At 34.2% G+C, this 72,089-nt stretch overlaps 4 protein-coding genes and 1 pseudogene across 8 annotated transcripts in view; 3 read left to right on the forward strand and 2 right to left on the reverse strand.

Moving 5' to 3' along the window:
- Window positions 1-1,194: 1,194 nt before the first annotated feature.
- Window positions 1,195-35,312, forward strand: LOC108346912 (probable acyl-activating enzyme 16, chloroplastic). Of its 5 annotated transcripts, XM_052877143.1 has the most exons (18): window positions 1,200-1,606; window positions 2,026-2,217; window positions 2,494-2,608; window positions 3,140-3,227; window positions 3,432-3,634; window positions 6,914-7,032; window positions 8,650-8,799; window positions 9,062-9,129; window positions 9,455-9,560; window positions 9,963-10,121; window positions 22,569-22,622; window positions 22,712-22,792; window positions 23,142-23,279; window positions 23,473-23,632; window positions 34,067-34,146; window positions 34,253-34,398; window positions 34,768-34,825; window positions 34,928-35,312. In XM_052877143.1, exons 1-18 carry the CDS (start codon window positions 1,427-1,429, stop codon window positions 35,018-35,020), a joined length of 2,190 nt encoding a protein of 729 aa, XP_052733103.1. In that variant the 5' UTR covers window positions 1,200-1,426; the 3' UTR covers window positions 35,021-35,312. The 5 variants fall into 5 exon arrangements, 3 of the variants coding, with proteins under 3 accessions (XP_052733111.1, XP_052733116.1, XP_052733103.1); XR_008248631.1 differs by lacking the exons at window positions 34,768-34,825; window positions 34,928-35,312 and having other exon boundaries at window positions 1,195-1,606; window positions 23,534-23,632; window positions 34,253-34,313; XR_008248630.1 differs by lacking the exons at window positions 34,067-34,146; window positions 34,253-34,398; window positions 34,768-34,825; window positions 34,928-35,312 and adding exons at window positions 24,139-25,256; window positions 25,577-28,459 and having other exon boundaries at window positions 1,197-1,606.
- A 7,533-nt stretch (window positions 35,313-42,845) lies between these two features.
- Window positions 42,846-43,616, forward strand: LOC128194979 (uncharacterized). The gene is made up of 2 exons (XM_052871652.1): window positions 42,846-42,981; window positions 43,078-43,616. The coding sequence occupies exons 1-2, from the start codon at window positions 42,846-42,848 to the stop codon at window positions 43,614-43,616; spliced, it is 675 nt and encodes a 224-aa protein (XP_052727612.1).
- Window positions 43,617-46,039: 2,423 nt separating this feature from the next.
- Window positions 46,040-49,936, forward strand: LOC108341659 (isoflavone 4'-O-methyltransferase). The gene is made up of 2 exons (XM_017579316.2): window positions 46,040-46,831; window positions 49,605-49,936. Exons 1-2 carry the CDS (start codon window positions 46,040-46,042, stop codon window positions 49,905-49,907), a joined length of 1,095 nt encoding a protein of 364 aa, XP_017434805.1. The 3' UTR covers window positions 49,908-49,936.
- An 18,238-nt stretch (window positions 49,937-68,174) lies between these two features.
- On the reverse strand, window positions 68,175-71,319 carry LOC128193379 (uncharacterized; annotated as a pseudogene).
- A 38-nt stretch (window positions 71,320-71,357) lies between these two features.
- Window positions 71,358-72,089, reverse strand: part of LOC108327319 (uncharacterized) — a 1,701-nt gene continuing 969 nt past the window's right edge. Inside the window, exon 1 of the mRNA XM_052871659.1 lies at window positions 71,358-72,089. This exon is cut by the window's right edge and continues 969 nt beyond it. Within this exon, the coding sequence (XP_052727619.1) occupies window positions 71,358-72,089 (732 nt within the window).

The raw sequence follows: 72,089 nt of genomic DNA on the forward strand, positions 1-72,089 counted from the left end.
CTGCAAGTACCGCTCAGCGGAAATTACCGCTGAGCGGCACTCTGAAGACCCGCAGTCACCGTTGAGGGGCAAAACTGCAGCTGAGCGTCAAAATGAAGAATCACGCTTACCGTTGAGCGGCATTTTAATGGGCCGTGAGCCACTTTTCTGTAATCTTTAACAGTCTATATAAGGTTTTAGTCGACCTAGGGTTAGTATCTTTTGACATAACGAAGCAAAATCACACTTTTTAAATTCCTGGGCTGCGTATTTAGACGTCAGTTCCCCCCTTAACAGACGTCTAAATGGCTTTAGAAGTCGGAGTGGCGGGATCAGACATCTAAATGGAGTGAAAAAGTGACTTTTTAAATTCCTGGGCTGCGTATTTAGACGTGAGTTCCCCCCATAACAGACGTCTAAATGGCTTTAGAAGTCGGAGTGGCGGGACCAGACATCTAAATGGAGTGAAAAAATGACTTTTTAAATTCCTGGACTGCGTATTTAGACGTCGGTTCCCCGCATAATAGACGTCTAAATGGATTTAGTCGGAGTGGCAGGTTCAGACGTCTAAATGAAGTCAAGTGACTTTTTAAATTTCTGGGCTGAGCATTTAGATATCGGTTCCCCCAATAACAGACCTCTAAAGGGCTTTAGAAGTCGGTTCCCCCAATAACAGATCTCTAAAGGGCTTTAGAAGTCGGTTCTCCCTATAACAAACATCTAAATAGAATAAAAAAAATACTTTTTTTAACTTTTTCGTTTAGTTTGGCGTCTATTCGGGGGAGCCGACGTATATGAGTATTGAGACGTCAGGCCCCTCCATAGCCGACGTCTAAATAATTGTTTATTTACAGAAATTGCCACCGGTCATTCTTTAAGTTGGATATTCGAGAGTCAAACGTCTAAAGGGTGACGTTAAAAGTCTTTTCTACACTAATAATACTAATTTTTATAAATTTTATCTCCAAATTCATTGTCACTCATCTCCAAATCTCCCAAAAAAAACAATAATTAATATATTCTCATATTCCTTCAAATTCATCTGGTCATTCGCCCACCAAATCAATCATCTGAAACAAGGGTTATCACCCATAAGTAAAATTAGATCATTTTAATTTAATATAAGTTAAATTAAAACATGCCATTGATTGCGTAGTCTAATCAAAACAAATCAAACATCATAACTATGTTTTAAGTTGTTGTGTTGTGTGATGCGATACGAATGAGTTGTCCTATTCATTGTCGATACCACCCACCCACCTACCACCGAACAAAGCGGCGCTTAGTAACTGCCAGTTTGACTATTTAGTTTCCCTTCGACATCGACAAAGGAGCCACCGTAACTATTTTCTCCTTATCAGTGAATCATTTTCATTCTACAATGTCTTAGGCCATTCTTCTGCATTTTTATGGTTCTCCGTGTTTTCCTTCTCCAGAAAATCACCAAATGGCCATAGTTCCCATCACCTACAGCCACACATGGACCTTCTCTAATCCTCATTATGCACTTCCCCTCTTCCACTCACGCACCAATTTCACTAGGATCAAATTTTCTCCCACCAAGTATGGTGATGGCCTTGCCCCCTCTTCACCCCTCTCTCATTTCCGAGTATTTTGCCGATCTGAGGTAATTCTTGGCTAACCTTCTGATCCAACTTGTTCATTTGGCTTCCACTTTTTAAATTGAGCAATAAAAAATTTAACTGACATTATCATGCATACATGCAAAAAAGAGAGTTATGAATGTCTTAGAATGTCATTAGTTTAGAGCACTGATATTCCTTACTTTATCTTCATTCATCTTAGACCAGTTAAATCCATGTTTTCCCCCTTTGAATATCATGGAAATTTGTTGAGAGATATGAAATTGATTCAACCCAATCATCTGTCCCTGAATTGTTCATCCGTTTTTGCATGAGACACATAAAGCATTAGCTGAGATATCTCTAGGGTGTGTCAAACAACTAGGATAATCAATTTAGCAAGTGTGTTTAGAGAGTGCAAAACATACTATTTTATATTTTTATGATATTCTTGTGCATGTAGAGAGAGACAATTGAGATAAGAAGGTGCGCCCCTTTTCTAGAAAGTTCAACACTCGTAGATAATGGTGGTGTGGCCTCAGATGAGTGGAAAGTAGTTCCTGATATTTGGCGATCTTCTGCGGAGAAGTATGGTGACAATGTAGCCTTAGTAGATACATGTCATCATCCTCCTACTACTATGACGTATAAACAGGTAAATTTGTTCTCTGTTGTTCTGTGCCTCTTGCCAAATTGTTTTAAATTATCATGCATGCTCATAATAAATAAATAAAAAAAGTTTTAAGGAACAAGTATGGTAAATGCAGAAGTTTTGTTTGTTGAAATGTTCATGTGAAGGAAGATTTAGAGTCATATCCATTAGTGAGTCAAATTTTTCTATTTAGAAATTTAGCAGGTGCAGAACATGCCAAACTTGGTGCTGGAGAGCTTAATCGTATTCTGATATCTTATGTTGTGCATCAAATTTCAGGTGGAGCAGGCAATTTTGTATTTTGCAGAAGGCTTGAGAGTTATAGGGGTAAAACCTGATGAGAAGGTTGCACTTTTTGCGGACAATTCATGTCATTGGCTTGTAGCAGATCAAGGTGCGTTGAAATTTCACTTCCTCCACTTTCAGTGTATTCAGTCTAGGAGGTACCATTTGCACAAATCTTATGTTTACTAACTTACGATAAAAAACAATTAACAATCATACAATATGATTGTACCATTTCAAAATCACAACAGTCAAAGGATCCTTCACCATTTATCTAAAACAACTCAATTGTAAATTTTGAGAACTATGTGTAGTGTTTATGAATTCGATGTGAGAAGGAACTTTTACTATAATGTTGTTTCTTGAAAGTTATCTCCATGCTTCAAACTTGCTTGTTTTTCTGATGTTACCTCCATTTAGTGAAAAGAATAATCACATTGCACGTATCCGAGGTGCCGAACTTGGTGACAGATTTACAGTGTTTATATGTTCATATGAGTAGTCGTAGAAGTTCTAAATTAGTTTGAAAATTTTGAGTGTTCTAATACTAGAAGTGATATTCTGATGTAAACTGTTTCACATTACTACTTTGTCTGCGATATTGTGCTTTTATCATATCAAAGTTATATTTTTAATCTAGGTATGATGGCAAGTGGAGCAATAAATGTGGTAAGAGGCTCAAGGTCATCGGTTGCAGAACTTTTGCAAATATACAACCACTCTGAAAGGTTTGTCTCATCTTCGATAATCTGATTATGTTACTTCAGGCTGATCTTTGCACATTCACATTTTGTGATTGATTGTGTTCTATTAACTAAAAGGTCATAATGAATTGTTCTAAACAATATAACTACTGGTTTCCACGTTTTTTTAAGTGCTCTTTTTTCAATCTGAATTGTTGAGACTTTGATGCATATGGTATTGTTATTCAGCGTTGCACTAGTGGTGGATAACCCTGAAATGTTCAACCGGATTGCAAACACATTCTATTCAAGCACTACCATGAGGTTTATTATCTTGCTTTGGGGAGAAAAATCAGAGCTGGTTGATCAAGAAAGCAAGCACGTGCCAGTGTTTACTTTCACAGAAGTCATAGATTTGGGACGAGAGAGTGGCAGGCCATTATCTAAGGCTGGTATGTTAACTCACTTTCTCTCATAATGTTACTCACCCTAAGAGAGGTGCCAGGTTGACTCAAATATATAAAAATAAGATTAAATATATTTTTAGATTCTAAATGTGAAACTGAAATTTATTTATTTCTTAAACTATAATATAATTTAGTCTTTAATATATTTTTTTAATCAAATATATCAATATTTTTTAAATATTAAATCACATTATAAGTTGACATGTCTAAATTGTAAGTTTGGAATTTATAAAGCAATATAAACACTTAAATGTTAATTAATATATCAATTGATATGTCAAAATTTAATTTAGGATAAAAAAATTATATTCATTTTTAAAGTTTAAGATATTGTCAAATTTTAACTTCAATTAAAATTTAAGGATTAAAAATATATTTAATTCTAAAAATAATAAACAAAATAAAAGTTAAGAATTATATTACCGATTGCATGAAGGAGTGAAGATTCAATGTGTCATGAATAATATTATATTATATTATCTCTGTTTCTTGTGTAAAATATCTAGCTTAACATTGTGGTAGAAAAAAAACTTAGATATTCTATCTTTTCTTTCACAAACTCAGGTTACTTATTATTATACTGTCATCTGACATAAATAGTCATGTTTAATAATCACATGAATGATTCATTAAAATGAAAACACAGACCAAATAAAACTGATAGTAAAAATACAGTAAAAAATTGAAACTGATATCCATTATAAGAAAACCTTTAAACTAATATTAGTGAAAAAAGGGAACCACTCAAAATCTAATCTTCTATCAACATCAAAATTAGCAATCCTTAGATAATCCTAATGTCTAAAATACTGTTAAAAAGTGTAATGATATAAAAATAATAATTACAATCATTTACATCACAACCTTATTAAAACAGTTTTCTTAAACAAGACGAAGAAAACGTTTGGCAGGGAACTTGAAAACAACATTTTTCAAAAGTTATAAAGACTAAAGCATCAATCTTAATTTGAGAGATAAAAATCAAATTTAACAAAACTTTACGGATTAAAATCATATTCAAATTTTTAGCTCTTTATTTTGTTTTAACTTTGATTAGACAAATAAAAATGTTATTCATAAGTGTATATGATTCTTTACTTATTAATTTTATTATTTTTCACAATATTTTTAACTTAGTATTGGTTGACATAACAAATAGTTCCTATTTTTAACCTAATGATCTAAAGTTTGAATCTTGGTTGTGTGACTTCGAGTATGGAATAAGTCATACGAGAATAAAGATGCTCACAAATATTAGTAATTTCATTTCCGCGGTAAAAAAAAACATCATACTAATATCATAATAATGTAAATTATAAAAAACATTTATTTCTAAAAATTACTTTAGAAGTAAATAAAACAAAGGAGGGATATGTGAAGGAGAAAAGAAGAAAAGTAGAAATATAAAATATAGAGAGGGGATACGGGCCAAATATTGAGAGGCAAAAAAAGAAAAATTATAAGAAAATTACTTCATTTTTTTTATCACTTCTTTAATATTATTTTTATAAATACACTATAGCCAGTATTTTTTTATCTCGTAATTTTTATATTTAAACTTTAATATGATATGTGATTACAAAAGTTAATAATATCTTAGTTATGTTTTCTGTAATGTGACTAATCAATATTTAATATTCATATAACAAGTGTAGACTTAAATTAATTTTATAGATAAGATAAAAAATACAAACTATAACTCAAATTATAAAAAGAAAAATCTATTCCTATACTATAAACTTAAATTTCTAACTTGGATAATAAATCTTTCACTCTTCTCTCATCTAAATTGAAAATTTTTCACACTTTCTTTCCTCTCGTGAAACTTCTCACACCTCTTTATAACTAGGAAAAAACAAATCTTGTCAACAATATCAGATTACACTTCACTTTTTATAAAAGTACTAGCAAAAATACACATAGTAACACTTTTAGATGTGTGTATATATTAGCACTTTTGTGTTAGTATTTTTACCATGTTATTTTGTTGTATTATTTTAAACTATCTAAATTTAGTATCGTTTGGAAATGTTGTAATCTATCTCAAAAGTTTAATAAAATTATAATTTTTTAAGAAAATTTAAAATTGAATTTATTCTGACAATGGGTAAATATTTCTAAAAATATTTTTCCAAAAATTTAGTGTACATTTGTCAGAACAAATTCAATATGTATCTGTGGAAGGTCTCATATTGACTTTTCTCCGTCGACATTTTACTTGTGAACTCTCCTTCACATGCTATGTTTTTTTTGTTAATAATAACATTACTTATCTAAATTTGGAAAGTTATTAGAATCCAATATAACGATTTGAACAATATCCTTAGTTTTTTAAAAGAAACAAAATACTAATTTACCTTATTATATAACAAACTGTGGAGTTTTAGAATAGAGATGAAAGCCCAAAAAGGAACTCCATTGTGAAAGAAGATTTTTTTTTTTTGGAATTGGTAATTTGAGTTTGGAGCCTATATTTCTATCATAATCTGACAAGGAAGATGGGTTATAAAGAGATAATTTGAGTTTGGAGCCTATACTAATTTACCTTAGTATATGCAGTTGCCTTTTTTTACAAAGATAAACTTTAAGAGAAAGATTTTGGAACATTTTCATTCTTGTCCTTTAGCACTAATCAAAAGTGAAAAAGAAAATATTAGTTTATAAAAATAAAAACAATCATTAAAATATTTACATAAATACTTTTTTATATATGAGTATAGATACTTTATATTTTTAAACTGTTTATTCATTTCAATTTAAAATAACATATATCACACGCTAAATTATTCATTAAAAATCTAAATTATAATTTGTATATTGAAAATATTTAATTATTATGAATTTTAATAATAATATAATTTAAAATTTTAAAACATTTCTTTGTTATAAAATATAATTATGTAAATAAATATTTATGTTATGAATGCAGAAGTTAAAATAATTTTTAAAGTTAAAAGTTAATATATTAATAAAGAGAAAAAAAAAATACATAACATGAGACTATGATATAAATGATAGCAGTATAAAAATTGAATAAGATATAATATATCTATTCTAATGTTTTAAGGGAGTTATGTATCCCAATTTTGTTTAAATATAATATATGTATGCATTTTAGAAAACTTATATGTACAATAAATTCTAATGCTTAATTATGTTTATAAATTATAAAATGTCAATATTACTTATACTCTTGATTATGCTGAAAACCATAATCATTAATAATGAATATGTTATTTTGGTACTTTTCTATATTAATTGCAGAACAGCGCCATATGAATGAACCAATACACTTAGACAGTATTGCTACTCTCGTATACACAAGTGGAACTACTGGAAATCCCAAAGGTGTAATGCTCACCCATCAGAATCTTCTGCATCAGGTTTCATCACATACCTCCTATTAATTTTGTGCCTATAAAACCTAAACATGTTTTTGTGCATATTAACGAGGTTATGGAAGTATGACATGGCCATGGGAATGAGTGAAGTCTTGAACTTAACTTCATCTTACCTTGCTATAAGAAAAATCCGATTTACTAACATATTTTTTAATAAATCCAGAATTTTGTTATCTGTCGGTAAATGAAACAAATGTGTTGAAATTTATGGATAAAATATTTTTGTTGATGATTATTGAAGAAATTATTTTGTTGATGATTATTGAAGAAATTATTTTGTTGATGATTATTGAAGAAATTATTTTGTGGGTATGACTTTTTTATTAACAATTAGTGACAGATATAGTAGGTTACTTTAAAGCTGTTTTGTTGGCCAATATGTTTTCACATCTCCACCAAGAAACCGGTCTACCACCAAACCAACATTTATATTACAACCAACATTTATTTACCCAATTTCAAAGACAAGACCAGCATAACAAAAAATTATCTTAATTAGCATAAAATCTAAATGTAATGTGTAAAAGAAATATCTAAATGTACAAATTCATATTATCTAGAAATTAAGAAAGGTTGAATGAGAATGTTAACAACACTAATGAGAACATGTCTAATAATCTTCATAATCAGGAGAAGTTAATGCATCATCTGCATTTTCATCCTCCGTATCATTTTGTTGGTGAGAGTATGGCTGCTGCTGGTACTAATTTACAGAATTTAAAAAGTTAAAATAAAAATTATGTCTACAAACTAAGCCTCTATTTACTTGAATGGATTTGAGGGAAAGTGATTGAATGAATTTGAGAGGATTTGAAGATAAATTTTTTGTTGTTTATTTGAGTGGATTTTGGAGGTATGTGAGAGTGTATTTGAAAGTAAAGTTGGTGAGAATTAGTGTAGAATTTGATTGATGTGACAGATTAAAAAAATTTACTTTCAAATCCACTATCACTTAACTCCAAAATCCACTCAAATAAATAACAAAAAATTTACCTTCAAATCCTCTCAAATTCATTGAATCACTCTCTCCCAAATCCATTCAAGTAAACAAGAACTAAGTGACATCATATGAGAGAGGAGAGAGAGGCCAACATTACCACTCGAAGTGTGTGATGCTTTAGACAAAAGCTTGAATCTCTCTACATCAAGAACACCAGCCATAAGAGAAATACAACTACTAGAACCCCATTTTTCATTCTAGAAATTAATTTGATCACTATTACCAACAACCCAATTGGTATTATCCTAGATAGTATCATACCAATCATTAATATCAGGTCAAATAGAGGATGACTTTTATGAAGCAATGTTCTTATATTTATATTTTAAAAATCTAGCTCTCATCTGTAAAGTCCAAGGCATAAACGCTATAAGAAAAATCCTAAGCCAATTTAAGTAAATAAGCCTTATTTTCAACCTAAATATTCACAACTTGCAGACCCCTTCAAATTTATTAGTACACAATTGACTTTACTTAACAGTAACTAAGCCCTGCCTGTTTATATCCCTGCTTATTGGTTTTTCCATTTTACAGATTCAGAACATAATTTATCAATTATGATACACTTGATTATACGTGATTTATTGATGAATTTATAGATAAAAAACTTATGGGACATAGTACCTGCAAAAGTTGGGGATAGATTTCTAAGCATGCTGCCACCTTGGCATGCATACGAAAGAGCTTGTGAGTATTTCATTTTCACATGCGGAATTCAGCAAGTATACACAACCGTGAAGAATCTGAAGGTATTGTTTTATTGATTTGATCATAAACATTGTGGAATTATGGCTTACACAGTTATAATGTAACATCAAAATTACGGTTAATAAAAGAAAGAAAATGCGGTAGCAGATTTTTCTTCGAATGCTGGATTGTTGTTTCTGTTCAACAATTATTATTATTAGTAGTATGATATAAGGAAATGCATTGCTACATATGCTAAGTTGGTTATTTTCTTAATTATCTATATGCACATTTATTAACATACTCTCCTTTCTAATTTTCTAGGATGATTTGCGACGCTATCAACCACATTACTTGATTTCTGTTCCTTTAGTTTTTGAAACCTTGTACAGGTAAATCCTCTTCAAATGAATACCCAATTAATTGATGATATATCATGTTGTATGTTTTGTTTAAACTGTAAGTCATTCCTCTGTGTAATGCTTGAATTTGGTTTCCGACTAATATTGAGGTGAGTGAGTAACTGGTAGGTGTTTGAAGATTTGACTGGAAAATTCCTGCAATCTGTAGCAGTGCTGTACAAAAAATATGTTGCTTGAAAGCAACCACTTGAACTTAATAAACTAACAATAAGTGGCATAAAACTAATAGGAACAAAAAAGTTTACACTGTTAGGAACGTAACTTTCATTGGTTTTGTTGATTGTTTCCTCTGCAGTGGAATCATGAAGCAGATATCTACTAGTTCTGCTGTTAGAAAGCTTGTCGCACTAACATTCATTAGGGTCAGCTTAGCATACATGGAATGTAAGCGCATTTATGAGGTTTGTGTATCTCTCCTTTTTATCTGATCTCCAAAGTGTCATTTTTTTTAATCAGGATACTGTGATTCTTAATTGCCTTACTCTGTAAAATATGTGTTTTCTTTTCATTATGTCTTTTCTTGTTTTTGGAGCATTCTATCTTATCAAGTTCTTATTTTATCCTAAATAAGTGAAAAGGATAACAACAACATGGTGATTTGGATATGTTGTCAACTGAGTGTCTTTAAGGTTGCAGGTATTTTAGTTCATTGATGAGTGAACTGGTTTATTGTTCCTTAGTCACTCAAGACTTGTGAAGCAAATTCCTTAAATGAGGAAGAGCAGCAACACACTTTCTAGTATAGCAATACTGTTTCTCAGAAAAAGATATTTCTTTTACTAATTTTCAAATTATGTTTTTAGGGTAAATGTCTAACAATGAACGAGAAGCAGGTCTCCTACGTGAATTCAATGTTGGACTGGCTGTGGGCCAGAATTATGGCCACATTATTACTACCGGTTCATATTTTGGCTAAGAAACTTGTGTACAGTAAAATCCATGCTTCTATTGGAATATCAAAGGTTTTGTTCTCTTCTACATTATCTTATCATACTTATTTCACCTAAATATGTTAGTCGTACATCTAATGTAATTATTTTATTATTTTGTTCTCTAATTGTTTTATCATCTTGGTCCCTGTATATAAAATTTTTGGTCTCTGCTGACGGAACTCATCGTGATTTGAACACGTGGCCTCATGTTTGTAGCATTTTATGTTAAAAAAAAACTCCCGTTGCTTTCCAAATGATTATAACAGATTTAAATAAAAACTGAAATATAATATTCTATATATAATTCACTACCTATACTGCTTTCCAAATAAAAACAAGCGAGTCAAACAATTGTGATTGACCGCATTAAGTAAAACGCACAGTAACAAACAAAATATTAAAAAATTAAATTTAATGCTTTAAAGTTTATTAAACAAAACTTTCCTATAATATTCCAATCAACTTCTTAATTCCTGAAATGATGCTGGCAGCTTTAAATTCTTCATCTTTTGTACCTATCAATAGACATATTACATGTACCTTATCAGTAAAATTATAAATGTCATTTAGACTCTGAAATTTGGGCCTTATAGGATCGTCATCTTCTTCATCATATTCATTCACTCTTTCATATGTGATCTTCGAACACCTAGTCTTGTCACTCGAGTCCTCTCCCCTAAAAATCATTATTTCTGAAAGCTTTTCCTTCAAGTCAACCCAATTCCATTCATTATTTTCATTTACTTGAACATATCGGCTTACTAAAATTTTGTTGAAATCGGGTTTACAACTTATAAGCTTTTGCTTCTTCATCATAGCTCATGAAAGCATACCTCTTGCTTTTGTCATCAAGTTCTGTTCTGAGTTGACCTAGGACATGTCCATAAGCTATGCTTCTAAAAACTTTAAAATGTTTGACACTTGGTTTTCTTCCACTCCATGCTTCCTATGGTGTCATTCCATCCAGCTTCGAATGTGAGCACCTATTTTGTACATATATAGCACACTGCACAGCCTCTGCCCAAAACTCCTTTGGCATATTTTTCCTTTTAAGCATGGTTTGAACCATATCAAGAACCGTCTTATTCTTCCTCTCTGCCACACCATTCTATTGTGGTGAATATGGAGTTGTAAGAAAATGCCTTATCCCCCACTCTTCATAGTACTCCTTAAATTTTGTTGATGTGAATTCACCTCCCTTGTCAGATCTTAATGCTTTAATTTTCTTGTTAGTTTCCTTTCCGACCATCAGTTTGAACATCTTAAAAGCCCCTAGTGCTTCAGACTTCTCCTGTAAAAAATACACCTAGGCTTTTCTAGAGAAATCACCTATAAATGAGATGAAATACCTTTTATCACTGAATGAGCTAGGAGTAATAGGTCCGCATCAGTGTGTACCAATTCGAGTTGCTCTTTTGCCTTGTACATGGCCGAGTTTGGAAACTTTGTTTTTGATTGTTTTTCGAGCACACATTCTTCACAAAATTTCTTTTTAAATTCTATATCGGATAATCCGAGTACTAATTCTCTCCTTGGGAGCTCGACTAAGCTTCCAAAGTTAAGGTGTCCAAATCGAAAATGCCATATCATAGCTTCATCTTTCATGTCCACCTTAAAACACCTCTCTTGCAAGATCTGTAACCTCAATTTATACATCCAATTTATCTTCATTCTCGCCCTGGCTACAAGACGACCAATCTTATCCTTCAAATATAGTACTTGGTCCTTTATTAAAATTGAGTTATCTTTTTCCAACAACTAACCCACACTTAAAATATTGTTCTTCGGCTTAGGAACATAGTAAACTGTTGGTATCGTAGGGGGTATTTTTTTGAAGAGTATAGCGCATCGGAATTAAAACTCAGAGAGCGGAAAGCGTGTTCGATCACAATTAAAATTAATTTGGTCCTTTTAGTAAAAATAATTTTCTTTCAGAAAATTAATCAAACAGTTGATATACGTAAAATAATATGAGTGTAGGGAATAGAAAAATCACACAGATATTTTTATACTGGTTCGATTCAACAAAATCTACTTCCAGTCGTTAATCACTATAAATAGTGATTAACAGTTCCACTAAAAATGGTTTAACAGATTACAATCAAATGAACAGAAATAAAACTAAAAGAACCACTCTACCAACTTGAAGAGAACCGCTCCAGCAATCGACCAACGATTTGCAAGCTTCTCCTTTCACAAGACCAGGCAGAGTACCTTGCTAACTTGAAGAGAGTCTGCTCCGACTATCGACACACGATACGCGAGCCTCTCCTTTCACAAGACCAAGCAAGGGAACAATGAACAAAAAGCTTTCTAAGAACGTTCCTCTGACACAGTGTTCTAAGCTTTCTCAGTTCAAAAAACGTTACCTTTTGATTTCTCCAAATCAAATTATATAGCCAAGTACACTGAATGCCAAAGGTCAGCTCCCAACTGCCATAAATAATCGATTATTGTAAGTGATAATCGATTATTCAAGTCCATTACAGAGTTTTCAAAAAAGTGACAATCGATTATATGAAGTGATAATCGATTATTCAAGTATGACTTGTGATAATCGATTATTGCTTAACCATAATCGATTATACTAGTAAAAATTACAATGTTTAACATTTTCCTACTACATTCAAAATCTACAAGTTGCTTTTTTTAAATATTTTCCTACTACATCCAAAATCTATAAGTTGCAGCATCATCAAAACACATCTTCAGGTTTTACCAATACTCCTTATTGGTAACAATCTCCTCCTTTTTGATGATGATCAAAAACTCTCTTTTTAAAAGCAACTCAGGTTTACCTGCAACATATATAAACTAATGGACAACCACAGAGTTAGCATTACCTGTACAATTAAAAACTATTTTTTCTTTAATCCTCCCCTTATATTTCTTCTCCCCCTTTTTGATCATAAGCAAAAAGAATAATGTAATAACCTCCCCCTTAATATAAGCTCCCCCTCAAAAATGGAATATATGCACAAAATAAAAGCTCATTATATTAAGAACAGAAAGGAATTACATGATATTCATAAAGATTAAGAAACTAAATACCATAAAGAAAATAACATAACAATCAAACTTAGAGGCCTAAAACCTAGAATTCAGGACTAGGAGAATGTTTAGGAGGTGGGATATTAAGATGACCCTCGATGTTAGATAGGCGAACATCAAGATCAAGAAATTGATCAACCATGTACTCATCAACAGATCGCTGCCACTCATAAATCTCCTCAAAGTGAGTCTTTTGTGTAAGACTCATATCCTCCAACTGTTTAGATAACCTTGCAAAATGTTCTTCCATAGAAGTTGAGGAAGAGGAGGGTATGTTGGATGGTCCAGCATCAGACGGAGCAGCAGCACTTATTGGGTCAGCCATATGAGTGTCCATGTCATTATCTTCATCTACATCAGGATGGTCATCATCTTTGTGAATAAGGACTCTGCCTCTAGTAATGAATCCCATTTGACGAAAGGTAGTATCTCCAATTTCTGATCCCACAGCTTCAATAGTTTGAACGAGTTCTCCTTCAACAGGTACACCTTTGAATTCTAAAATCCTAGAAATAAGAAGAGCATAGGGAAATTGATATGAATGGGATTTCTTGGCTTTTACCATTGTGTCAGCAATGAGAGCAGGCCAGTCGATGTGTATGTGATTTAGAATCCCATACAACAGAAGTAAATCCTGCTCAGAGCATTGAGCATGGTTGGTTGCTCTAGGACATAAAATCTAGACAATCAAGTAGTGGATCATCCTTTCTTCAACTTTAAAACCTCCAACCAGTAATTGCCTTCTATTTGTTTGCCGTTCAGGATGGCGCAGGAAGGATTGAAAAGTCATTATCCTGTTGAAATCTTCAAGTCCTAAATGGACTTTGACAGCATCATCCCAGATGGGAAGTTGAGCAACATTGGTCCATACGTCATCATCTAAAATGATGCGTACTCCCTTGACCTTAGTAGATATTATCCCATCTCGATAGCGCAAGTTGAAGTAGAAGACTCTTATAAGATCAGGATAAATGCATCCTTTTTGTTCTAACATATGCATTAACCCCTGCTCAGCAAAAGTGTTTGGAAATTGAAAGCCATAGAAGCGGAAAAAGTCAAGACGAATAAACTTTACCGCCATGATCTTCCTTTCTTGCCAGGAATTAACAAAGTCTGCATGTTTCCCTTGATCTGAAATCCATCCATCTATGTTTGCAAGACGTGGTTGAGAAGAAGAGGAGGCTCCAGCTGTTCTGCGACGGTGCCTTCTTGAGTCAGCCATGGAGGAAGAATGGGAAAATGAGATTTTGAGAAGGTGAAGAGAAATGAAGAAGATTTGAGCTCTAAATTTGATTTCAGCAGTATTTGGGTGCAAAGGAGTGTCTAATAATCGATTATGGGGGGCTATTTATAAGAAAAATGAAAAAACTAGCCGTTTATGGCCGTTAGGGATGCTCCAACGGCTCTATTTTTTAAACTGTCAGCGCGATAATCGATTATGGCTCGTGATAATCGATTATCAGTTCAATAATTACTGCCCAGAATTGCATGATAATCGATTATGCATAATGATAATCGATTATCTGCTCAAGATTTTCCAAAATTGAATTTTATGCATGAATAATCGATTATAACTTAGTGATAATCGATTATGAAGCGTTAAGTTTACGAAAAATGCAAAAATTTGCATAGATTTTGATTCTAGGATATGTCTAACACTCCTAACTCTCTTCTAAGCTCAAAAAATCTATCTTTAGGTAGAGCCTTGGTAAAGATATCAGCTAATGGATGTAAGGTATCAACATATTCAATTTGACAATCCCCCTTTTGAATATGATCTCTTAAGAAATGGTGCCTAATTTCTATATGCTTAGTTCTTGAATGCATTATGGGGTTCTTGGTCAAATTTATCGCACTAGTATTGTCACATTTTAGAGGAATTTTGTCAAGGAAGATATCAAAGTCTTCCAATTGTTGTTTCATCCACAAAATTTGGGCACAACAGTTTCCAGCTGCAATATATTCAGCTTCGGTGGTAGACAAAGCTACACATGCTTGTTTCTTTGAGTGCCATGACACTAAAGAACATCCCAAGAAATGACAGGTTCCACTAGTACTTTTTCTATCAATTTTACAGCCACCATAATCTGCATCAGAGTATCCTATTAAACTAGGTGAGGCATCAGAGGGATACCAAAGTCCAAATGAAGTAGTTCCCTTAAGATATTTTAGAATTCTCTTAACTGCAGTCAAATGAGATTCTTTAGGATTGGTTTGGTATCTAGCACATACACAAACACTCTGCATAATATCTGGTCTACTAGCAGTTAAGTATAGCAAGGATCCTATCATGCCTCTAAACATGGTTTCATTCACTCCTTTTCCAATTTCATCCTTATCTAAATAACATGAAGTACCCATGGGTGTACTAGCTTCCTTGCAGCTATCCATACCAAATTTCCTAAGAATTTCTCTACAGTATTTAGTTTGGGAGATGAATGTTCCACCATTCATTTGTTTTATATGTAGTCCTAAGAAAAAGTTTAACTCACCCATCATAGACATCTCAAATTCACCTTGCATTATTTTTGCAAACTCTTCACACAAAGAATCATCAGTTGACCCAAAAATGATATCATCTACATAAACTTGCACGATTAAAATGTGTTTTCCTACTTTCTTAATGAATAAGGTTGAATCAACCTTTCCTCTAGAAAATTTATTTTCAATTAAAAAGGTACTAAGTCTTTCATACCAAGACCTAGGTGCTTGTTTAAGACCATAAAGGGCCTTTTTCAACTTGTAAACATGATCAGGAAATTTAAAATCTTTAAAGCCAGGAGGTTGACTAACATACACTTCTTCTTTTATAAAACCATTTAAGAAAGCACTTTTTACATCCATTTGATATAGTTTAAATTTCATCAAAGATGCATATGCAAGTAATAATCTAATTGCTTCTAACCTGGCTACCGGTGCATACGTTTCATCATAATCTATACCTTCCTCTTGACAGTATCCCTTAGCAACTAGCCTTGCTTTATTCTTTGTGATGTTTCCATCCTCATCAAGCTTGTTCCTGAATATCCATTTTGTTCCTATGACTTGGAATTCTTCTTGTTTTGGAATAAGTTCCCAAACTTCATTCCTTTCAAATTGATTTAGCTCTTCTTGCATAACAATGCACCACTTGTCATCTTGAAGAGCTTCCTTTATATTTTTAGGTTCTACCTAAGACACAAAAGCAACAGTTAGACAAAAATTATTTAAATTATGTCTAGTAGTTACCCCTTTTGATATATCTCCTATGATGTTGTCCAAAGATAGTCCTCTTGGTTGTTGATAGCTTTTGGAATCAACGACTTGGGGTGTTTCTTGAAGCTCCGGAGGATAATTTTCATTTAGATACATCTCCTCAAGGGCTTCTCTTAAGTAATCCTTATCACCTGCAATGGGTCTATTTGACTCAAGAGCATTTACCTCAAGGTCTACAATCTCATCAAAGACAACATGCATTGATTCTTCAATTATCAGTGTTCTTCTATTGAACACTCTATAAGCTTTGCTAGTCAAAGAATATCCTAGAAAAATTGCTTCATGAGATTTTGCATCAAATTTTCCAAGATTATCTTTTCCATTATTTAAGACAAAGCATTTGCATCCAAAAATTTTCAAATGAGATATATTTGGTTTTCTACCATTCAACAGTTCATATGGAGTTAATTTTAGAATTGGCCTAATAAGCATCCTATTTAACACATAACAAGCAGTACTTACTGCATCAGCCCAAAAGTATTTTGGCACATTAGATTCATTCATAAGCGTTCTAGCTAATTCTTCTAATGATCTATTTTTCCTTTCAACAACACCATTCCGTTGGGGAGTTCTAGGTGCAGAAAAATTATGTGCAATGCCAAATTCTTCACAAAATTTTCCAAACGATTCATTTTCAAATTCACCACCATGATCACTTCTCAAAGTTTTGATTTTCAAATCTTTTTCATTTTGAATACGTTTAGCAAAAGTTTTAAATGCTTTGAAAGCTTCACTTTTAAGAGTTAAAAAGAAAGTCCAAGTAAATCTAGAGTAATCATCAACAATTACAAGAGCATAGTAGTTTCCACCAAAACTTTTAATTCTAGATGGACCAAACAAGTCCATATGCAAAAGTTCTAAAGGTTTTGATGTTGAAATCATGCTTTTAGATGAAAATGAAGATTTGGTTTGTTTACCCTTTTGACATGCAGAACAAAGTTTATCTTTCTCAAATTTTAGTTTAGGCAAACCAATCACAAGATCCTTAGAGATTAATTTATTTAAGTGTTGCATGTGAATATGTGCAGCTCTTTTGTGCCATAGCCATGGATTTTCTTCTTTAGCAACTAAGCATGTTATACTATGACTAGATGCACTCTCAATATCAATCAAATATATGTTATTATGCCTAACACCTTGCAAAGCAATTTCAGCAGAATTTTTAAAATAAACAGTACATTTGTCACTCTCAAAAGTTACCTTGAAACCTTTGTCACATAGTTGGCTTATGCTTAGAAGATTATGTTTGAGGCCTTCAACGTATAAGACGTCTTTTATTGTCAAAGTGTTTCCTCCTCCAATGTTTCCAGTACCCATTATTCTGCCTTTGTTGTTATCCCCATACGTTACAAATCCTTGCTTCTTCTTCTCAAAAGAGATGAATCTTTTCTTGTCACCAGTCATGTGTCTTGAGCAACCACTGTCAAGATACCACAATGACTTCTTGGACTTAGATTGATCCTACAAAACAAGTTAGCAAGAATTTTAGGTCCCCGATCTCAATATGGGTCCATGGGGTTAGTTTTTGCAAGTTTACATCATCTCACAGCTTTAACCCAAGCATATTTGCCACTTGGAACACCAACATGTTTGATATTGCATTTGTTTGATGTGTGACCATGCTTCATACAGTAAAAGCAACATACATCACTAATTTTATTTTTAATAAAAGTTCCTTTAACAACCCAAATTTTTCGAGTTCTTTTTACCTTGGATTTAAAATTTTGATGCATGTTTCCATTGCTCTTATTAAGGTTTGTTTTAGCATGTGAATTAGCTTTAGTTGCCTTAGCAAGTAAGTTTTCAAGTATATCAATATCAAACATATAACTTTTGCATGACAAGCATTCAACAGGTTCAACAGTAGCATTTGCATATGATAATTTAATTTCTAAGGTATTAACTCTATTTCTTAGAACAACTTCATCATCAAGCAGTTTATCATATTTTAACTTCAATTCATTATGTTCCTTTTTTAAATTTTTATGAGCAACATTAAGTTTCTCAGATTCATTCATCAATTCAAAGAAAGCTTTTTGTAAATCTAATTCACTAGATTCAAAGCTGGAATCGCTTACTTGACTTCCAGTTTCTTCAGAATCTGTCATAAGGCATAGATTGGCTTCTTCTTCTGTGTCACTTGAACTCGTTGAGCTAGAGGCATTATCCTCCCAAGCTATGTATGCTTTCTTTTTCCTTTGAAATTTTCTTTCCTTCTTGTCTTCACTTTTCTTGCTTTTTGGACACTTAGATTTTACGTGCCCTCTTTCTCCACAACCGAAGCACTTTACGTTTGATGGAGATTCTTGACTTTCTTTCCTATCTTTGTGAAACTTGTCCTTTCCCTTTGCTTTCATGAACTTTGCAAATTTCTTTATCATCAAGCTCATGTTTTCTTCATCATCAGAATCATCTTCTTCGATCCTCTTAGAGCTTTTTCCTTTAGATATTTCAGACTTGAAAGCTAGAGTTTTCCTTTTGCCTTGATCCTCTTCAGCAGTCAATCTCCTCAGCTCAAGTTCATGCTCACGGAGCTTTCCAAAAAAGATTGGCATTGACATCTGAGTAAGATTTTGAGACTCCGAGATGGCAGTCACCTTTGGTTGCCAAGACCTGTCTAGAGATTTCAGAATTTTCACATTAAGTTCATCAGTATCAAAAGTCTTACCCAACCCTGTTAAATGATTCACAATATGAGTGAATCGTTTTTGAACGTCAGAGATCGTTTCTCCAGGTTGCATTCTGAACATCTCATATTCCTGAATGAGAGTGTTAAATTATATTGCGAGCTTTAATATCAAACTGAGCTCGTCTATTTTCTTCAGCAGTCCAATTAAAATAAGGTTTTTCAGTCTCTACACCATCAACAGTATTCATAGGAATATAAGGGCCATTTTGTACAGCTTCCCAGATACCTTTATCAACAGACCCCATAAAAATCTCCATTCTCACTTTCCAAAAAGCATAGTTATCACCAGTAAACAATGGAGGTCTGTTAATGGAAGCACCCTCAGCATATACATGGTTTTGATTGTGACCGGCCATTTTCGCAAATATTTTTTTGAAAAACTATCAAAGCAAGCTCTGATACCAATTGTTGGTATCGTAGGGGGTATTTTTTCGAAGAGTATAGCGCAGCGGAATTAAAACTCAGAGAGCGGAAAGCGTGTTCGATCACAATTAAAATTAATTTGGTCCTTTTAGTAAAAATAATTTTCTTTCAGAAAATTAATCAAACAGTTGATATACGTAAAATAATATGAGTGTAGGGAATAGAAAAATCACACAGATATTTTTATACTGGTTCGATTCAACAAAATCTACTTCCAGTCGTTAATCACTATAAATAGTGATTAACAGTTCCACTAAAAATGGTTTAACAGATTACAATCAAATGAACAGAAATAAAACTAAAAGAACCACTCTACCAACTTGAAGAGAACCGCTCCAGCAATCGACCAACGATTTGCAAGCTTCTCCTTTCACAAGACCAGGCAGAGTACCTTGCTAACTTGAAGAGAGTCTGCTCCGACTATCGACACACGATACGCGAGCCTCTCCTTTCACAAGACCAAGCAAGGGAACAATGAACAAAAAGCTTTCTAAGAACGTTCCTCTGACACAGTGTTCTAAGCTTTCTCAGTTCAAAAAACGTTACCTTTTGATTTCTCCAAATCAAATTATATAGCCAAGTACACTGAATGCCAAAGGTCAGCTCCCAACTGCCATAAATAATCGATTATTGTAAGTGATAATCGATTATTCAAGTCCATTACAGAGTTTTCAAAAAAGTGACAATCGATTATATGAAGTGATAATCGATTATTCAAGTATGACTTGTGATAATCGATTATTGCTTAACCATAATCGATTATACTAGTAAAAATTACAATGTTTAACATTTTCCTACTACATTCAAAATCTACAAGTTGCTTTTTTTAAATATTTTCCTACTACATCCAAAATCTATAAGTTGCAGCATCATCAAAACACATCTTCAGGTTTTACCAATACTCCTTATTGGTAACATAAACGTCCCTAATCTCGCCAACTCTTCCATCCTTCTACATATGCCGGATTGTTCCATGCCCTTGCACGACCACCTTATAGTCATCTCCAAAAGACACAAATCTGACCTCCACCTTGGTGAGTTCATCAAAGAGAGTTTCATATCCACACATGTGATTGGTTGCTCTAGAGTCTATCTACCGTACCCATTGGTAGAAATCTCCTCGGCCTTTCTCTTGTCTTTGATCATGCCAATTCTACTGACTGGTTTGTTCCATTCTCAAAATTACCTTGGCCATGTCCACCTCATCCTCGACCTTCTCGTCCTCTGCCTTTAGGACCTCGGCTTTGAGTAATCCGAGTTTCATTCGAGTCAAACTGTGTCTATAGTGCTTGATCGAGAGGTTTAACCTGATTATCCCAACTTCTTCTCCTTTTATCTTGGGCTTCTAATGACCCAGCAAATTCATCCACTATGAGAATTAACAAGTCCTTCGATTCTTCGATGGCGCACATGATACTTTCGAAATCTTTTATGAGTGAACTCAAGATTTTTCCCACAACCCGGCTAGGTAACATTTGTTCTCCATTCCTACCGAGTTGGTTGCCCACCTTCTCCACCCAAGTTATGTATTCGATTATATGCTCTTTGAGCCCCATCTTCAACTGTTCAAACTCTGCTCTGAGAGCTTGTATTTGGATTTGTCTAATGCGGTTGTCACCTTTATATGCAACTTCCAATATCTCCCAAGATTCTTTTGCTGATGCGGCATCGCTATTTTTTCGAATCCCGACTCATCTACTTCATTGTAGAGAAAATACAATGTTAACCCATCTCTTGCACGTGTTTTCTTCAACACGGGCATTTGTGCCACCATATGATGTTCGTCGTCATTAGGTTCAACGTACTCGTCTTCCACCATATCCCAAATGTCTTGATAATGCCTTCATCTGTAAGCACCAATTATCATAATTGGTTTATCTCGTCAATTGTGACACACTCATACCATTGACAACCTTTGTTATTTCTCTCACAAAAAACTCAAGCATTTAGTATTTCTCTCATGGTGTTTGACTCTCCCCTCTCTTTTTTTTTTTTCTCTGTACTCAGAGTATAAAGCTTTGATACCACTTTGTTAAAAAATAAAACATCCACTACGCACACGCCAATTATATTTCTCTTTGTAAACTGCAGTGTTATCTTTCATTCATCTAATACGCACACGCCAATTATATTTCTCTCTGTAAACTGCAGTGTTATCTTTCATTCATCTAAAGGTGGCTTTAAATAGTCGTAACAGAGGCCTTGGGCCTTTTACAAAATGATAATAACATATTTAAATAAAAACTTAAATATAATATATATATCTAATTCACTACCTACTGCTTTTCGAATAAAAACAAACGAGTCAAACAATTGTGATTGACCACGTTAAGTAAAACACACAGTAAACAAAATATTAAAAAATTAAATCTAATGATTTAAAGTTTATTCAACATTTTACACTGACTCAAATATGAAAGAAAGTTAATGTTTATGTATAAATTTCACCTATTAGTCTATTTAATGTTATGATTTCAAAAAAAATTGTACTCGGTTTTTATTGTTATGATATATTGTTCTAGAAATTGGAATTCTTTGTTTATAAAATCATGAACATTAAACTAACCGAACTAACGTTAACCTTCTTCATCATAGTCAAATATGTATAAATTAAAAAAATTATAAATTACTTTTTTAAAAAATTGTGTTCAAATGAAATAATATTTCGAAAAAATTATAAAAATAATAAACCCTTCCCGATGTGTACTACGGTCCTTTTGGTTAGATGAAAACAACATAATAATCAAGGAGTTTATGCAATTCAATATCCCAAGCATTTTCTATTTCTGAAAGAATATAATTGTGCATTAAGTCTTACTTTGCAAATGAAGGAGACATTGTAATGGAGAATGGCAAGGCTCCTACTTGTTTTTGTTTCTTCTTTTATCATATTCTTGGTGGTATTTTGACATTCTCTCTTTTGCCTTTCTTAAGATTAACCTTGATCGCCGAGTTTGGAGACAGAGATGTTGTTCATTTAAACTATGCACCATATTGTGCCATTGTTCATGATTTTGGAAATTGTGGTTTGACGGGAGAAATTTCTTGGTTCTGTACAGGCTGGAATAAGTGGAGGTGGTAATTTGCCGTGGGAAGTCGATAAGTTTTTTGAGGTCTGATATTTCAATCATGTGAAACATGTAACAATTTTTTTTGAATCTACTTGGCCATTTCACATTGGTGCTTCTATTATGTCATGCAGGCAATTGGTGTGAAAGTACAAAATGGATATGGTTTAACAGAAACTTCACCAGTTGTAGCAGCTCGAAGACCTGGATGTAATGTAAGCAACTTACTTAATGCATTGAAAATTGAAGAATGTTGACAACTTTCTATTTATTATTTGGTGAAATTCATGTGTAACTTACTCATTTCTTAATGGGACAAATTCTTTCAATATTAAAGTGACTTAAAGTAGCGTGCTTGAAAATTTGCTACCTGTACATTCCAATGAGGAAGCACACTTCAAATGCAAATTGTTCATATTTATCAGTTAGTATTTTTTAAAAATTCTGTAGTTTCTGTTTGGTCTTTTACATTTTTAATGAAATTTTTCGCTTAATATGTTAAGAGAACAGTGTCCATCCTGTGGTACATTTATCTGAGAATGTTACAGATACATTCTTCTGAAGGTTCTTGGATCTATTGGGCATCCAATTCGTGAAACGGAATTCAAAGTCGTAGATTCTGAAACTGATGAAGTTCTTCCACCTGGTTCAAAGGGAATTTTAAAAGTCAGGGGTCCACAAGTGATGAAAGGATACTTCAAGGTAATTTGTTATGTTAGAGTGCGAACATTTGTTTGCAAATATACTTTGTGGGGGTGTAGGGGAGGGCAGAGAGAAAATGCATTATATTAGTTTTGTTTCTTACTGCAAATATATGGGAGATACCTTTGCAGTTACATTTATAGTGATGTTTTTTGGATGAAATTATAATGATAGTTATCTGTCTCTGTATTAGAATCCTTTAGCTACAATTCAGGCATTAGACGGTGATGGATGGTTGAATACTGGTGATATAGGGTGGATTGTTCCCCATCATTCAATTGGGCGGAGTCGTCAGTCTAGTGGCATGATTATTGTGGAAGGCCGTGCTAAAGACACTATCGTACTTTCGACGGGTAAGTTGAAGTTTCAATAAAATGTGATCTATTTATCATTGAATCTTAGAATGTCTATGTCTACTATGTCTATGTACGAACGATTCAATATTATTTTCATCCATTAGAGATGTCAAACAAAGGACAGCCAATAATAGGAACTTGAAGAAAAGTTTTTTATCATTTATACTCGTGTCAGAATCTCAAACATAACTTCATTTATTACGTTCTGTTTTTCACTGCTTCTTTCTCCTTCTCTGTATATAAATATACATGTCTTTCTCTTCTGATGACAACACATTCATTGTAATAATACATGTTACAAGTTTCTGTTTTCTCTTCTCCTTCTTTACGACATCTGTTACAATGAGCCATCTTGACGTTTCTCTTCACGGGTATGGGTATAAGGGTTGTGCACCGATCATCACTGTTGGAGTATCTCTGTGATCCTATCAGAGCTCTTCCTTTGAAGAGCTATGCTACGCCAACAAACTCTGATTTCTCCCCTTTCTTTTGACTTCTTACAGGTCTTTCTTCTTCTTTTTTCCATTCTTGCACCATGATGGATGAGCATAACCAGCCTTTGAGCTTTTTGAGTCTTCACCCGAGAGCCCAACCAACTCCTTGGTTTCCCCTATTCTTGATTCAACCAATTACTATGCATGGAGAAAATCCATGACCACTGCATTGAGGGCCAAGAATAAATCTCAGTTCATCGATGGGACTGCCGCAGAACTACCTCAAGGAGATCCCTCTCATAACGCCTGGAAAAGATGCAACAACATGGTGGTTTCTTGGTTGGTCCACTCAGTTTCACCAAAAATTAGACACAACATTCTTTGGATGGAAGACGCCCTAGCAATCTGGAATGATCTCAAATCAAGATTCTTCTAGGGAGATTTGTTGCGCATCTCCGAGCTACAAAGAGAAGCTTCTTCCCTAAAGCAAGGAACATACACCGTCAGTGAGTTTTACATTAAGTTGCGTATCATATGGGATGAGTTAGAGAACTTTCGACCTGATCCCATATGCACTTGTGACGTCCAATGCTCCTGCAAAATGATCTCAACGATCTCACAAAGGAAGCATGAAGACCGAGCATTGCAATTCCTTCGTGGCTTAAATGAGTAGTATAGTAATATCCAATCTCATGTCCTCTTATTGGATCCTATACTCCCCGTTTCCAAGATCTTTTGCTATGCCATGCAGCAGGAAAGAAAATTGATGAATAACAATTTCTTAAATAGCCTTGAACCCAAAAATGTCAATGCAACTATATGTACTCTTATTTGTTCCTTTTGTGGCAAGACTGGCCACACTGGCACTGTGTGTTTCAAGAAACATGGGTTTCCTGCAAAACTCCCTCCAAATAAGAAATATTGCTCTCACTGTGGCAAGACAGGCCATACGGTTGATGTATGCTATAGGAAACATGGATACCCACCCGGTCACAACTTCTACAATGGTAAAAGTCTCCTCTCAAGAAGCCAAGAACCCATCAATGACAGTCCGAGATATAATTTTGATCCTGAAGTGCGCCTCACTAAGCAATAATATTAGGCCCTCGTGGCTCTCATGAACCCCACTGCTGACACTGCCTCCAACCCTCAAATCGGTTCCGTGATTTCCAATTCCCAAGACCCAGGTAAAACCATTTTAACTTTTGACTCTACTGCTGCAACAAGTATCACAACATGGATCCTAGACTCTGGTGCCACTGACCATGTTGTTTCTTCCCTTAAACACTTCCATTCTTATGATCAAATTAGACCTCTCACTATTAATCTCCCCAATGGCATCACCACCAAAGCCACCCATAAAGGAAACATAAAGTTTTGTGACACACTTTGCCTAAAAGATGTTCTTTATATTCCTGATTTTTCCTATAATCTCATCTCTATATCTAAAATGGTTTTGCATAATAATGTTTACGTAAAATTCCCTAATTCTCAATGTTTCATCTAGGATTCAACAACCACAATATTGGTTCAGCTGACCTCCACGCTAGTCTATATGTCCTTCATGGCCCTACCCTCACTATTGTTTCTTTTGTTCACTTTGCTAGTTCACAACAGCCACTCATTGCTGCCAATAACAACATTTGTCACAACTGCTTAGGCAACCTATCTGATAAGAGACTGGAGGTTCCTAAACAAAAATATTCTTACATCAAATATAGATAAAACAATTGTAATGTCTGCCACATTGCCAAACAAAAGAAATTGCCTTTTACTTCACATAACTCTGTTGCTTTACATGCTTTTGATCTTATACATATAGATATTTGTTGACCTTGTTCCATTGCATCCATACATTCTCATAGATATTTTTTAACAAATGTCGATGCAAGAAATCACATTTTGCATTTCATATCTTATATCAAAAACCAATTTCAAACCACCATTAAAATCATCAGATCTGATAATGGTCCTGAATTTTCTATGCACGACTACTTTAGTCCTCAAGGGACTTAAACCTCCTGTAATGAAACCTCTCAACAAAATAGGATTGTTGAAAGAAAACAACAACACCTTTTAAATGTCACTAGGGTCTTGCTTTTTCATTCAAAACTTTCTACTCAATTATGGACATATGCTCTCAATTATGCCACTCTTCTCATTAATATCATGCCTACTCCCCTTCTCAATAACGACTCTCCATATGACAAACTTTACCACACAACTTTTGATATCACTGGACTTAGAGTTTTCGGATGCCTTTGCTACACCAACACCCTTCAATCTCATAGAAAGAAACTAGATCCGCGTGCTATTGCTAGTGTTTTCATTGGTCTTCATCCCACTGCTAAAGGAAATATAACTTACAATGTTGACACTCATGCCATTCACATCTCTAAAAATGTTGTTTTCTGTGAAAATGAATTTCTTGATATGGCATCTATTTCCTCACTTCATTATGCTTTACCTCCCTCTATCATCACATCATCATACCATTCTACATGATACTGATCAACCCACTCCCCCTGTCCCTAATCATTCTTCTTCTCTTAACAATGAAGAGCATTTAGACAATAATTTCATTTCCCCTAGGCGATCTACTCGCACTAGAACTATGCATGTGTTATGACCTCGGCAAGTGTACCGAATTGTATCAAGTAATAAATATGGTAAGACCAAATATCGTTTCTCAAGAGATTCACAGCCTAAACAGTTATGTGATTTCCTGATTAAATATGACTTGAGAACAAAATCTTTTGGTTTAAAATGCAGAAAATAAACATGAATGCTAGTGTTGATCAATGGACAATAAAAATGCACATGTGATTGGTTTGTAAAATATGGAATGGTTATGTTGTTTGGGGTTTCGACTTATCCTATCCACTCTCATGTATTTATGAATTCGTCTTCTTCATTAATGTTAATGTCACTTTCTAATTTACTTTAGACCCGATGTCTCGGCGAAGAAAGCCTATCCTTAATTACTAGTTTACAATGTCTTGTCTCCCTAACAATTAATTCTGCATTATAAACGCACAGAAGCTTAAAGGCAACCAATCCTCATATCCCTATGTCTAGGCAATACTGCTTTTGGGAGAGATTCCCAGATCTAGATTTTCCCGTATGTGTCCATATCGACAAAATCAATTATCATGTTATGAATGAGTTAAACAAAGCAAACATAGAGTATAGACGAAAAACCCTAACAATTAATGAACAAAGAATTTAAAATAAGAATCAATTCAATACATGAGAGTTTCAAAGGATTACATAATTTCCCCAATAACAATTGAAGTTTAGTTCACGATAGACATGGTGAAACTAGATGAATAATGGAAAAGAATGAGATAGAAAAACCCTAAAAGTTGAAGATAGGAGCTTCCGCCTCCTAATCCGCCTCCAAGAGAGTGTTTCTGCGCCTCTTCTGTTAAAAGATACCAAGTCTAGGATGTCCAAATCCTTAAATAGAGCACAAAAAAAATCCAAGCCCACGAGACTGGTGCTCATCGCCCCAACTTAGTGCGCCCAGGCGTGACTACGAAAGCATTTGTGCTCAGCGGCCCTAGAAGGGCGCCCAGGCGTGAGTTGTGGTACTAACTGGCGCTCAGCGGCACAAAAAGGGCGCTCAAGCGCCAAGGCGAGACTTCAGCGCTGAGGTCCTCCAAAAGGGCACTCAGGCGCCACCTGCGGTTCTTCTCTCTGATGATTTTCCAACTTTTCCTGAGTTTCAGCTCCTTGATACTTAAACTCTTCTTTCAAACCATCCTAATTCTTGTTAAAATTAGGAAAACCAAGCGTAAAACCAAAAATTCCACCTTCAATTCTCTTATTCTCATAACTAAAGCAAAATCATGATTTTAAGTAAGTTTCTAAGTCATAAAGGATGTTTTTAGTATCTAAATTAAGTATCAAATAACGGTATTTTCAACCGTTATCAACATGCATACCCCAAAGACTTTCAAATAACATCCTATATAGTACATTTACAAACAAATATCCTATTGAACATGTGCTTAGTTTTGATAAACTATCTCTTGAATATTGAAATTTTATCTCCTCTATAGACAACACCAATGTAAGGTGCCACCATCACCATCCTGTTAATCTACGTTGATGATATCATTCTCATTGGAAATAATATATTTGCAATTGATCATATTACTAATATACTAAATGAGCAATTAAAAATAAAAAACATGAGTAACTTGTCTTACTTTTTGAGTTTCGAGGTTGCTCGCAACTCTGCAGGAATCCATGTATCACAACGTAAGTATGCATTGGATTTTCTCAATGAAACCGGGATGCTCGTCGCTGCCCCTTTAGTACACCCATGAATTTCTCTACAAAAGTGTCCTCCAAAGGCCAACTGCTTGCGGATCCCACTGCCTTTCGTCATCTGATTGGGCGCCTCATTTATCTCATGAACACACGCCCTAACATAACTTATGTCGTTTATAGTCTTAGCCAGTATGTTGCCTCACCAACTCAAGCTCATCACCAAGCCGCCTTTCGCATCCCACGCAATATCAAAAGCACTCTTGGTCAAGGTATATTTCTCAACGCAACTAGCCCCATTACACTAAAGGCTTACAACGACTCTAACTGGACTGGCTGTCCTGACTTAAGAAAATCCACCACTGGTTAAATTGTTTACCTCGACGATTCACCCATTTCCTGGAAGTTTAAGAAGCAGTCAACTATTTTCCAAAGCTCATATGAAGTAGAGTACCATGCCTTTTTCCCAAACTGTATGCGAAATTCAATGGCTTAGTCATCTCATGAGCGACCTTCCCCTTCCTTTCTCACAACTTGCCACTATCTTCTTTGATAACCACTTTGCCATCGAGATTGCCACTAATCAAGTCTTCAACGAATGCACCAAACATATCGAGATTGATTGTCACTACTGCCTCCTGTACATTCCACCCTTCAACTCATAGATATCCTCATAAAGCCACTTCCTTCTTCTTCCTTCCACCACATTAATTCCAAGCTCGACACTTTAAACATATATGGCAAGCTTGAGAGGGGTGTTCAGAATCCTCAAACATACATGTCTTTCTCTTTTGATGACAACACATTCATTTTAACAATACACGTTACAAGTTTCTATTTCCTCTTCTCCTTTATTATGACATCTGTTACAATGAGCCATCTTAATACTTTTCTTCACGGGTATGGGTATAAGGGTTGTGCACCGATCATCAGTATTGGAGTATCTCTATTAACTCGTAAAGTTACTTTTTATCTTAAATCATCTAGCCCTCCCCAAAACTGCAAAGGTGAAAGCCTTCTTCACCTGTGTGCTTGGCCATCTTTATATATATATATATATATATATATATATATATATATATATATACTACATTTGTTTATAAAATTGTTCAATTAGAATCTTAATAATTTGTTTGTAGAAAATCTAGAGCCTATCAAGAGAATTTTGTAAAGCATTTGTATTTTATTAATCTGACAAATTGAGATAAGTTTATCCGGAGAATTGAAAAGAGAAAGTTAATATGAAGAATAGAGAATAGTGCAGTGGGAGTTACCTGACTAAGTAACTAAGTTATTAATTAATTGTTGGGTTGCATCAATTGTGTAATGATACAAATCAAGCAGGTAAGGTTAGTATGTAGCTTAGGTTATACTTTTAAAAGAAAAAAGTTCATTTGGTCTCTTGTTCTTCAAGAATATTGAAACATCTTAATCATTAAGTTCAGATTCTCGCAATCTGAAATTTTATTTTTCTTTATGGTTTCAACTTTGAAGGCAGCTCTCTTCGTTTTTTTTTTCATCTTCACGCTCCCTTAACTTTCTAAACAAAGTAGATGATAAGATAGCTAGAAAATCTTTTAAGCGTTGGATGTAGCATAAGTAAAAAAAGAAAATAAATTATTTTATAGATGAGTGTTGCTCCCTCCACCACCACCAAATGCTTCCTCCACCACTTCATGTCTAATTTGTCTTTCTTATCATTTAATTATTGCGCAGTAAAATAGATATTGACATCCGTTTCACCTTCAACGGATGTTGATATCCGTGAACGAATTTTCACATCCGTAGGTTACATCTTTTAAACTTTTTTTTTGTTATTTTATTTTATTGTTTTTTATTTTAGATTTTATTTTAATAATGTTTTTTATTTGTATATATTTATGTTTTTGTATTTTTTATTTTATTTGTATATATTTAATAATAATTATTTCATTAAATAAAATAAAATTAATTTACATATAATTACATAACATATTATAAAAAACAAAAAATTTTAAATACTCTATCCATAAATTTAAAATACAATAAACTAAAAACTAAAAAAAAATAAAAAAACATAAACCTTGAACAGATGTGGCCACATCCGTTAACAGAGGTGGTATATCATTTAACATAATCAATTAAAAAATAATACAATTTAATTAAATTAATAATTATTATTTCATTAAATAAAATAAAATTAATTTATATATAATTACGTAAAATATTTAAAAAGATTTAAATAACATCTATATATTAATTTAAAATACAATAAATTAATAAACTAAAAAAAAAAAAAAACCTTAAACAGATGTGGCCACGTCTGTTAACGGATGTAGCATATCACCGTTTAACATAATCAACTAAAAAATAATACAATTTAATTAAATTAATAATAATTATTTTATTAAATAAAATAAAATTAATTTATATATAATTACATAACAAATTTTAAAAAAATTAAATAATATCTATATATTAATTTAAAATACAATAAATTAATAAATTAAAAACTGAAAAAAAAACCTTGAACGGATGTGGCCATATCTGTTTAACGGATGTGACATATCCGTTTAACATAATCAATTAAAAAATAATACAATTTAATTAAATTAATAATTATTATTTCATTAAATAAAATAAAATTAATTTATATATAATTACATAACAAATTTTAAAAAAATTTAAATAATATTTATGTATTAATTTAAAATACAATAAATTAATAAACTAAAAACTAAAATAAATAAAAAACATAAATCTTGAACGGATGTGGCCACATCCATTAACGGTGTCGAAATCCGTTGAAGAATTTTTTCTTCAACGGATGTTAACATCCGTTGAAGAAAAGAAGTGGGGGTTAGGATTTTTTAAAATTTAAAGGATAGTTTTGGAATTTTTTAAAAATGTGGTGGTGCAGGGAGTAATGTGAGGTGGTGTAGGGAGTAACCCTCTTTATATAGATTGATCTTATCTAACCAATATAGGACAGTTGCTCCCTTCACTACCACCGAATACTCCCTGCACCACCCCATACCAATTTTTCCCTTCTCTAAAATGGATGTCAACATCCGTTGAAGATGAAACGGATGTTGACATCCGTTCGTTCACATATTTTATATATTATTTTATTATTTTTATTAAAAAAAAAAAATCTTCAACGGATGTGGCGACATCCGTTAACGGATTGCCACATCCGTTTTAATAAAACTTTTAAAACTATTTTGATTATTATTTAAATAATAATATAAATTAAATTAATAATAATTATTTTATTAAATAAAATAAAATTAATTCATAAATAATTAAGTAATAATTTTAAATTAATTAAATAATATTTATATATTAATTTAAAATATAATAAATTAAAAACTAAAAATTTAAAAAGAAAAAACTTCATAGATCCGTTTTAATAAATTTTTAAAAACTATTTTATTATTTAAATAATAATACATAAATTAAATTAATAATAATTATTTTATTAAATAAAATAAAATTAATTTATAATTAATTAAATAATAATTTTAAAAAATTTAAATAATATTTACATATTAATTTAAAATATAATAAAATAAAAAACTAAAAACTTTAAAAAGAAAAAAACTTTACGGATATCACCACATCCGTTTTAATAAATTTTTTAAAAATATTTTAATTATTATTTAAAATAATAATACATAAATTAAATTAATTATAATTATTTTATTAAATAAAGTAAAATTAATTTATAAATAATTAAGTAATAATTTAAAAAAAAAATAAATAATATTTATATATTAATTTAAAAACTTAAAAAAACTAAAAACTTAAAAAAAAGAAAAAAACTAAACGGATGTGGCATATCCGTTGAAGAATTTTTTCTTCAACGGATGTCGACATCCGTTCAAAAGAAAAAGAGGAGGTGTAAGATATTTTAAAATATAAAAGATAGTTTTGGAATTTAAAAAAGTTGTGGTGATACAGAAAGCAATGTGTGATGGTATAGGGAGTAACCCTCCCAATATAGAGCCTAAACTCTGCTACTAATTGGGTGTTTCACCCTACACCTTCAAGAGTTTCACCCTACACCTCTAATTTCCAGAATTACCCTCATGATTAATGATGTTGGTAAGAAGTTTATATATTTTCTTCTCCTACAGTCCCTTTCATTTCTATGCTATCTCTTTGCATTCTTTTCATTATCTCTTTTTTAGTTGTCTTTGAGAAAGATTATTCATTGAGAAGTGTGGTAAAGATGCTGCTGTGTTGGTGTTAGTCATTAAAGTCAAGGAGTGATTTTTTTTAAGCTTCTCGCATACATGAATCCATTATAAAACTTCCAGATCTTAATCAATTTCGAAATCTAACAAAAACTTAATCGGATATCGAATTCTGATCGAATATCAAAATCCAATTTATCCTTTATCGGATATCAAATCTGATTTAAACTTTATCAAATTTCGATATTAGATGAAAAGGAAATCAAATTTTAACCTCCGATTAATAAGAAATTGAAGTAAAAAACCGCATATCGGATTTCCATATCCGATATGTATATAGCTTGATATCCTATGTATTTCTTGGCTTGAGATCCTATACATTTCTTGGCTTGAGATCCGCTGCATGTTATGTTTCCTCGACTTTACTTTTAATTTATTATTTTAGTCTTATCTTTTTTTTGTAAAGTATTATTATAGTATTTATAAATATCATTAAAATAAATATTAAATAATTTTAATTTAAAATAAATTTAATTAATTAAAATATTTATATAATTATAAAATCCTATTTTTATTAAAATAATAATAAAATATCTTAAAATTATAAAAATTTAAAAACTATAAAACAAATAAAGCATTAAATAATTCAAAACAAAAAATTTAATAAAATTAATTAATTCCTTAGTACAAATAAATATTAAATAATTACGAAAAAATATTTAATTAAAAAAAAATTAATTAATTCAAATGTTTATGTAATTATAAAATCTTAATATTTTATTAGAAAAATAACTAAACATCTTAAAATTGTAAAAGATTAAAAAACTATAAAACAAATAAAACATTAAATAATTTAAAATAAAAAATTTAATTAAAATATAATTAATTAATTAAAATAAATATTAATGTATGAAATACTAAAATTTTATTAATAGTATACCTAAAATTTAAATGAGAAAGTGGGATATGAAGGAGGAAGAGAAATGAGAGGAATGAGAAATGAGAAATGAGGGTGGAAGAAAGAGAAAGCTGTTAAGGATTTGGACAAATGGTCAAAGATTCTTTTCAATTATTTAAAAATTAATAACATTTTAATTAGGGATGTAACAGAGATTTTGAAAATATACTTGAAGGTACAGATGAAACACTCTTGCGAAATTATCCATTTACCCGACCCGAGAACCCATTAGTTTACATGAGAAAGGTGAATAAATGGTGTGAATTAATTATCTTTGCATATGCACTCACACACACACACGTGCATACACACATGCACACCACACACATGTATGCACGTACAAGGGCACACGCACCCATATAAAAACAAGTTGAATTTTGTTTTATACATGTAAAATTCACTATCAAATAATGTTTTTAGGCTAAAAGAAAAGAAGTTCTTTAATTTGTTAACAAAATCATGTAATCTTAAAATATATCTTTTAAGCCTCAATTTCAACTTCTTCCTATGCACAAACCCCTTATGATTACCAGACTTTTATTTTTTTTCCTTTTCAAGTATTAACCACTTGTTCTAATAAGAGAAGGTGAAAATGTTGAACCGGGGGAACTTGAAGAAGCTGCAATGAGGAGTAGCTTAATTCAACAAATTGTTGTTGTTGGCCAGGTAAACTCTTAGTTTCTTTCAATTTCTTATGGATCAAGCACTAGTATAAAATGTATTTCAGACAGTGTAAAATGTAGTGATTTAACTTCTTGTTAATGACTGTAAGGATAAGCGACGTCTAGGAGCTGTAATAGTTCCTAACAAAGAAGAAGTCTTGAAGGTAGCAAGGAAGTTGTCAATTGTAAATTCCGAGAATTCATATGTCAGTGAGGAAAAAGTGAGGAGCCTAATTTATAAAGAATTACAAACCTGGTAAGACTTGGTTTCACTTCTCCTTCTTTTGAATGTGTGATAAAGTTTCTAATTATTAATTATTATGTTATGGAAAGACGGTGTTAACTATATCTTTAAAAATAGTTTTGAGAATATTTAAGGAGAGTTGCTTTGAAAGAAATTGGTTTCACACTACCGGTGATATCCTTGATGCACACAGAAAGAGAAAATTGAGTTCATTCCTATAGCTAGTTCATTAAGTGGGATAGATACCGAAATAGAATAGAGATAAAAGAAAGAGTTCAAATGTGTTCCCGAATTGGTGTTCATTGATTTCATTTTATTTTCTATACTCTAATCTTGATAATTTACATTTTTCCCATTCGTTGTTTCCTATTCATCATGCAGGATGTCTCAATCTTCATTTCAAATTGGACCAATCCTTCTTGTAAACGAACCCTTCACGGTTAGATTTTGAATCGAATTCAAAGTTATAGTATCTTGTATGTTTTTTGTTATTCAGATAAGAAAACTGATACATTTGGTAAATCCTTTTCTACAATGGCAGATTGAGAATGGTTTAATGACACCCACCATGAAAATTAGAAGAGATAGAGTTGTGACTCAATACAAAGATCAAATAGACAACCTATACAAGTGACCTACTGAGTGTCAATGAAATCATATATACAGAGACAAGAGAGCTCTAACAGTTGTAAGGCAAGATGCAAAATCCTAATCCTTGGATGACAAACTCTATATATGGTTTTTGGTTCCTTGGAAAATGGAACATACAATTGTCAACAATACATTCAAGCTATGTGTTAAGAAGTTTTTCGCTCGAACTAGGATGATTGTCTATTAAATTATAGTTAAATTGCTCAAAATGTTTGCCTTAGATATTGAATATGATAAAATGCATATTTCTTTTGAATAAAGAATCAGTATTTGTCAGTCACACTAATTTAAACATGGCTTTGTTAAGTTTTAAATCTATCGTGATTTTGAATATTTTTAATTAAGTTTTTATTAATATTTTTATGAATACTCAAAATTTTTATAATTTTTAATGGAACATGCACTAGTACAGTCAAGGAAAACGACAACGGTTGTTTTTGTCTATAGGCAGCGGTTTTCGAACCAAGGCATATTCAGGCGAGACAAAAAGTCTAATACTTTTGGCCTCGGTTGAGAACCGAGGCATAAAAGGAGAGGATTTTGCCTCGGTTCATCCTTAACTGAAGTAGTAAAGTTTTTGGTTTTTTTAATTTTTTTTTTCGTAGGACTTTATGCCTCGGTTCTCTTGAACTGAGGCAGTATGTCCCACTCTACTGCCTCGGTTGTAGTTGGACCCGAGGCAGTAGAGTTTTTTTTTTCTCATCCGCAAGACTTTCTGCTTCGGGTGTGACCATAACCGAGGCCATAAGGGGTCTTTCTACTTCGGTTATGACCTGAACCGAGACATATATCCTTGTTTTTTTTTTAAAATAAGGTCTGTTTCTGCAACATTTCCAACCACAAAAACATACATGCATATATTTTTATAGCCAGAACAGTCTAGAATAATGCAGAAACGTATATTTTAAATGAAAATTATATTAAAACATAAATATATTGAACGGAATCATAAATCAACTTCTTAGAAGCATAAATCAATCCAATGTAATCATAAATCAAGTTTCAAGCATAAATCAATACAATGTACAAAGTTAAACTTATAATAATGTAGAAAAGCATAAAACAACTTAGAAACATAAACTTAGAACTTACTATATCCCAATATCTACTACATACTATTATATAAATGAATTACATATTTAGCAAGTGTTTTCCTCACAAGTTTAATTGACTTCTCTGGAATTGGAGCAGTCCTATTAAATCTCTGCATAAAACACAATGATTTCAATTAGTGTATATGAAATCCAAACTATAGAGAAAATAAAATTCAAACCTAAATATTACCGTTTCCCATCCACTGGTGTAATGTGCACGAATGATGGTCATCATCCAAAACATAACGTAGTAACCACATTCATATGACCCCATTTGTCTATTACACTATAATATATCATCATAATTATAAAATGTTAAGTAACATCATTTGAATGGAACCAAATGTAACAATGTATGGACTAAAATACCAAACCGTAAGGGCAACCCATGCAAGCTTTTTAGTTGTAGCAGTAGATCTCCCAAATAACATCATATGTGTTGCAAGGGAACTATTAAAAAAAAATTCCTTTAGCATACATTTATATAACAAAAAAGTCGAAACATTGAGATTCTTACCAATCTACTACATGTTTAAGAGGGCTGGAGGAGACTTCTGCAATGAACAAAACCAGACAGTAGTGTTCTCCAATATGGAGATCACAAGTAGTTGCCAATGACACCTGAAATTGGTAATAACTTATGAATCATATACCAAAATTAATAAATGAATGTGTTGAAGTTAACAAACTTCACTTACCCATGTATATAAGGGAGAAAATATATCTCATTCCCCATTCCAAAGCAGGTGGTGATGTATGTTTGGATATCATCAAATTTATTTCTTTCATGAGTCATAGAGGGGTCAATGAACCCATATACATCGTTGAACCCATTCTTGTTACTAACATCAAACATATACCTAAAATGAAGAAATAATCTGATATAAGTAAGTTGATAAAATAGAATTATATAAAAAGGTTTTCATAAACTTACATCATCCACAGTTGAATGAGTGTAATATTAATTTCTTCTCTACCTGACGCGAGCTCCCTAACATCTTGATGATGCAAGTACAATGGGATTTGAGCTTCTCTTCCAAATGTAGTAGAATCCCACTGTACATTCATCGGCACATATGAAATTATTTTAGCAAGCTCGTCTAACGCACCAAGAGGGTCATCCTCAGATAAATGAGTCTTCTTCGGTGTAGGACTTCCCTCTTGACCTATCTGCTGTTAAATGCAAAAATGGTTGTTATAACGTCAATTAGAATTAAATATTAAAATTGAGAAGTATATAGTACGAGTGTTTACCTCAGATTAAAATTGACACCACTCTTATTGTCTACCCACTTACATTTGAAGAGTGCAACGGAAAACTTAGTGTAATCAACTTCCCATATCTCTTCAATTCTACCATAATATCTCATGGATCCAACTACAGGATTTTGATATTTGGATGTGGAAAACTGTAGCGACTCAGCTTCTAGACTGACGCCACTATTTTGTACTGTGCTTTTATCATCCAAAGTCTTTGTTTAGAATGTGCAATTATTAATTTCGTAGCCTGTACAACATACAACATCAAACTTCAAGCCATTTGCTAACCACAAAAAAGTCTCAGAGGACCGTGATTCTTTCGAAACTTCAGATTTGAACCAGGACAAGAATGTTTTGTTATGCTCCATCAACTGCCATTTCTCTGATTGTCGTGGATAGTTGTCCTTTACAACGACTTTGTGTGATTCCAAAAATGGGATCACTTCATCTGTGTTGTTTAATATGTACAGATGTGCTTACATCAATTCTTCACGACTTTTCGTCACCACATTCACACCTCGGATGCTTTTACTTGTAGAATATCTACTCAACCATGATGTCCGAGGGACTCCTATCGGATTTGCTTTAGTCATATACTTAGAGCAAAACTCAATACTTTCTTCAGCAATATATCTTTCAATCATTGAACCTTCTGGACGATATTGATTTTTGACGTACCCTTTCAAAATCTTCATATAACGCTCAATAGGGTACATCCATCTTAAGTATACTGGTCCACACAACTTTATTTCTCTGACCAAATGAACAAGTAAATGCACCATGATGTCAAAAAAGGATGGAGGGAAAAACATTTCTAGTTGACACAAGATGATGATAATTTCGCTTTGAAGTTCATCTAACTTTGTAGGATCGATGACTTTACTACAAATTGACAAGATGATGGCATTTCAAAATTGGCCTAATAAGCATTCTATTCAATACAAAAACATGCAGTACTCACAGCATCAGCCCAAAATTGTTTAGGAACACTATATTCATTTAACATAGTTCTAGCAAGTTCCTCTAAGGATCTATTCTTTCTTTCTACAACTCCATTTTGTTGAGGAGTTCTAGGTGCAGAAAAATTATGAGAAATGCCATATTCTTCACAAAAAGTTTCAAAAGATTCATTTTGAAATTCACCTCCATGGTCACTTCTAATAGCCTTTATTTTCAAATCCTTTTCATTTTGAACTAAATTTGCAAACTTTTTAAATTCTTTGAAAGCTTCACTTTTAAGAGTAAGAAAGAAAGTCCAAGTATATCTTGAATAATCATCTACAATAACTAAAGCATAATAATTTCCTCCAAAACTTTTTATCCTAGAGGGACCAAATAAATCCATGTGCAAAAGTTCTAAGGGTTTTAAACTAGAAACAACATTTTTCGAATGAAAAGATGATTTCACTTGTTTTCCCTTTTGACATGCATCACAATTTATTTTTCACATATTTGAGTTTTGGTAGACCAATTACTAAGTCTTTAGAAATGAGTTTATTCAATTGTTGCATATGAATATGTGCAGCTCTTTTATGCCATAACCATGGATTTTCTTCTTTTACTACTAAACATGAAATATTCCTATTTGATGCATTTTCTAAATCAATCAAATAAATATTGTTATGCCTAATTCCTTTCAAAGCAATTTCAGAAGAATCATTTTTATAAATAGTGCAAGAATTTTGTTCGAAGGTTACCTTGAATCCTTTATCGCATAATTGACTAATGCTAATTAAGTTGTGCTTTAATCCTTCCACATATAGCACGTCTTTGATCATCAAGGTATCTTCACTTCCAATATCTCCTATTCCAAGGATTTTTCCTTTGTTGTTGTCACCATAGGTGACAAAGCCTCGTTCCTTTTTCCGGAAGCTTGTAAATTTCTTTTTATCTCCGGTCATGTGTTTTGAACATCCATTGTCAAGACACCACATATACTTCCTTGGTTTTGATAATTCCTACAACATAAAAAGAACAAGCTATTTAGGTACCCAACTACTTTGTATGGGTCCTTTGGGTTAGATTAAAAAGATTAAAATCATTTTACAACCCAAGCATATCTACCACTTGGAACACCATAATGCTTAATTTTACATTTGTTAGATGTATGACCCTTTTTCATACAATAAAAGCATGATGCAACATTTGTGTTCCTGTTAATAGTTCCTTTTTCTACCCATGTTCTGCGAGTTCTATATTTATTTTTAGGAACAAATTTATTAGCAGTTCTATTTTCAGAAATTTTACTACATTCTCCAATGGTTGTATTTTCAGAAAAATATTTGAATTTTATGCAAGATTCACATTCATTATTAGCAATATGTTTTTCTTTTTCATAATATAAAACTTTACTTTTTAAATTTCTGATTTCTTCTACTTGATATAAAAATTTATTTTTCAAACTTCTGTTTTCTTCAGACAAATTTGTAAATTCAGTTTTCAAATTATCATTTATTTTAGAGAAATTTTCAGAAGTAATTTTCAAATTTTCATTTTCTTCAAGAATATTTTCAAAATTTAATTTTAACTCTTTGAAATCCTTTTTCAATTTCTTATGAGCTATATCTAATTTTTCGGATTCTACTAATAAAGCAGCATAAGTATCATGCAATTCAGTTTCACTATCATATTGACTAGAATTATCTGAATCGTTAGATGTACTTACTTGGCTTCCAACAGTGTCGTCATCCGCCATTAGACATATGTTTGCTTCTTCATCAGAACTGCTCGAGTCAGAAATTGATTCGTTGTCATCGTCCCATGCGATGTATGCTCTCTTTTTCTTGAAGAATTTCTTTTCTTTCTTTTCTTCACCCTTCTTTTGATTTGGGCAGTCTGCTTTTAAATGTCCCTTTTCTCCGCAACCATAGCATTTATAGTTTGAGGAAGATCCTTGATTTTCTCTCTTTTCGTTTCTAAATCTCCCTTTGCCTTTTGATTTCATGAACCTCTTGAACCTCTTGATTAGTAGACTCAAATTTTCATCTTCTTCTGAGTCTTCATCTTCCATTTTTCTTTTGCTCTTTTCTACCTCAGATTTGAAGGCTAGAGTCCTTTTCTTAGTTTTTGCTTCTTCTTCATCTAGTCTTCCGAGGTCAAGTTCATGCTCTCTCAACTTTCCAAATAATGCAGCCATGGTCATTGTGTTGAGATTTTGTGACTTAGAAATTGCAGTCACTTTTGGTTGCCAAGACTTGTCTAAAGATTTCAAAATTTTTATATTAAGCTCATCAGTATCGAAAGACTTACCTAATCCAATAAGATGGTTTACGATGTTGGTGAAGCGTTTCTGAACATCTACTATTGTTTCCCCTTGCTTCATCCTGAACATTTCGTATTCCTGGATTAAGGTATTCTTTCTAGCTCTCTTAACATCATCTGTACCTTCATGGGTTACTCTAAGTACTTCCCACATTTCTTGTGCAGTTTTACAAATAGAAATCCTGTAAAACTCGTCAACAGTTAAAGCAAATGAAATAATATTACGAGCTTTTACATCATTACCAAATTTTTTACGGGGCTTTGGTTCTTGCATATTGTTAGTTGGAACAAAAGGACCAAATGCAACAACATCCCAAATATCTATATCAATAGATTCCATAAATATTTGCATTCTTACCTTCCAGAATGCGTAATTTTCACCTGTGAATAGTGGTGGTCTATTGATAGAATGCGTAATTTTCACCTGTGAATGACTATCAAAGCAAGCTCTGATACCAATTGTCAGAGCGGCTGCAGAGGAATGGTTAGTGTGGAATAACAAACCAAGAGGGGGGGTGAATTGGTTCTTACTAAAAACGTGTGCCTTAAAAATTTCTACTCAATTAAACTTACTTAGCAAATAATAAAGACAATAAAATAGAGTAAGGTTGAGAGAAATTTGCACAGATGATTTTATCCTGGTTCGGATCTTACCAATCCTACGTCCAGTCGCTTATCTCAAAACAAGATAAACACTTCACTAATCACAAAACAATTACAAACTACAATCACACAGATACAATTTGTAAAAGTTTAGAAAACACCTCTCTTGATGCCACAAGAGATGAAGCAACACCTCCTTTGAATCTTCACAAAGGATGAAACACTTCCTCCGAATATTTCACGAAGGATGACTTCCTCTTCCGAACACTTCCTTAGACACACCAAGGATGAACCAGCTATTCCTCTATCACCGTAGCAGTATTTCACCAACTCTACAGACAGAGTTTCCATAGTTGAGCAAGAGCACACAATTCTCAAGAGTTTCTGAGTATTTGAGCACAAGGGAAGAGTTGTAGTTGTTGACCTTGAGAGGAAATGAGAGTCTATTTATAGACTCATCCAAAGGCTCTTCCATTTTTCGTTTTCAACCTTTCTGACTGTGTTAATCGATTATCTTAAGTTGCTAATCGATTAGTCACTAAAAGACAAAACAACGGATAGTCCAACGGCTCAAAAACGGCTAGTTTTTCAAACGGTCACCTTGCTAATCGATTAACAGCCCATGCTAATCGATTAGCGCTAATATATTAACAGCCCTTGTTAATCGATTAGCATGCAGTGCTGAGCTTTTCCATTGCTCTCTGGAATAATCGGTTACTGACCCCTGTTAATCGATTAGCACTGCACAGTTTTTGCTTCTTGGTACATTTTTACATCACTTTTGAATGCATACATAAAACCACTAATTTCCTATGTTCATACAGTTATTACAAAAGTTACAAGTCTTCAAAAATCATTCTTCATGAGTCTTGGTTGTTCTTGACTTGATTTAGATATCATCAAAACTTCATCTTCATCATTTTGCTAACACATATCAATGGTCAATGTGCTTTTCCAGTGGAGACTTTAGAACACGTAAATTTCATGGCCAATCAATTTCCATACCGCCAAGGGAACTACAACCAAGGGTGGAAACCTAACCCAAGCATGGGTCAAGGTCAGAATGGACAAGCTGGACAAGCAAGACAATTCAATAGACCACAGTAGCAACCATCAATATGGTAACAAGTATTTACGCTAAATGAGAGATCAACAAAGCTAGAAGACACTCTTCAACAATTTATGCAGGTGACTATCGTCAACCATAAAAGCATTGAAGCTGTCATTAGAAATTTGGAGATACAAGTTGGCCAATTGGCTAAGAAGTTGGAGGAGATGCCTGACCGAAGTTTTGGAGCTAATACTGAAGATAACTCTAAAGAGGAATGCAATGCCATTATGACTAGAAGTGGCAAGATTTTAGATGAGAGAAAAGCGAAAGTTGAGTTGAGTAAAAAAGAAGAAGAGAATGATAAGAGAAGATGTGAGGTTGAGAGAAAAGAAAAAGAGAAAAAAGAGGAAGAGAGAAAAGAAAAGAAGAGAAAAGAAAAGGAGAGAGAAGAGAGAGAAAATTAAAAAGATGTTGAAAAACCTCTTCCTTATCCAAAGACTTATTCAAGGAAGGAGAAAGAAAAATAGCTTGAGCGGTTCATGGAGACTTTTAAGAAATTAGAGATCACCATACCTTTCTCTGAAGCATTGCAACAAATTCCTTCGTATGCAAAGTTTTTGGAGGATCTCCTCACGAAGAAGAAATATCTAGATGAGGAAACAATTGAAGTGCAGGGTAATTACAATGTCATATTGTAGAAGACGCTACCTACCAAATTCAGTGATCCAGGGAGTTTCACCATCCCTTGGACCATTGGGAATCATGATATAGGAAAGGTTCTAGTTGACTTAGGAGCTAGTATCAATCTAATGGCCTTATTTATGCTTAAGAAGATTTGTGGTCTGGAGGTCAAATCGACAAAAGCAATCTTGCAAATGGCAAATGGGTCCATTAAGCATCCTTATGGTGTGGTAGAAGACGTGTTGGTAAAAATTGATAAGCTCCAATTCCCTGTTGATTTTGTTGTAATGGATATGGGGGAAGATGTAGAAATGCCCCTCATTCTTGGAAGACCATTTATGAAGACAACCAAAGTTGTCATTCATGTGGATGAGGGAACTGTGCAATTGAAAGACCAAGATGAAGAGGTAACTTTTAATGTCTTTGATAAGGTGCAGCCAATACAAGTAACAAAGACGAGTCCTAAAGCTAAGGACGAAGTTCACTCAGTGACTAGTCTACCTGATAAAGTTGCCCAGCCAGTTAAGAGAAATCATAGTTGTTGCTTTCCAAGGATGAAGGAAGATGATGGAGATAAGGAAGAAAAACTCGTTCACCATGACTCTGTGATGGAAAATAATGAACCCTAGCAAATCAGTGAAATTTAAGAAAAGGTTATGGGTTATCAAGGATATAAAGGCAAATGGAGTTCTTGAGATTGAGGCTCCTTACTCTAGAAGAGTCAAGTTGGTGACAAGAAAGATGCTGAAATTATGTTGGTGTCATGAAAGGAAGAAGCACATCAACATTGAAAATCAAACTTTAGCTTTATTAGGTCAAGCTAATGACGTTAAACAAGCGCTTACTAGGAGGTACCCTAGTGTTCTAAACTCATCTTTTTATTCTTCATTTGTTTCTGTTTTTAGAATAGGTTGTGGTGTATGCAATTTGAAACCTATATCTGGTGTGGTGGTTTGATATTGATTTATGTGTGATGATTATTGTTTGATGATGCTTTGAGATTGATTGATGTTGAGATGTTACACAGGATGTTTGATATACAGATGATTGTTCACAAACTTATGAACAGATGCATGATGTTATGATTGTGGTTATGATGCTAAGCAGGATGTGTATTTGATGTATGTGGAGCATGAATTACCTTGTGTGAGGTTTTGAACTCCAGAGTATTTGTTTGAATGATTACTATTCTTTTGAAAGCATGAATGATTTTGTCCAGGTTTCTATGTTTGAACTACTTGCATGCTTGTGTCACATGATTAAGGCTACTTTTTATTACCCTTTTTTCTTAGCCAATGCATGATTTGTACCCAAATGAAAAAGAGCACGAAGTGTTCTATTTTTTTTTAACCTCAAGCCTTAAACAGATCTTTTGTGAAAATCTTTACCTTGAGTTAAGTTGAGAATCATTGTGTGGTATTGATAAAGGTCTAAGTTTGGGGTTGTTGGGAGATTTTACAAGGAAAGTAATGAAAAGCATTGAGCTAAGTGTTGAGCAAGTATGAAAAAGAGAAAAGAAAATAGAATGCAAAGAAAGAAAAGCTCAATGTAAAAAGAGGAAAGTTGGGAATGAGTGAGATTGGTTTGTCTAAAGAGAGATTGTATTTGAATGATAAATTTATGAATGACTCTCTTAACTCAAGGATTTTGTGATCATGAAAAACCAATTTTTCTTCTTAGCCTAACCACGTTACAAGCCATAGAAAGTCCTTGTGATGATACTTGTCTATGAATATGATTGATTGTGGTAAATGAAAGACAATTTTGTTCTATGTGACATTAGGATAGTAGAGTGAAAGAGTGACCTCTATATACACTTGTGTGATTGAGTGAAACACTTTGTCTGGTGAGGAAGAGTTCCATGAATACATGATTACATTTGTGCTTAGTTAATTGATCATTCATAAAGATAACATCTGTGGGATATTATGTGATTATGTGAACATCATGATGAGTGATTATTAATCAAATGACAATTTTATTTGACTTTTATCAGTATATGGAATTGTTAGTTATTGGGTATAGATGTGAGATCATCTAATTTTTTTTTATAAAACGATAAAGTTAAATATAGATTTTTTCGTATGTAATTACATACAAATTTTATATACGGATTTTTCCGTATACAGTTATATATGGATTTATCCGTATATAATTATATACAGATTTTACATACGGATTTTTTCGTATGTAATTACATATGGATAAATTGGTATATAAATTATATACGGATATATTCGTATATAAGTTAGCTACAACAATTTTATATACATATTTTTGTCCGTATGTAAGTCGTATGTAACCAAGTGTTATATACGAATATTTTGCCTTATATACAGATTTTGGCTGTATGTAATTTAGTTTTTTCTTGTAGTAACATTGTGTACCTCATCACTTCCTTGAAACTCCTCTTGTGTTATATTCCAAACTTGCTTTGCACTTGAGAGCAGAAGAATGTCTTCATTTTGATACTCCAGAAATCATAATTTTCTCCTGTAAAAATAGGTACTGGAATTGATGATGTTTGATTGGTAGAAGCCATGAGTTGAGAAAATATTTTGAAAATAGTATAGAATGAAATTATAGTTTTGTTTAAAGTAGTTGAAAATTTATCTATGTCCAATAATCGAACGTAACTTTGATACCACAGTTAGTATTTTTAGATAGTTAAAAAATTTTATCTACCTCAAAGAAAACATTTGTATTCCAAAAAGAATTTGGTATATGATACAAAACCATGACTGCTTAAAAATTCAAGCCTTGACTCATGATTAAAGAAGTCAAGAGTTGAAGCAGTCATTATCATACATTCACACCTAACCCAAATCCACCAACCTTTGTAAACTGACGAAACTTATATGGCCGACCATGACCACAAGATTCCCACCACTGCCACGAATTAATTCCACATCACAAAGGACACGACCATTAGAAAATCTTAGCGTTTGTTTTGTAGCTGGATTTAAACATATATAAGATGAACTACTACTACGTATACATCGAAAAGCATAAACCGAACAAGTAGTAAAGTACGTTCAAAACAAAAACAAAAATGGGTTTCTGTAGCAATGGCAGAGAAGAGAGTGAAATATATCACGCTCAAATCCACCTGTACAAACACGTGTACAACTTCGTGAGCTCTATGGCTCTCAAGTGTGCCATGGAACTAGGAATAGCGGACGCAATCCACGGCCACGGAGAACCCATGAGCATTTCTGAGTTAGCCTCTGCACTGAAACTGCACCCTTCAAAACTCTCTGTCCTCCACCGATTCATGCGCCTTCTAACACATAATGGGTTCTTCGCCAAAACAACAGTGGCGTCACATGAAGGAGCAGGAGGAGAAGAAACAGTGTATGATCTCACCCCTCCTTCCAAGCTTCTGATCCGAAGCAAGTCAACGTGTTTGGCTCCTATTGTTAAGGGCGCGCTTCATTCGAGTTCCATCGATATGTGGCACTCCTCCAACAAGTGGTTCACTGAGGATAAGGAACTCTCACTGTATGAGAGTGCCAACGGTGAGAGTTTCTGGGAGTTTTTGAACAAAACCACTGAATCTGATACGCTTAACATGTTTCATGAAGCCATGGCAGCAGATTCTAGAATGTTCAAGATGGCTCTGGAAGAGTGCAAGCATGTGTTTGAGGGATTGGGTTCCCTTGTCGATGTGGGAGGTGGAACTGGTGCTGTCACGAGTCTCATCAATGAACTCTTCCCTCACATGAAGTGCACGGTGTTTGATCAACCACAGGTTGTGTCCAACTTGACTGGATCTGAAAATTTGAACTTTGTTGGTGGGGATATGTTCAAATCCATCCCTTCAGCTGATGCTGTTTTACTCAAGGTATAATAACTTTTCCCATTCTAAATTATATTCCTTTTGCTTTACACAGTTTTTAGCTATAGCCGTTGAAACGGTTATCCGATTATCAGGCTCCATCCGGTCTCTTTCGGTTGGTCATTTATTGAACTAATCCAATCCAGATAATTTATTGAGTCAATTCAACCCAGTCTATTTATTAACGAAAAATTCAAACTCGATCTGACCCACTATGGGTTGGTGGATTAAACGGTTTGGTTCACTGACTCATTTAATTATAAATTTTTTTAAAATAAAAATGATATATTTTTTAATTTAAATCTAAATAAATTTCATATTAAAATGAAGTTAAACTCCAAAAATAATTCAAAATAAATAAATAAAAAGTATCATACAACCCAAGCATAATCCAAAAATATGTAAATCACTTGTCCATTTATAATATTAGAATCTTGAATAGATAAATCTATAATTTTTTTTAAACCTCTTCTTCTTTATCACCATCTACAATATAATAAAAAAAATACTAATTAATAATATTAAAATACAAAATAATAAATAATTAAATTAAATTAAGTGGGGTTGATGAGCTAACTTAGTCTACCACGGGTTCAACCCGGTGAATCGATCCTAAGTGAGCCGGATTGAAAATTAATCCGTATAAAAAAATTACATTTTTTCCCAAACTCAATACGGTTCAAACCCGTGATGGGTTAGGTTGGTTCGTGATGGGTTAGGTTGGTTCAGGATTAAAATCCATTCTCACATCACTAATCTTTATCATTTGAAAATTTAATCTGACTTTAAGTCAACTTAGGTTTGAAATGATCTTCCTAGCTAGTATCTTGCATTTTAGCAGCAGTTATTAAAATACAGTTACTGCGTTTAAACCGCAGTAATATAAAAGTTAAAAATCAACATTAAATTCATAAGAATCTTTGCAAACATTTATTACTTTCGTTATTTCTGAGATAACTTTTAAATATATACATAATTTTAATAGGAATAAATATTAGAAAGTATACTAAAATGTTAATATAATCTTGAAGTAATAATAGTAATATTAATTATATTTCTTTTAAGTTATATATGCAACATGAAAAAATGAACATTGAATTACATATCTTTTTGTGGCATAAATTAAATGTAAACAAATAAATAAAATTTTAAATCGACATAAAATTGTTATATTACATGTTTTTTAAGATAATTAATAAAATTAATAATTAACAATAATAACAATCATATTCCATATATATTCATATGAAGATATTTTATTAGTCAAATTATAAATTTATATGTTGGCACAAAATGTTATATAATTAAATTTTCTAATATAGTTATGATTTATAGAAGTAAATCTTTTTTAAAATAATATTTATATAAAAAATGTATGAATATTTTTTTAATATAAATTATATTAATTTATATTCATTTAAAGATATTCTCGGGTTAAAATATAGCTAGTGAAAAAAGATTAAAAGAAATATCAATTGCGGTATGAAAATAATTTATTATCAAATTTAAGTGATTTTATTTTGTAGTTTTCATAAGTTGTTATTTAAATAATTCGTTAGTATACTCATTATTTGACATAATTGTTTAATGAAAAACAGTTTATTGATTAATAACTATTTTTGAAGTATATAAATTAGTAAATAATACAATATTCTTACATGTTAACAACCATTTCATCTATAATATTATATCAATATATATATATATATATATATATATATATATATATATATATATATATATATATATATATATATATATATATATATATGTATAAAGGATTCCTTGTCCACATTTAATTATAGTGTTTAAATATATTTTTTCTTTTAATTTAAACACTTTCTATTTCATTATTTTTTTAAAAAAAATTAACCATTTTTAAGTTAATAAATAAAAACTGTCTATAATAAAATTACGAAAGTTATTTATATTTATTTTTATAATTATAATTTTATTATGTTTTATTATTATAAAGAATATGAATATAAATGCGTTAAACACATAAGTTTATTTAGTTATTTTAATATATTTATTTTCGGTCATAAAAAATGGAACAATGGTTTTTTTTCTTTTAAGAAAGGTTTTGAGATTTTGTGTATAGAAAAAAAAAACTAAAAGAACTAACATTACCATTTTATGAACTTTTCTAATTTAAACATGAAGTTTAATCACACGATTCAACTTAAAAAAATAAGACAACTATTTATAATCTCTACATAAAAATATATCATTCTAGTTCACACACATTACTTTTAATCCCTGTGATAAAAAAATAGAAGGAAGTAACATTATAGCTTAAGAGTCTAAGAACAGTTAAAATTAAAAGTGGATAGTATAAAGACTAAAATGATGTTCTTTTATAACCGTAAAAATACAAGATTAATGAAACATGTACACAAATTTTAAAATCTGAGGTTGCATTTAGTAAAATATACTATAATGATTTCTGTAAGTCTGTCGCGAGTGTTAAAGTCATTCATCACGTTTTTGTTGTTTGTTTTGAATTTAAAGTTTTTGCTACAATTTTAAGTGACTTAGAGAATATAAAAACAACTATATATTTAAATTCTTCTAAATAGAGACTTTTAAGCGATATATATATATATATATATATATATATATATATATATATATATATATATATATATATATACACACACATATATATATATATATATATATATATATATATATATTTGTTATTTTTTACAAAAGCGATGAAATTGATAGCATGACTGTATAATTTGAATTGTTAGATAAATTTTCAATTGTTTTGCAGTGGGTTCTGCATGATTGGAACGACGAGCTCGCAGTGAAGATATTGAAGAACTGCAAAGACGCTATTTCAGGGAAAGGGAAAGAAGGAAAAGTGATAATCGTAGACATAGCAATTGATGAAGCAAGTGATGATAGTGAATTGACAGAGTTGAAGCTGAACTATGACTTGGTGATGCTCACTATGTTGAATGGAAAAGAAAGAGATAGAAATGAATGGGAAAAACTTATTTACGATGCAGGCTTCAGCGGCTACGACATCACCCCTATATGTGGCTTCAAATCTCTCATCCAACTTTATCCTTAATAACATATTTCAAGCTGTTGCAAACAATGAGTCATATGATTCCAAAGTGTTGCACCATATATATGCACTATTTTGTTTCTATGTTTAAAGTTTAAATATAAAAGTCAAGAAATACAATGAATAATAAGCTCTATTTTAAATGTTATAGAAATTATGTGATTTCTTAATATTTAAGTTTTCTCTAATATTAACTAAACTCTCTCAAATTTATTTTTTCTCTCTACAATTAATAATTAGAAATATACAAATATTTTAATGTTATATTTGTAATGAACCAATTATAAGTATAATGCCACTAATGTTCTCGTTTTAATGATACTATTTGTATGGTATAATGCCACTAATGTTCTCGTTTCCTAGGGTTTTGCCTAAGGTCCGTGCTCTCTTTCATTTTTCGTCAATGAATTCTCTCTCGATCTAATGTTCTCGTTCTTTTCGTTGCGTCATACTCAAAGGAGGAAGCTTCGAGGAGGTCAGATTCGCACTCGCATAGCTTTAATAGGATCTCTCCTCAGGCATCTTCCATTAGAGGTTATTTGATAAATTGTATTATTATAATTATATTGTTATATTGTGTTAACTCATTGGCAAGCAGGCACTGAGCGTCCTAGATAGGGGCAAGCAGGTGTTTTTGCGAGAGGAATGGTGCTCAGCGCCCCAAATGGGGCAACCAGGCGCCCATGCGAGAGTACTGGTGCTCAACGCCCCTGGAAGGACGCTCAAGTGTGACTGCGAGGTCCTGACGCTGAGGGCCCCAGAAAAGGGCAACTAGGTGCCTTGCGATGCAACTGGCTTTTCTTCTCTAGTGCTTTAATGTCCCTCTTGAGTTCCACTTCCTTGATACTTTTGTTCTTCTTCCAAAATATACCAATATCCTAAAAAATTGAGGGAATCAGTGATAAAAATCATTAAGTATAACCTCTATTCACTTATTCACCAAAGTCAACTACAACACAAAAGTTTGAGCAAACTTCAAAGTCAAAAAGGGTTATTTTCGTATCAAAAAGGGTAAATTCAACCGTTATCACAACTCCAAACTTGAAACTTTGCTTGTCCTCAAGCAAAATGTAACTCAGCCAAAACAACATAGTCATGCTACAATGGTCTAGCACACCAAAAACTTTCTCTTATAGGAAAAGTAAATCACTCATTTTTGCCCATCATAGAAAGATCAATCAAGATATAATGAAGTCTTAGCCAATCAAGCTTCAACTATGGTGCTCACATAATATAGAATACACAACAGATGCACAAGCCTTGTGAGGGATCAACAACGAAGCAAAATATTATCCTATAGTGCATGGAACCATTCCTCACCAAAGAAAGTGTTTCACTCAATCTCAAAGGTGTATAGTGAGGTGTTTGTTTCACTCTACCATCACCATGTCATACAATTCAACTTTGCCTTTCATTTAAACACATCAAACACATTCACAAGCAAGTTATCATCACAAGGGCTTTTTGAGGCTTGTATTGAGACTGGGCTAAGAAGAAAATTGGTTTTTCTGAATACAACAAAGTTCCTTGAGTTAAGAGAGTGAACAATTACTTCATAGTTTAGCATTAATCTCTCTTTCTACTTTTCACTTGAGAAACCACTTCTTAACTTAATCCCAACTTTTATGCATTAAGTTTACCCTTCTCTTCTTTTGCTTTCTCTTGCTTTCTTTACTTTGCTCAATGCTCTTTTTTACTTTTAACAACCCAATGATAACGGTTGAAAATACTATTATCTATGATGTAATTTTGATACTAAATGCACCCTTTTCTGCTTAGAAACTTGCTTGGAATCATGCTTTTCTATTTAGTTGTGTGAATAAAAGAGCTAAGGTTGAATTTAATGATTTTATGACTAATTTCCCTTGTTTTGATAGAAAATGAGATAATATGGATAGCAGGGAAGAAGTGCCATGGAGATGGAGCTTAGAAAGGCCTGAAAAAGCACTAGAAGGGAGGAATGCTCGAAGCTTGGGCACCCTATTTTAAGGCTTGAGCGTAGAAGAATACCGATCACCGGCCGGGAGCCCCTTTTTGGGCACTTGAGCGTCAGAGGCTCGAAGCTTGGGCGTCATCTCTAAGGCTTGGGCACAGAAGACCACCGCTCACCGCACGGGTGCCCCTTTTGGGGCGCTTAAGCGCCGGAGGCTCGAAGATTGGGTGTCTTCTGCAAGGCTTGAGTGTGGAAGACCACCGCTCGCCACCCGGGCGCCCTAAGTAGGGCGCTTGAGCGCCACTGACTCGGGCTTTGGCTTTGTTTTTGTTCTACTGTCGCTCTATTTAAAGGACCCAGACGTCCTAGGTTTGATATCTTTGGCTAGAGCAACACAACAACACTCTTTTCCACTCTCTGAAGTCGGATTTGGATGCGAAAGCGTTCTTCCTCTACTTTTAGGGTTTTGCTATCTCATGCTTTTCCATTATTCATCTAGTCTCGCCATGTCTATTGATAACAGTTGAAAAACTGTTATTTTTATACTTAACTTTGACCTTAAAGACAACCTTTATGACTTAGAAATTAGTTTGGAATCATGTCATTGATTATGTTTTGGAAATAAGAGAGTTGGATGGGTTTTATGCTTAGTTTTCCTTGTTTTTGTAGGTTTTAAGATGAATTGAATGAAAGAAGTGAACTAGCCAGAAGTTGGACTCAGAAAAGGAAGAAAAGTGCACAAAAGAAGAGCTGCAAGTACCGCTCAGCGCCACTTTTACCGCTGAGCGGCACTCTGAAGTCCCGCAGTGAACGCTGAGGGGCAAAACTGCAGCTAAGCGTCAAAATAGAAGAATCGCACTTACCGTAGTGAACAATTAACTCATTTCTGTAATTTTTAGGAAGCTATATAAGATTTTAGCCGAATTAGGCTTAGTATCTTTGGACAAAACGAAGCAAAATCACACTTTCTTCACCTCTTAGAGGAGGATTTTGGATGCTCAAGCTCTATTCTTCACCTTCTAGGGTTCTATCCTTCATTCTTTCATTGTTTTTCATCTAGTTTCACCATGTCTATGGTGAACTAAACCTTCATTGTTGTTGGGGAACCGATGTAATCCTTTGAAACTCTCATATATTGAATTGGTTCTTTATTCTATATGCTTTCTTTCATTAATTTTTAGGGTTTTTCTTCTATACTCTATGCATGCTTTGTTTAACTCATTCAATTGCATGATCATTGATATTATTTGTATGGACACATATAGGTAAATCTAGAACTGAAGAAATTCTCCCAAGAGCAATATTGCCTAGACATAGGGATAGGAGGATTGGTTGCCTTTAAGCTTTTGTGCGAATGTAATGCATGAATAATTGCTAGGGAGACAAGACATTGTAAACTAGTGATTAGGAGTAGGCTTTCTTCACCGAGGTAATATCAAATGAGTTAATTGACAACATGGCTACCAATCATAATGAGATGCACAATGAAAGAAAAACTTCCTCAAAACCTAAGGGAGTTTTACAGCTACAGTCTTATGATGCCTTGCTTGCTCAAAATAAAATTATCACTCAACAGTTGGAGATTTTGACAAAAAAACATTCTCAACCATCAAAGGAGTGCCAGAATGTTTCACAGGTTCAACAACAACTTTGTGAGCTATTTGACATTGGGATAGTGATGGACAAATTTATGAACACCAAAATATGATGTCACAAACTTGTTTTTCAATCGGCAAGTATGACCGAATCGTTCAAGTAATAAACTTGGTAAGACCAAGTATCGTTCTTCCCAAAGGACTCACGGCCTAGTTTAGTTATGTGATTTCTTGATTAGCTAAGACTTAAAGACGAAATATTTGGAGTTTAATATGCAAGACAGAAAATAAACATGTATGCATGAAGTTTTGATCAATGGCTAAAACAAAAGACACACACTTTCAATGGAATATATTAATGAATATGTTGTTGGGGGTCAATTTCATCTTATCCACTCTCATATATTTTAGGAATTCAACATTCAAATCATCATTGTTAATGCCACTCTCTAAAGTACCTTTCTAGAAGGCTTCTCCCCAATCACGAGTTCATACAATTCCTAGCATTGCTAATGATCAGTTCATAAGTGCAGGAGCTTAACGACAACCAATATCATATTGGGAGAAATTCCCCGGATCTAGACTTCCCCGTACGTTCCCGTATCGACAAAACCAATAATCATGCATCGAATGAGTTAAACAATGCAAGCATTAAGCAAAGAGGAAAAACCCTAACTAATGATGAAAGAAAGCATAAATCTTAGATTAAGATGCAAGCATAAATTCCATATATGAGAGCTTCAAGAGATTACATTGATTCCCCAACAAACATACAAGGTTTAGTTCACCATATTCATGGTGAACCTAGATGAATTACAATGAAAGTATGAAAGAATAAACCCTAAAAAGGTGAAGAGGTAGCCTGAGCATCCAAGATCCTCCTTCAAAGGGGTGGAAGAGAGAGTGTTTGCCTCGTTTCTGCCAAAGATACAAACCCTAGGACGTCCTAAAGCTTATATACTATTCTAAAATTACAAAAAATCTAAGCCCAAGCCCATAACTATGCCGCTCAGCGGTAAAGTACCGCTCAGCGGTGAGTGCGCCTCTCTTTTCTTCCCCTCAGCGGCCATTTTTCCCCTCAGCGGACCTCCCGTAACCTTCTGAGTGCCGCTCAGCGGTAAAGTGCCGCTGAGCGGTGACTTCGGCTTCTCCTTTTGCACTCTTTGATTCCTTTTCTGATTCCATCTCTCTCATTCTTCACTTCTTTCACTAAATTCACCTTAAAACCTGCACAAAAACACTGAAATCAAGCATAAACCTGTCCAGCTCTCTTATTTCTGAAAATATGGATAAAAGTATGATTTCAAGCTAGTTTCTAAGTCTAAAGGTTGCTTTTAGTATCAATTTTAAGCATGAAAATAACAGTTTTTCAACTGTTATCAGATAGTAGAGTGAAAGAGGACCTCTATATACACATGTGTGATTGAGTGAAACACTTTGTCTAGTGAGGAAGAGTTCCATGAATACATGATTACATTTGTTCTTAGTTAATTGATCATTCATGAAGATAGCATCTGTGGGATATTATGTGATTATGTGAACATCATGATGAGTGATTATTAATCAAAACATGTGCACATCTTGACTAAATTCTATTTAATGAGCTGAATTGAGTAATTACTTGTCTTTGAAGAAAGAGTTTTGGAATGTGTTGAACCATTGCATTGGTTGGTGGAAGATTGAGTTACATTTTGTTTGCTTGAGACAAACAAAGTTCTAAGTTTGGGGTTATGATAACGATTGAAATACCGTTATTTTTATACCTAATTTTGATAATAAATCAACCCTTTTTGACTTACAAACTTGCTTTAATTCATGTTTTTGCTTTAGTTTTGTGAATAAGAGAGTTGAAGGTGAATTTAATGGTTTTATGCTTGATTCCCTTGATTTTGTAGGCTATTGGAATGATTTGAAAGAAGAGTTAAAGTACCGAATGATTGGAATGCAGAAAAATCAACCAGAATGCAAAAAAGTCAACCAGATAGCAGCAAAGTCAACCATAATCTAGAAAAGTCAACCAGTCAACCAGAGTCTAGAAAAGTCAACCAGAGTGCAGAAAAAGTTGCGCTGAGAGAAAATTGGCACTGAGCGCCAATTTTTGCTGTCTCACGCTTGCCAAAACTATCGCTGAGCGTCATTATGAAGTACCGCACTTACCGCGCTGAGCAGAGGTAATTACCGCTGAGCGCCCTTCTATTAGGCCTTGGGCCAATTTTCTGTAATTTTTAGGAAGCTATATAAGGTTTTAGCCGAATTAGAGTTAGTATCTTTGGACAGAACGAAGCAAAATCACACTTTCTTCACCTCTTGGAGGAGGATTTCTGATGTTCAAGCTTTATTTTTCACCTTCTAGGGTTCTATCTTTCATTCTTTCATTGTTTTTCATCTAGTTTCACCATGATTATGGTGAACTAAATCTTCATTGTTGTTGGGGAACCGATGTAATCCTTTGAAACTCTCATGTATTGAATTGGTTCTTTAATCTATATGTTTTCTTTCATTAATTGTTAGGGTTTTTCTTCTATACTCTATGCATGCTTTGTTTAACTCATTCAATTGCATGATCATTGATGTTATTTGTATGGACACATATAAGTAAATCTAGAACTGAAGAAATTCTCCCAAGAGTAATATTGCCTAGACATAGGGATAGGAGGATTCGTTGCCTTTAAACTTCTGTGCGAATGTAATGCATGAACAATTTCTAGGGAGACAAGACATTGTAAACTAGTGATTAGGAGTAGGCTTTCTTCACCGAGACATCAAGTTTAAGGTAAATTAGAAAGTGGCACTAACATTAATGAAGAAAGATGAATTCTTGAATACATGAGAATGGATAGGATGAATCGGAAACCCCAACAACATAATCATTCATATTATACATCAACCATTTTTGCATCTTTCAAGTCCATTGATCAAAACTTTGCATTCATGTTTATTTTTCGTAATTCAACAACGTTTTTGTTTACAAGTCTAATTTAATCAACAAATCACATAACTGTTTAGGACGTGAGTCCTTTGGGAAACGATACTTGATCTTACCATTTTATTATTACTTGATACGATTCGGTACACTTGCCGAGGGTTAACAGTAATGCATGAATAATTGTTAGGGAGACAAGACATTGTAAACTAGTGATTAGGATTAGGCTTTCTTCACCGAGACATCGGGTTTAAAGTAAATTAGAAAGTGGCATTAACATTAATGAAGAAAGATGAATTCATGCATACATGAGAGTGGATAGGATGAGTGGGAAATCCCAGCAACATAATCATTCATATTTTACATCAATCTCTTTTGCTTCTTTCAATCCAATTGATCAAAACTTGCATTCATGTTTATTTTCCGGAATTCAAACACAATGATTTTGTTTACAAGTCTAATTTAATCAAGAAGTCACATAATTGTCTTGGTCGTGAGTCCTTTGGGAAACGATACTTGGTCTTACCATTTTATTATTACGTGATACGATTCGGTACGCTTGTCGGAGTGTTAACAATAGCATCAGTTGAAGTACATGAGCATCACACTAATTTTAATTGAATAAGGCATCTGTACATCTTAACTGACATCTGCATGTTGAGTTTATCAAAGTGATTTCTTGTTTGGAAGAAAAAGTTTTTGAAAAAGGTTGAGTCATTGTAGTGATTGTTCTGAAAAGCTGAGTTACAATCTGTTTTGCTTGAGGACAAGCAAAGTTATAAGTTACAATACTGTTATCTGTGATGTAATTGTAGTACTAAATGCACCCTTTTCTGCTTATAAACTTGCTTGGAATCATGTTTTTCTGTTAAGTTATGTGAATAAGAGAGTTAAGGTTGAATTTGATGATTTTATGACTAATATGGAAAGCAGGGATAAAGTGCTAAGGAGATAGAGCTCAAAAAAGTCCAAAAAAAGCACGAGAAGGAAAGAAGCTTGAGGCTTGTGGGCCCATTTTGAGGCTTAAGTGCAGGAAGTGTCGCTCACCGCCCGTGCGCCCCTTTATGGGGCGCTTGAGCGCCGAATGTAGAAGGCTTGTGTGTACTGTGGAAGGCTTAAGCGCAAGAAGTGTTGCTCACTGCCCCGGCGCCCCTTTTGGGGGCACTTGATCGCCGGATGTAAAAGGCTTGGGCGACCTCTGTGAGGCTTGAGCATGGATGACCACCGCTCGCCGCCCGGGTGCCCTTAGTGGGGCGCTTGAGCTTCTGTACAAATGTAATGCATGAATAATTTCTAGGGAGACAAGACATTGTAAACTAGTGATTAGGAGTAGGCTTTCTTTACCAAGACATTGGATTTAAGGTAAATTAGAACGTGGCATTAACATTAATGAAGAAGATGAATTCTTGAATACATGAGAGTGGATAGGATGAATTGAAAACCCCCGACAATATCATCATCATATATTTCAATCACATTTTGCTTCTTTTGTTCAATTGATTAATACATGCATTCATATTTAATTTTTAGTATATGCATTTAAATCTACAAGACTTCGTTCATAAGTCTAATTTAATCAACAAATCACATAACTGTTTAGGTCGTGAGTCCTTTGGGAAATGATACTTGGTCTTACCATTTATTATTACTTGATACGATTCGGTTACACTTGCCAAGGGTTAACAAGTTTTTGGCGCCGCTGTCGGGGACTCGTGGTTTAACTATTCTATTTGTGTGATTATTGATTAACTTTCACTTGAATTTTTATCTTTTTATCTCTTTATCTTTTTGTTTATCTTTTCATTTTTTTATCTTTTCTTATCTTTTTGTTTTTATTTTTTTTATCTTTCTATCTTTTTAGTTTATCTTTTCTATCTTTCTTGAAGGATTGGACGAAAGTAGAAGGAGAAGGAGGATCCGAACTTCCAGAGAACTATTTCCTTCTTCGGAAACACTTCTACAACCCTCACCACAAAGATCTAACCAGAGTACTGAAGAGATGGCTGTAGAGAATAATGGTAGATGTACTTTGGCGGATTACACCACTATTGTTGGCCCTCATCACTTTAATAGCATTGCTAGGCCGAGGGTCAATGCTTCAAATATGGAGGTGAAACCGGCTTTGATACAATTGGTTAAGAGCAACCAATTTAATGGGCTATCACATGAAAGTCCATATGAGCATCTTACCACATTCAACGAGATTTGCAACACTGTAAAGATCAATGGTGTGCCGGATGAAGCAATAAAGCTTAGTTTGTTTCCTTTCTCATTGAGAGGCAATTCTAGGTTATGGTTGAATTCTTTTCCAGAGGAAAGCTTTACTGAATGAGAAGTTGTGGTTTCAAAGTACTTAAACAAGTACTTCCCACAATCTAAAATTAACAAAGGGAAGGAAGAGATTTCTTCTTTTAGACAAGGCATGGAGGAGACGCTAGGTCAAGCCTGGGATAGATACAAGAGTTTGTTGAGAAAGACGCCCACTCATGGCTTCTACGAAGCAACTGTAGTCATTCTTTTCCTTGGAGGTCTTGGTTCACAAACCAAGTTAATGCTAGATGCCTCAGTTGGAGGTAATATTTAATGCAAGACTCCAGAGGAAGCCACTGAATTGATTGACAACATGGCTACAAATGATAATGAAATGCATAATGAGAGAGGAGCTCTGATAACAGTTGAAAAACTGTTATTTTCATGCTTAAAATTGATACTAAAAGCAACCTTTAACCCTTAGAAACTAGCTTGAAATCATGCTTTTGTTCATATTTTCAGAAATAAGAGAGCTGGACAGGTTTATGCTTGATTTCAGTGTTTTTGTGCAGGTTTTAAGGTGAATTTGGTGAAAGAAGTGAAGAAGGAGAGAGATGGAATCAGAAAAGACATCAAAAAGTGCAAAAGGAGGAGCCGCAACTACCGCTCAGCGGCAGTTTACCGCTGAGCGGCACTCAGGAGTTCACGAGGGATCTGCTGAGGGTCAAAATGGCCGCTGAGGGGAAGAACCGAGCTCGCACACTTACCACTGAGCGGTACTTTTATGGGCGTGGGCCTAATTTTTCTGTAATTTACAAATAGTATATAAGCTTTAGAGTTTCCTAGGGTTTGTATCTTTGGCTATGACGAAGCAAATACTCTCTCTTCCACCCCTTTGAAGGAGGATCTTGGATGCTCAGGCTACCACTTCACCTTTTTAGGGTTTTATCTTTCCTTATTTCATTATTGTTCATCTAGTTTCACCATGAATATGGTGAACTAAACCTTGTATTGTTGTTGGGGAATCAATGTAGTCTTATGAAACTCTCATATATGGAATTTGTTTTTACATCTTATATTTAAGACCTATGCTTTCTTTCATCATTAGTTAGGGTTTTTCTTCTTTGCTCAATGCTTGCTTTGTTTAACTCCTTCACTGCATGATTATTGATTTTGTCGATACGGAAACGTACGGGGAAGTCTAGATCTGGGGAATTTCTCCCAATAGTATATTGGTTGCCTTAAGCTCCTGCGCTGAATGAACTAATTATTAGGAATGCTAGGAATCGTATGAACTCGTAATTAGGGAGAAGCCTTCTTGAAAGGTAATTTAGAGAGTGGCATTAACAATGATGAATTGAATGTTGAATTCCTAAAATATATGAGAGTGGATAAGATGAAATTGATAAACCCCAACAACATACTCATCCATATATTCCATTGAAAGTATTTGTATTTTTGTTTTAGCCATGATCAACCTCATGCATACATGTTTATTTTCGTCTTTTGCATAGTAAAATCCAATTATTTCGTTCTTAAGTCTTAGCTAATCAACGAATCACATAACTAAACTAGGCCGTGAGTCCTTTGGGAGAACGATACTTGGTCTTACCAAGTTTATTACTTGAAACGATTCGATCATACTTGCCGATTGTAAAACAAGTTTGTGACGCCGTATTTCAGTGTTAATAAATTTGTCCATCAAGCTCCAATTCAACAGAAGGGGGTTCTAGAATTGCAATCTCAAGACGCCTTCCTTGCACAAAATAAAATCATAACTCAACAGTTGGAGAATTTGACAAAGACACTTGCTTAGTTGCCAAAGGAGCTAAAGAATGTTGCACAGGTTCAACAACAACTTTGTGAACTGTGTGGTGGTGACCATATCAATGGTCAATGCACTTTTCCAGTGGAGGCTTTAGAAGATGTCAATTTTCTGGCCAATCAATTTCCATACTGCCAAGGGAACTACAACCAAGGGTGGAAACCACACCCAAGCATGGGTCAAGCTCAGAATGGACAAGCTGGACAAGCAGGATAGTTTAATAGACCACAACAGCAACCATCATTATGGCAATAAGTATCTACATTAAATGAGAAATCATCAAAGCTTGAAGAAACTCTTCAACAATTTATTCAGGTGACCATCTCTAATCATAAAAGCACTGAAGCTTCAATTAGAAATTTGGAGATACAGATAGGCCAAATGGCTAAGGATTTGAAGGATATGCCTAATAAGAGTTTTGGGGCTAACACTGAGGTTAACCCTAGGGAAGAGTGCAAAGCTTTTGTAAGTTCTGATGACAAGAGGGTGGATGAGAAAGAGAGTGTTGAGTTGGAAAAAAGAGTGGAGAGCAAAGAAGAGATACTAGGTGAGAATGAAAAGAAGAAGGGAGAGAAAAAAATTGAGAAAAGTGATAAAATTCTTCCTTATCCTAAGGGGAGTGAAAAGATTGAAAAAGAGAGACAATTTGGGCGCTTTAAATACATCATCAGGCAGTTGGAGATTACAATACCTTTGAATGAAGCATTGCACCAAATTCCAGCTTATGCAAAGCACATGAAGCAAGTCTCCACAAAGAAGAGATATCTAGATGAAAAGGGAGATTGCAGTGCTATTGAGAAGAAGCCACTTCCTCCAAAGGTGAAAGATCCAGGAAGTTTTACTATTCCTTGCGTCATAGGGAGGGAGAGAATAAGGAAAGCCCTAAATGATTTAGGGTCAAGCATTAATTTGATGCCTTTATCTTTGCTTGAAAGGATTGGTGATCTTGAAGTCAAGCCAACAAAGGTGACTTTGCTAATGGCGGATGGATCTTCCAAGAGACCTTATGGTTTGGCGGAAGATGTGATGGTTTGCATAGACAAACTAAAATTTCTAGTAGATTTTATGGATATGGAGATGAAGGAGGATGAGAAGGTCCCAATCATTCTTGGAAGAACGTTTATGAAAACAACAAAGGAAATAATCAATGTGGATGATGGGATAATAGTGCTTCTAGACCGAGAAGAAAAGGTGATCTTTAATGTCTTCAAAGGGGAGCATCAGATTCAAGAGAAGGAGGCTAGTCATAAAGCTACATGTAAGGATGCACCCTTGACTAGTTCAAAAACTGCAAAGCCGGTCTTCAAAGCTAAACATTGTTTCTTGTCACAAGTTAGGGAAGAAGAAAAAGATGACAAAGGAAGGAAGGTTCATGATGACTCTATCTAGGCACAACTCAAACTTGGTACACTAGTAAGATTCAAGAACAAGTTGTGGGTTGTGAAAGACTATAAAGAGAATGGAGTGATAGAAATTGAAGCTCCATGTCGCAACCGAAAATCGCGACGGGACGACGATCCAAAAAAAGAGACGGGGTGATAGAAAAAGAGATTTGGAGTCGCCACCATAGTTTATTCTGGAAAACTACGGAAAAACGATAAAATGATAAGACACGGTCCACGAAAACCAGATCCTGGGTTCGGGAGTCGGTTACGCGTAGGGAAGGTGTTAGCACCCTACGACGCCTGCCCTAAGGCAGTACCTTTAACTAAATGCACGAATATGATGTGATTTTTGAAATGTTTAACTGTCCCCTAATATAACCCTAAAGAAACAAAATATATTTTTTAGATTTTTGGGCCCGACAAGGATTGACCTTGCTCCTACGTATTTACATTCAGAATGAGAAATCAGGGTTACGTAGTTCTTTTGAAACTGTTTGAGAAGTTTGTTTGAAAATTTGTTTTGAAATGATTTTGGATTTTGGGAAGTGAACCTGACAAGGACTAGCCTTGCTCCTACGTATCTCCACTTTTGATGGAGAATCAAGGATCACGTAGTTCTGGTCTAAAAGATTGTTTGTTGTTTGTAAAAAAAAAAAGCAGATGTTTTTAAAATTTTTTATGTTTTTTAATATTTTCGAGAAAAAGAAAGTAATGAGTACTGGGCTGACGCGAACAGTCACACGAGTACTCATACCTTTAGAATGGTATTTAAATATTTTTAATTATTTTTTTAAAAGAGAAATAACAATATTAAGCACTAGGACGATGCGAACGATCACACGAGCACTCATACCGTTATCTACTTATTTAGGAAGACTTAAGAGTATTGAGTGCTAGGCTGATGCGGACGATCGCACGAGCACTCATACCATTATTTCATTTTTTAGATTGAAGATACTAAGTACTAGGCTGATGCGGACGATTGCACGAGTACGTATATCATTATTTAATTATTTAAATAAGAGAGAAAGGCATTGAACACAAGGACGATGCGGATGATCTCACGAGTGTTTGACCTTTAAAACATATTTTTGTAATTTTATTTAAGAAAGAAGAAAAGGTTTTTAGCACAAGGACGACGCGAGCGGTCACACGTGTGCTTAACCTTTAAACGTATTTTTTGTAATTTTGTTTAAAAAAGAAGAAAAGGTTTTTAGCACAAGGACGACGCGAGCGGTCACACATGTGCTTCAACTTCAAAACGTATTTTTTTGTAATTTTATTTAAGAAAGAAGAAAAGGTTTTTAGCACAAGGACGACGCGAGCGGTCACACGTGTGCTTCACCTTCAAAACTTATTTTTTTGTAATTTTATTTAAGAAAGAAGAAAAGGTTTTTAGCACAAGGACGACGCGAGCGGTCACACGTGTGCTTCACCTTCAAAACGTATTTTTTGTAATTTTATTTAAGAAAGAATAAAAGGTTTTTAGCACAAGGACGACGCGAGCGGTCACACGTGTGCTTCACCTTCAAAACATATTTCTTTGTAATTTTATTTAAGAAAGAAGAAAAGGTTTTTAGCACAAGGACGACGCGAGCGGTCTCACATGTGCTTTAACCTTTAAAATATATATTTTTTGTAAATTTTATTTTTTATGTATTATTAAATATATATTTTAAAATACGTAGATATTTAGAATAAATAAATGAAATAAAATAAAACAATAATAAAAAACAAATGGAATAAGAAAAATAAGGGAACAAAATAAATGAAATAAATACAAAGCACATAAATAAATAAATAATAAACATAATGTAAATAATAGGGGGTGTCTAAATGAAAAAAAGGGGTGTCTAAACTATTTTTCCTTTTGTAAATGAACTAGGCCAAAACCCAAGCTGAAAGGGGGTGCGGAAGTGAGAAACAGGGGCTGCGCGAAGGAGAAAGGAGTTTTTGTTTACTTGGGCTAGGCCCGGCACTGGCCCGAGGATGTACGGGGGTGCGCGAAGGAAAAAGCTTTTCTATTATATTTTTATTTTGTTTGTTTTTATTAATTAGGCCCAAGGCCTTTTCACTCCAACTTAGAAACCCTTAGGGGTTCTCCCTCTCTGCGTGCAGCTTCATCCAAACGAGAACTCAGGTCTCCTTCTCTCTAAGCGAGAAATACCAGAGACGACCTCCTCCACCCTTCAACATCCATGCCCCAGCCACCGTCCAAACAACCACCGCGGGAGGAGCTCCTATCCGGTCCAACACTTCGCCGGCGACGCCACCCAGGCCGCCGCTGGTCACGGCCTCGGATCCCCCTATTCTTGCTTCTCGCTGCCGCTGCCACCAGCGACGGCGGCCGTCGCGAGTTGCGGCGCAACATGCCAAGCTCTCCCACCTTTCTTTCTTCTTCTTATCACAGACTTACTATAGCCCAACTCAGACTCTGCTTCCTTCAACCATGGCCACACTTTCCGACTCTCTCGCCTTCGTTGGCATTCCCTCCGCCGCTTCCTTCCACTTCGTCGCTCGCCACTACCACACCGCAGACTACCACTTCCAACCCGTCAACCACGAAACAACCAGCCACTCTCTTCTTTCCTCTCGAGCCTACCTAGAGTGGGGGTATTATGCCATCGCCTCCATCGTCCCATTCATCCTCGCCGAAAGAGCGATTCCGGTGGAGGAGACTTCGAATTTCAGTGGGTCCATTTGAGTCTTGGGATGTAAGGGTTTCACAAAAAATGGTGCAATGAAGAAAGTGGTAAAAGGGTGATAATAATTTATGGGCTTGCTAATCAAAGATGTGACTGTGTTCTTTTGAATTTTTCTGTGTTTCAAGTTCCTATTCATCATCCGGTCTTGTTTTGGTTATAGGGTAGTGAAGGGATGGTTGCTGGTGGGTTTCGACCTATTTGAGAAAAGCTAGTATAGTGCCATTGAGAGTAAAGTACATAGATGATGAAAATGGTTGGGTTAGCGTTTTTTTTTTTGCAGTGTTTATTACTGGGTTTCTAACGAAACAGGATGGATGTATATGGTAACTATGGAATCGAGCTGACCAATGATGATAACAAGCAGCCATGGAGAAGGATGATGACCACACACCATAATGTTTTTGAACAGATTATAGGCAATCCTCATATGCATTATCAAACACTATCATTCTATATTTATCATGCATCATGAGAATGAGAATAAAGGATAAGTTGTATACCTGAGAATTCCTCTGATATTCGTCACTTCTGATATCCTCTGCCTCATTCCGATGATCTCTTCCTGTCACCCCCAAAAAAACCCCTTCCCTTCCCCGATTTCTCTCTCCTTTATCCACCAAAATCCTCCTCCCTTTTTTTTTCCAAAAATCTTGGAAATATTCCTCCTAACCACCTGGTCTCCGTCACCCCAGACACGCCTCACATACCCCCTCCCCCACGTTCTTTATTTTCTTATTATGTATTTTTTATTTCAATTTTAATTTATTTTTTATTTTATTTTTAATTTTATTTTTCAATTTTTCAATTATTTTGATTAATTAACTCTATTAAAACAAAATGAATATAAGAAATAAAATAGAAATTGAATTAAAAGCAAATGATCTAAATACATTAAAATAGAATAAAACAAAAAGGTAAAATAAAATAAAAGGAAAATAATAAAAAACCAATAAAAACACATTTTCTACTACCCGGACAAAATTGAGTGTTGACAGCTGCCCCTCTTTACTTAGATATTACTAAATAATATGAAAATTTGATCTTTTCGTATTATTTAAGTGAAGCTAAGTAAAGATAAAAACACTAATTTTGTCCGGGTTTCAATCATGAAAGAAAACGAACAAAATGATTCAAGTCACGATGCCAAATGACCAATGTCAAGTAGAGTACCAGTAACAAAAAAACTAAAACCTGGATTTGACCATTGCCTCGCAGAGGGCCAAACTTCACAGAATAGAAATTTAAAAACCGACCATTGCCAAGCGGAAGACCAATAACAGAAAACTAAAACCTGGATCTGGCCATTGCCTCGCAGAGGGCCAAACTCACAAAACAGAAATTTAAATCTGACCATTGCCATGCAGAGGGCCGATAACAGAAAACTAAAACCTGGATTTGACCATTGCCTCGCAGAGGGCCAAACTCACAGAACAGAAATTTAAATCCGACCATTGCCATGCAGAGGGCCGATAACAGAAAACTAAAACTTGGATTTGACCATTGCCTCGCAGAGGGCCAAACTCACAGAACAGAAATTTAAATCCGACCATTGCCATGCAGAGGGCCGATAACAGAAAACTAAAACCTGGATTTGACCATTGCCTCGCAGAGGGCCAAACTCACAGAACAGAAATTTAAATCCGACCATTGCCGTGTAGAGGGCCGATAACAGAAAACTAAAACCTGGATTTGACCATTGCCTCGCAGAGGGCCAAACTCACAGAACAGAAATTTAAAACCGACCATTGCCACGCAGAGGGCCGATAACAGAAAACTAAAACTTGGATTTGCAGCTTTGAAAAGTTGATAAATGCCGAGTAAAACATGAAGATTTTGCAAACAATTCTCCTCGCTTTCTCTGAGATGATGTTATGTCATGATGGTGCATGAATGCATAGACACATGAGACTTTCATTTCGTTCTTTTCTTTTACTCTCGTTTTTTCATTTATTTTTATTTTTTTTTCATTTTTTTTTTGAAAATTCCATGTTTGGAATCCATTGTTAATATTGTCATCAGACACGATGTACATTCAAAACGCATTCCTTGAAAACAACGTTGAGAGGTATAAAACCCTTTGATGAGTAGGAAGAAAGTGTAGCCTTGAGTTAAAATTCTTTTTTATCACTTTTTGCAATCCAAATTAACTTGAACCCTGTAGGATGTGGAAAAATGGTTATGAAAAGCATATGAATAATGATTTTCCGTGAGCAAATATTAACGTATGTGTGTCCCTCATCTGGGGGACAGTGCTATTAACATGTTGGGCTCCCATACTGCCCCAGTTTTGCACAATAAGTATGCTTTGTAAAAGTGAAAAGGTTTGGGTATGAAGGATTCCCCCAAATTGGATGATCCTCGATTGACAGGGAGACCTTCTTTTTTTTTTTTTTTTGGAAAATAAAATTGAATGTGTCGTTCACCACATCATTCTGTTTCAAAGTTAAATTCGTGAGAAAGATTAGGACAAACAGTCTTCAGTCAGCGTGGACTTTTATTGGCTTGTACCGTGGCTAAATGTCAAGGGTTTTGAAAGAAAGGATAACGAAGGCCAAAATAAGTATTTGATGGTTAAAGTCTTTAAACAAGAATCATTTGCAAGGTGCCCAGTCAACTGTCTTTAGGGATTTGAACTTCAGGCATCCTTTATTTTTTCATTGTTGTTTTTTTTTCTTCCTTTCCCTTTGGATCATTCTTTTCGTTGCCCCTGTTGTGGTCCTTTATGATACTTTCCTTTTCATTTCTGTTTTTTTTTCTTCCTTTTAGAGATTTCCTCCTCAACTTTGGATGCTTATGATGTACCCTTTTAAGTTGACGTCGATATGCTAATGATTCTTGTCTAGGGTGATGAAACAATTATGAATTTTGGCTCAAAAGGGGTGCAATTGGATGAACTGCTTTTGACGATTAGATAACGAAAAATGGCCACACGTCACTCCGAATCTTGTTTGTCTGACTTTCTCTTGAATTTAAACCTGAAATGAAACTATGTAGTGTTTGACACATCAACTTCATTTTTCCTTTGCTTTGTTTCCTTTGTTTTCTTCTTCTTCCTTTTTTTTTATATATATCTCCCTGATCAACGGATTATCGGTGATATGTAACATGATGAAAACTGCCCCAATATTATACGTATGGCAATCCTTTGTCTAAAGAGAAACGAAAAAGTTAGGGTTCAAGTAATGTGAATGCAGATGCTTTATCAAGAAAAGAACACCGGTTACTCCCAAAACCTTGAATCAGGAAAGGACACACCAACGGTATTTTTCAAAACTATTTTCTTTTTCTTTTTTTTTTCTTTTTTCCATTTCGAAAATACTATGCGCTTGACAACTTTATTAACAACAAACTCAACATGTGACCTTTCTTTTTCACCTCTTTTTCGTTTTTCCTTTTTCGACATCCTCTAGGACCGAGCTCGCCAACCTGATATACGTGTGATGCTTTTATCAACACGCGTTTACTTATTTTCATTTTCATTTTCCCTTGACTACTTAACAGCTCAGCGTGACATGCAATATTTCAGATGGAATGCAAACAACCAAAATATGAATGAAATCATGTGAACTTTATTTAGTGAAAAAAACACAGAGTACAATAAGCTTTAAAGATAATATCAACATCCCCTTAATAGCAACCATTATCATGGAATCATCATGCGTAAAACTTTTTTACTGCATCAGAATTAACTGGCAATGGTAACTCCTCTCCGTCCATTCTCGTGAGAATTAGTGCCCCACCAGAAAATGCTTTCTTCATTACAAATGGCCCTTCATAATTTGGAGTCCATTTGCCTCTATGATCCTTTTGTATAGGTAGAATCCTCTTCAACACCAGCTCACCTTCATGAAATTCTCTTGGGTGTACCTTTTTGTCAAATGCCTTCTTCATTCTTCTTTGGTACAATTGTCCATGGCATATTGCTGTTAATCTTTTTTCATCGATGAGATTGAGCTGGTCAAAACGAGCTTGAACCCACTCAGCCTCTTCTAATTGGGTTTCCATTAAAACTCGTAAGGACGGAATTTCCACTTCAAATGGAAGTACTGCCTCCATTCCATATACAAGCGAGAAAGGCGTTGCCCCAGTCGATGTTCGTACCGAAGTGCGATAACCATGTAAAGCAAAAGGAAGCATTTCATGCCAATCCTTATATGTGACCACCATCTTCTGCACAATCTTCTTGATATTTTTGTTAGCAGCCTCTACTGCCCCATTCATCTTTGGACGATAAGGAGAAGAATTAAGATGATGAATTTTGAACTCCTCACATAACTCTATCATCATCTGGTTGTTCAAGTTAGTGGCATTATCAGTGATGATCCTGTTAGGGAGCCCGTATCTGCAAATCAACTCCCTTTTTATGAACTTGGTCACCACCTTTTCTAGTCACATTAGCATAAGAAGCAGCCTCAACCCACTTGGTGAAGTAGTCGATTGCGACTAATATGAAACGGTGTCCATTTGACGCCTTTGGCTCTATAGCTCCGATGACATCTATTCCCCACATCGAAAAGGGCCATGGTGCAGACAACACGTTCAAGGTCGTGGGTGGCACATTGATATTATTTGCGTACACCTGGCATTTCTCACACTTTCTCACATGTGTACAACAATCATTTTCCATAGTCAACCAAAAATACCCCGCTCTCAGTATCTTCCTGGCCATTGAGTGCCCATTCATGTGCGTGCCAAATGTACCCTCGTGCACTTCTTTTAGTATCAGCTCGACTTCTTTTGCATCTACGCATCTAAGGAGAACCATGTCATGATTCCTCTTATATAAAATATCCCCACTCAAAATGAAGCTGCCAACCAACCTCCTTAACGCCTTTTTATCGTTTTCAGATGCCTTCTCTGGATATTCTCGAGTCCTAAGATAATGCTTGATATCAAAGTACCAAGGTTTACCATCTACCTCCTCCTCGATGAAATGACAATGCACTGGCTCCGCATGACTCTTCATTTCGATCATTGGCAATTCTGCATCTTGTTCAACTTCAAACATCGATGACAAAGTAGCCAACGCGTTTGCTAATTGATTATCTTCTCGCGCTATATGATTAAACATGATGGAATCGAAATACTCAATTAATCCCCTGATGTAAGCTTGGTATGGAATTAATTTTGTATCCCTAGTCTCCCATTCTCCCTTCAATTGATGGATGACCAAAGCTGAATCTCCATATACATCCAGAATTTTTGCTTTAGACTCTATTGCTGCTCGAATACCCATAGCACAGGCTTCATATTCTGCGATATTATTCGTGCAATTAAAACACAACCTTGCCGTCATTGGTATGTATTGATTCTTAGGAGAGATAAGCAGTGCCCCTATTCCATGCCCCATTACATTCGAGGCCCCATCGAATAATACCGTCCAGGCTTTTTCATTTTTGTCCTCTTTGTTCTCAGCAAATAAAGCCATGATATCTTCATCAGGAAACTCAGGTTGCATTGGCTGATAATCACTAATGGGTTGATGGGCTAAATATTCCGCTAAAGTGCTACCCTTGATAGATTTCTGAGTAACATATATAATGTCGTACTCCGATAGTAGCATCTGCCATCGAGCTATTCTTCCAGTGAGAGCGGGCTTTTCGAAAATATACTTGATAGGATCCATTTTAGATATCAACTAAGTAGAGTGACTCAACATGTATTTCCTTAAACGATGAGTAGCCCACGCCAGTGCACAACAAGTTCGCTCTAACGACGAATATCGTTGTTCGCAATCTGTGAATCTCCTGCTCAAGTAATATATAGCATGCTCTCTTTTCCCGTCTTCATCATGCTGACCCAATACACAACCCATTGAATTATCCAATACGGTCAAATACAAAATGAGCGGTCTTCCTAGCATAGGTTGACGCAATACAAGAGGGTCTTGCAGGTATTGTTTGACCTTTTCGAAAGCAACTTGACAATCTTCATTCCAGACTACAGCCTGATTATTCTGTAGCAACTTGAACATTGGTTCACAAGTAGCAGTTAATTGGGAGATGAACCTAGCAATGTAGTTCAATCTTCCCAGAAAACCTCGAACCTCCTTTTCTGTTCTAGGCGCCGACATTTCCGTTATCGCTCTTACTTTGTCAGGATCAACTTCTATCCCTCTTTGGCTGACAATAAAGCCCAACAATTTTCCAGACTTTACTCCAAACGTGCATTTGGCAGGATTTAACCTGAGTTTGTACTTTCTCAGTCTCTCAAATAATTTCCTTAGATTGAAAATATGCTCCTCTTCTGATTCTGACTTTGCAATCATGTCATCCACATAAACTTCAATTTCCTTATGTATCATATCATGAAAGAGTGTCACCATTGCCCTTTGGTATGTTGCTCCTGCATTCTTGAGTCCGAAAGACATCACCTTATAACAGAATGTTCCCCATAACGTGATAAAGGTCGTTTTCTCCATATCTTCCGGTGCCATTTTAATTTGATTACATCCCGAGAATCCATCCGTGAACGAAAATAACGAAAATTTGGCCGTATTATCAACCAGAGTATCGATGTGTGGTAATGGGAAATTATCCTTCGGACTTGCACGATTCAAATCATGATAGTCAACACACATTCGAACTTTCCCATCCTTCTTAGGCACTGGTACAACATTCGCTACCCATTGTGGGTATCTTGCCACAGCCAATAATCCTGCGTCAAATTGCTTTTGGACCTCCTCTTTAATTTTTAGGGACATTTCCGGCTTCATTCTTCTTAGTTTTTGCTTGACTGAAGGGCATTCTGGCTTGAGTGGGAGCCTATGCTGCACAATATCGGTATCCAGACCCGGCATGTCATTGTAAGACCACGCGAACACATCTTTAAACTCCTTCAATAGGGCACGCGAACACATCCATGCTCGGATAAAGGATTGGCCTCGATACTAGGCTTATCTTCTTGGAACTTTAACCACCCAGAATCAATTAGAGTCTGCACTTTATGCTTGAAAGCCAGACACCTCTCAGTGGAATGACCAACAACCCCTCCATGATAACTACACTTTGCATCTGCATCATAACCTCTTGGGTACGGAGGCTGCAAAGGCTTCAGGGGACAAATGACAACCAGACCCTGTTTGATAAGATGAGGCAATAATTCCGTATAAGTTGTAGGAATTGGGGTAAAGTTAACATAATTTCTTTCCTGGTTCCTTCTTGGATAAGTATTTGGACCCACATTCATATTGGAACCTACGTTTGCCCCTCCCCTCCAATTATTCATCGGGATGTATTGTGGTTGATAGTACCCTGGTTGTTGTTGAGGCCTAATTTGATGACCAAATGACGCGTTAGCTGCATGTGGATGTTGACCCCAGTATGGTCGATAGTTATGAGTGGGAGTCTGACCTTTCCACACGGGGGTTGCAGATGTTCCATGCACATCTCCTTCCTTTCTTTTTCCTAAGTTGAAACTGGGTTTTTTGGAATTTGCAACCACCGACGAGCCATATGCAATCTTCCCATTTTTCAACCCGATCTCTATTCGTTCGCCTATCACGATGATATCAGCAAAATTTGAAGATACATTTCCCACCATATGTTCATAAAATGGTGGTTGGAGCGT

This window comes from Vigna angularis, chromosome 1 (genome assembly GCF_016808095.1).
Source record: "Vigna angularis cultivar LongXiaoDou No.4 chromosome 1, ASM1680809v1, whole genome shotgun sequence".
In the NCBI taxonomy this organism is placed as follows: domain Eukaryota; kingdom Viridiplantae; phylum Streptophyta; class Magnoliopsida; order Fabales; family Fabaceae; genus Vigna; species Vigna angularis.

Coding starts and splice junctions, on each gene's coding strand:
- LOC108346912 (XM_052877143.1), top strand. CDS start 1,427: ATGGCCATAGTTCCCATCACCTACAGCCACACATGGACCTTCTCTAAT. Junction 2,609..3,139: donor TTGGCTTGTAGCAGATCAAG/GTGCGTTGAAAT, acceptor TTTTTAATCTAG/GTATGATGGCAAGTGGAGCA. Junction 23,633..34,066: donor CACTATCGTACTTTCGACGG/GTAAGTTGAAGT, acceptor TAATAAGAGAAG/GTGAAAATGTTGAACCGGGG.
- LOC128194979 (XM_052871652.1), top strand. CDS start 42,846: ATGGAGACTTTTAAGAAATTAGAGATCACCATACCTTTCTCTGAAGCA. Junction 42,982..43,077: donor GGAAACAATTGAAGTGCAGG/GTAATTACAATG, acceptor ATCATGATATAG/GAAAGGTTCTAGTTGACTTA.
- LOC108341659 (XM_017579316.2), top strand. CDS start 46,040: ATGGGTTTCTGTAGCAATGGCAGAGAAGAGAGTGAAATATATCACGCT. Junction 46,832..49,604: donor CTGATGCTGTTTTACTCAAG/GTATAATAACTT, acceptor ATTGTTTTGCAG/TGGGTTCTGCATGATTGGAA.